The 72,089-nt window shown below is 38.3% G+C and overlaps 1 protein-coding gene across 1 annotated transcript; it reads left to right on the top strand.

Annotated features, from left to right (window-relative positions):
- Window positions 1–12,806: 12,806 nt before the first annotated feature.
- Window positions 12,807–70,663, top strand: LOC146002758 (uncharacterized). Its single transcript, XM_083140694.1, has 5 exons — window positions 12,807–12,983; window positions 27,622–27,771; window positions 46,538–46,698; window positions 69,008–69,118; window positions 70,579–70,663. The coding sequence occupies exons 1-5, from the start codon at window positions 12,858–12,860 to the stop codon at window positions 70,661–70,663; spliced, it is 633 nt and encodes a 210-aa protein (XP_082996820.1). The 5' UTR covers window positions 12,807–12,857.
- Window positions 70,664–72,089: the final 1,426 nt, after the last annotated feature.

Raw genomic sequence — 72,089 nt, 5'->3', positions numbered from 1 at the left:
TGAAGTTATTTTATGATCTCATTATTTAATTTTTGTACTTGGTAAGTCTTTCGGGGGGAGGTTGGGACTCCTGGACCCCTCTGAATACGTCCTTCGCGGTAGGGATCGAGATAAAGTTACTGTGTCACTGGTTCCAATTCACGGTAAATATGCTCTGCTTCTCTACACTCAAACATACACAAACTCATGGCCTTCCTGCTTTCTTGGTTTCTTGCCTGGGAAAGAGGCAATAAATCAAGCTGTGACAGCTACGGGACCTTCTGACGAGGGGACGGAACCCAGCTGTGCGGAGGATTCAAACACCCGCGCGAACTAGCCCTCCCCGTCTCCCTGGGGAAATTTTCGAACAGAGACATCTAGTGGCCAAGTGGCGAACTATGATGAATGAAATTCGGCTGAAGCGGCCGTATCTTTCGCCGTCGATAATACATGACATTTTTAAACAATCATTTTGGGCTGTGCAAGTGACTTTTGAAAGAAAAGCCATCCCTAGCTTAGTCATAAAAGGATTGAGCATTACGTTAGTATGCATCATAATGGCCATTTTCGTTGGTGCTACCCACAATTCCTATAACCATTCTGTGCTTATTTACGTATTTCCTTATGGGAAATTGAAAAAAATAATGGAATTTGTGCACATTTAACGAACTGAAATTGCATAAATGTGTCATGTACTCAAAGTTTCATAAACTAAGTTCACATCCACTGCGTCTTCTCCGGCAAATTTTTGTCCTAAAACGTTATATTCAACAAAATGCAAAAAAGCCCATGTTAAATTTAAGCGCTTTTCACGGCGACCTTCGCCAAACTCCACCTCCCTCTTAATGTCACTACGATGCACGAAAGCTGTTCCCTTGATGTCCGTCTACTACGTGAACCAAATATTTGCGAGCGTTTCATGGCGTAACAACCGGTCAGTGTTTCCAAATACGCGGATTTGTAACTGTGTAACAGTTCTAGAACGTAAATAAACGTGAGTTACTGTTCATCATTTCTGATTACGAACTTGCGACAACATGACGTGCACAGGATCAGTGGCGTGCTCAATGTGAGGTTGATGGGGTTATAACCCCCCCTTTCGCCCAGTATACCTAAGGCTATTTATGAATGGTTCGTGGAGCTATTTATGAATGGTTGGTAAGACTCTAGTTTACATCCTTTTCCTAAGGAATACGTGTCATATATCGTTGGAAAGGTTATTTTATAAGGAATTCAACAAAGTAAATCCCAAGGAGAGGAAAAATTTCCTGGAGGAGAAAATCGAGAAAAACCGATGTTGTCCGGATATGCGTGATTGAACTTACTGAGGACATTTTTTTTTCGATGATGAAGTACATATTTAGTTGTGAAATGAGTGCTAATGGAACCTAACCTAACAGGCCTAACCTAACCTCGTAGTCATACCTCGTTCCCGTGAATGGTTAGTGACGGAAAGTGTAAAAAGAAAAACTTATTTACCCTACGGATGCCGGAGCGCCGGCTGTCTGCTAGCACGGTTTTGTAAACGGGCAAGAAGGAATGCGCAAGAAAGACGTAAACGGGCAAGATGGAGTTGGCAAGAAGGACGTAAACTAGAGTATAGCCGAATGGTTCGTGGGGCTATCCGTAAATGGTTCGTGGGGCTATCCGTCAATGGTTCGTGGTAGGGATGGCCAAACGGATCCGGATTCGAAAAATCCGGATCCATTCAGATCCGGATCCGGATCCAAAAGTTACGGATCTGGATCCGGATCCGAAAATTCCGGATCCGGATCCGGGTCTGAAAGTTCCGGATCTGGATCCGGATCCGAGAGTTCTGGATCCGAAAATTTCGGATCCGGATCAGGGTCTGAAAGTTTCGGATCTGGATCCGGATCCGAGAGTTCCGGATTTGGATCCGGATCCGGGTCCGAAAATTTCGGATTTTTTGGATCCGGATCCGAGAGTTTCGTATCTCAATCCCATTATAATATTACCACACCTTAAAAGGTATTATGATCTTCGATTACAAAGAAATTTTTCATTAGTTAGTCCTACAAGAATTTTTTTCAAGTGTTGTTCCTAAAATACTTTGCTAGGCATCGGCTAACACACTCGTGCACAAAAATAATCTTACTTGTTTAACATAAAATGTCAGAGGTGATTTTGTAAATGCCATTGGAACGAATATGTATTCATTCGAATGTATTGGAAATGAAAACACACATAAATGTGAGACATTCCTTTCCAGGATGAAACCTTTAACACATATAACAAGATAGAAATGTTATACAAAAATTATACAATTGTTCTACAAAACATTACAATATATGCAGTGTTATATAATTACAAAGTGTAAGACTAACAAGGAAGGTTATCTAAGTATCCTCCTCCGATTTCCATGAAACTTGGCAGGCGTATAGTGGGGCCCAAAGGAAGAAATACGTGTTTTTTTTGTCTCGGCTAAAAAACTGTTTTAGGGGGCAACCCTCCCCCCCTCAAATGTCAATATGAGGACAAATTTAAGTGTGCATTTGACCTATGTGTCCCCATCCGATTTCCATTATACTTGGCAGGTGTGTGTATAAACGGGCCCAAATGAAGAAATACGTGTTTTTTTTTTGTTTCGGCTAAAAAACTTTTAGGGGGCAACCCCGCCTCAAATGTCAATATGAGGACAAATTTAAGTGTGCATTTGACCTATGTGTCCCCCTCCGATTTCCATGAAACTTGGCAGGTGTATAGTGGGGCCCAATGGAAGAAATACGTGTTTTTTGTTTCAGCTAAAAAACTGTTTTAGGGGCAAAACCCACTCAATTGTCAAGATGAGGACAAATTGAAGTGGGGATCTGACCCCTGTGTCCCCCTCCGATTTCCATGAAACTTGGCAGGTGTGTGTATAAACGGACCCAAATGAAGAAATACGTGTTTTTTTGTTTGGGCTAAAAATCTGTTCTAGGGGGTAACCTCCCCTCAAATGTCAAGATGAGGACAAATTGAAGTGGGGATCTGACCCCTGTGTTCCCTTCCGATTTCCATGAAACGTGGTAGGTGTATAGAGGGGCCCAAAGGAAGAAATACGTGTTTTTTTGTTTCAGCTAAAAACTGTTTTAGGGGGCAAGATCCCCTCAAATGAAAAGATGAGGACAAATTGAAGTAAGGATCTGACCCCTGTGTCCCCCTCCGATTTTCATGAAACTTTGCAGGTGTATAGAGGGACCCAAAGGAAGAAATACGTGTTTTTTTTGTTTCGGCTAAAAAACTGTTTTAGGGGGCAAAACCCGCCTCAAATATCAAGATGAGTACAAATTGACGTGGGGATCATCTTACCCCTGTGTCCCCCTCCGATTTCTATGGAATTTGACAGGTGTATAGAGAGGCCCTATGCCCCCTGTTTCTTTCTATGCCATATTTACGTGGTTTCGGGGTCAGATCCCCACTTCAATTTCTCCTCATCTTGACATTTGAAGGGGGGGAGGCCTCTATACACCTGCCAAGTTTCATGGAAATCAGAGGGGAAGACTTAGACCTCCCTTGTAAGTGTATTAATTAATTAATTACAAATCGCGCACGCGCGTACACACACTATATATATATGTGTATGTATGTAAATTATATATAGATATATGTATATTAGCAGGTAACAATATGTTATAAGCACATTATTACTTTCCAAAGAAGCGCATGTGGGATGGCAAAACGGATCCGGATCCGAAAATTCCGGATCCGGATCCGAAAGTACCGGATCCGGATCCGAAAAATTTTAGGATCCGGATCCGGATCCGGAACCAAACGGATCCGCCAGGATCCGGATCTGGCCATCCCTAGTTCGTGGGGCTATTTATGAATGGTTTTGTGGGGCTATCCGTCAATGGTTCGTGGGGCTATTTATGAATGGTTCTTGCGGCTATATATGAATGGTTCGTAGGGCTATCCGTGAATGGTTCATGGGGCTATTTATGAATGGTTCGTGGGGCTATCCGTAGATGGTTCGTGGGGCTATTTATGAATGGTTCGTGGGGCTATCCGTGAATGGTTCGTGGGGCTATTTATGAATGGTTCGTAGGGCTATCCGTGAATGGTTCATGGGGCTATTTATGAATGGTTCGTGGGGCTATCCGTAGATGGTTCGTGGGGCTATTTATGAATGGTTCGTGGGGCTTATTATGAATGGTTCGTGGATCCGTGAATGGTTCGTGGGGCTATTTATGAATGGTTCGTTGGTCTATCCGTGCATGGTTCGTGGGTCTATCCGTGCATGGTTCGTGGGGTTTTCGAACCTGGAAAAAATAGAAAATCAGTAACACGAAAGTAGGTATTTTTCTATGAAGAAGGTTGCAACACTGCATAACCACTGATCATGGACTACGCTAGTCAAGATTTCTCCGCCATATCGCGTGTAACGCAAGCGAAAGCGAACAAAATAAAAATACTCGATATTTCGAAAATTGAGATTATTTGCGTGCAAAAAACGAAACGCGAACTTGAAAAACCCATAGGAATGCAGAATACGTAAGTATCAATGTGAAAAATACGAAAATAAGGGAATTAGAGACGTTTGGTGGTTACTGAAATTTTAATCAAGTATTTATTTCAATATTTCAATTCCATTGCAAACACTGTAAAAAGGTAAAGTTTCCTGTGCAGTTAGAGGATGGTGGGGGGGGGGGGGTAAGTTCCCTAAACATTCTCGATCCCGGCCATTTTGAAGGTGATGTGATAAGTACCACGCCCCTGCCGCCTTTACCCCCAGGTGTACATTGATTTGCGGCTGGGTGAACCTCAGAGCCGCTTTATGCGGGGACAAGGATGGAAAAATTCCGATCTTAGATCACCCACCACGGGAATCGAACCTGGGTCGCCATACAGACTTTTTATTTATTTATTTAAAAAGGAAGGCCCCTTACCGGCAGCTTTCCTCAAATCTCTGCTTGTTCATTGAGGAATGAACAAAAACATTCATGTCCGAAACCGGGATCCCTGGTGTGAGATCACACTGCGCTCAGTACTTGTCACCGCCGCGGATCTTGCACACACTATAAAACAATAGAAATCCAGTATCAACGTCCATCTGTTTTCCACCGTTATTATTGTTTACTTCTGACATTTTCCCCTCATGCCACCAGATCGCTTCTCCTTCGCTTGATGCCGGATTTCCTCTCCAGAAGTTCGGGATCACAGAAATTCCATAACCCATCTCTCAGGGGGTGCTCGTTTGGCGGCGCAGATCGTATGAGCAGTTGTCCGTGGATGCATTACGTCATCGTCGAAACGCTCTGCACGGAAAAGGCTGGTTCCTTATGCAAATATTGAGATATTTGACAACGAATATCTTCTAAAATATAGTAGCAGGGGAAAAGTTACAACTTTTACTGTTAAGATTCATCCTTTCTAATCAATTTATCACAAAGTTGATTCAGATGTGTAAAATGGTTTTCAAAAAATCGTGTTACAAAGGAACCCCTATTTTGTTCTCTCAAGGCTTCCAATGTAAAGCCCGCATCACACGGAACTGGATTTCCAGTAGGTATGCCCTAGTTGGCGCTGGACTGGTTACCAATTTGCTAGTTTTCGCCTCACACGATACTTATCAACGTACTTGTTGATCGACTTTTTGTTCCCATACGAGGGAAGTTGTAATGGCGGCCGCATGAGATGTAAACAATGCATCACTTCACATTTTTAAAAGCCGATAACTATTCAACCGAGAGGAATAACGTTTCGTGCAAAACGTTATTAAGTACAAAACAATGGCGCTGCTTAAATACATACTTTACAACGTTTACTGTACACGTATTGAAGAATACATAAATTGTTTCAAATGTAAACACAGTACACTCAGCATAGATGGTGTAACTCAACGCGCCTTTCATGCTGTATACGTTATACATTGCTGGAGTAACACTCGTAAACCACAGACAAAAACGCTCCTTTGCACACTCACAGATTATCTTCACATGGCGAAACTTTGCTTTGATTGGCTGTTCCACAGAATCCAGTCGAGGAAAGCAAGTAGCAATAAAGCCCCTATCACACGGAACTGGATTTCTAGTTGGAATGCCCTAGTTGGCGATGAACTGACTTTCTGGGTAGTAATCATGCCCGCCTGGCTGACTGCTTGACTGGTTTTGAGGAATAGGACATGTTCTAATTGCTACTAACTTCTTCGACTAGATTCTGTGGAACAGCCAATCAGAGCAAAGTTTGCCCATGTGAAGATAATCTGTGAGTTCGCAATGTAGCATTTTTTGTCTGTGGTTTCCAAGTGCATACAGCACGAAAGGCATGTTTACAATTGAAAAAGCTAAAATATTCTTCCATACGTGTATAGTAAACGTTGTAAAGTATGTATTTCATCACCGCCGTTCTTCTCTACCTAAAACCATTTAATGCGATGCGATATTCCTCTCGGTTGGATAGTTATCGTATTTTAAAAGTGTGAAGTGATACGTTGTTTACATCTCGCGCGGCCGCCATTATGTGAACGAAAGACTATCGACAAGTACGGTATAACAAGTACCGTGTGAGGCGAAAACTAGCAAATGGGTAGCCAGTCCAGCGTCAACTAGAGCATTCCAACTAGAAATCTAGTTCCGTGTGATAGGGGCTTTAGAACATGTCCTATTCCTCCCAACTAGTCAAGCAGTCAGTCAGGCGGCCATGATTGCTACCTAGAAAGTTAGTTCAGCGCCAACTAGGGCATTCCTACTAGAAATCCAGTTTCGTGTGATAGGGGCTTAAGGGCATGCGATACAGTTTCCACGGGTCTACTCCCAAGCTCTTCCGTCCGTGGCAGTGTGCCAACTTAGCTCTCTTGGAGCCAGATCTGGCTCTTTCGTACACTCGTTCGGCTGTGAACTGGGACGCCCAATCCCGTGCACCACTATGATGCCATCACTGGTTTCGGCTTACATATAACAACTTTTGTTATAATTATACATTTTGCACGTGACGTGATATTGTTATATTGGCTGCGTCGCCCCACTCCCTCTTATCTCCCCAGCTACTTCTTTATAGCGCAATGTTTGACGTGAAATTGATATAATATTGATATGGGGGAATTCTTTATTTTCGATTTCATACGACCATCGGTGAATTATTGAGATGTGCGATGCTGCCGGATCTAGATGTTGAAAACAAAGAATAAATTGTAATCAATTTAGAATTATCGATAATAGCAGTGCCCCCACCCCTTTGACAACTAACATTACCCTAGGAGGCAATTTATCCAGTCTTCGTAAATCTAGCTCCTTGAAGTCAGTCATAACTCCATTTAAGGTGAAATTTAGTTCTTTTATGCGCAACAGGTTTGGCAACACTGAAAGGAGGCAAGGAGAAAAGCATTGAAATTATGGGAGCATCATTTGATTTGTTCTCCTGGGAATATGAAACTTCTGATGGAATAGAAAAATATATCAACGGGAAGAGGGAAGTTTGAAGATGGATTTCACCAGCGGAAAAGTCGAAACTTCCATTTGATTAGCCGTAACTTGATGTTGAAGTTGATTCCCCATAAGGAATACATGGGATTCCGAAAATTCTTATTGATCATATTTTTCAAACATCGTGTCTAGCGTAATATTAAACATAAAAAAAACCCTACACTTGCAACATGGAGAGAAATTCATACTCTTGGATACACCTGGTTCTTTTTTAGTAGCAGTGCCCATTCGGGCGATATTGAAATAAATGCACAATTGGTGCGTAAATGTATCTCCTCCCCTTAAGGGAGTTAAGCTTAAGCGCGTTGGATTTCTTTTTGCTCTGTTTTGAAATAAGATTATTTTGTTCTTGTCAACTGAAATAATGCCTAAATGCTATGGAAAGCTGTGAAAACTATTATCAGAAAACTAACGGAAGACATCTAAAATATCACAGCTTGATTGATATAAAAAATGCGGGATTGCCCATTTTTGTGAAAAAGGCATTGTGCGAGATCTAAAAGCAGAACTTTTTAATATTGTATGTAAATGTAAGGGTACAATAAACGTGACTGCTTCCCGTAAAATATCACTACGCTCTCCACGTTTCTCTATTGTATTTTCTTTGGCGCCGTCAATAGCTTCAACACGTTGTTTTTTTATATATATTTGTCACATATTTGTTTTAATTAGTATTCTGTTCGTTCCGCCACCTGAACGCAGCAGCTAGGGCTCAAAGGGCAGTGCAGTTACATCGGAAGAAGGCTCGGAAATGGCAGGCTTCAGAAGATAACTCAGACAAATTAAATTAAACAGGTCTGTGCTCTCTCTAAATTTAAATCATAGTTCACAAATAATTTGATTAAAAGTTTTAAAAGTATCTGTTTTATTTAATAGCGAATTAATTGGTGCATTCTTCTCCAGCATAGCTATAGGCAGTGAGCACACAAAGGGGGGGGGGGGGCTGGAACGCCCCCTATTCTCGTTCGACAATTTCTTTCTCTCTCTCTCTCTCTCTCTCTCTCGCTTATCTGCCCCCAATAAAACGACAAAAATAAAGAAATGAATTAATGCTCTTTTATCCAAAATATGCATTTTTGTGTCGTATGTAACGGAATAATAAACATGATTGCCCCGGAAAAATATGATTTACCCATCCATCTTTACTATTGCGCCGTCACTAGCTACAACATGTTTTGATTTCTATTGTTCCCACATATTTATTTTAATTTTAGTATTGGGAATCATATTCCACTGTGTTACCTCACGTAGCCACCCCCCCCCACACACACGTACGATTTCAGTTGTAAGTTTTAGACTAATGGCCGTGTGCACGACCGAAGATCAAATTTTAAACTCGGATCGGGAAAGGATCACTTGAAAAATCCATTGCAGGAAGACGGTTTAACACTTGAACATCAAAACGAGTTTATCTTCTGTAGGCTGGTTCACGATACTGACGTTTCGACTGCAGGCAGTTGTTTTTTAATATAAAAAGAGCGGAAAGTGATATCGAGGGCGATGTTGGATGTACAATGCTGATAATTCGAGAACTATGTAAACTGAAAACTGCCAAAATAATAATAATAATTTGTGGTTCTGTGTTGCAAAGTCGTAATGTTTCTAAATACTGTACTTTCTTTCCCAGAACACAAAACATATATAAACGGCATATATTACGTGCAAGGTAAATTAGAACACATCAAATTTACGATATTGCTACATGGTGTTGGAAATATAATTGTATAAATTTACGAAAATACATGTTACTGGCTATTTACACGACACGACAATATAAATATATAAGAATTAAGAAATGAAAAATTCAAATACCACAGTACAGTAATAATAGAAATAATAATAATCATTTCACCCCTTCTTCTGGACTATTTCATTGCAATGTTTTCCCACTGGGAGCCCCTTTGCAGATCGATATCCGGGGCTATAGCCATCCCAAGCCACTGTCCCCTCCAAATACTCTCTTGGCTTCATGAAAGAAAAATATATGTATTTCTACGAAATATTAATTTGACTTGGCAGTTTCTTTTTTGAACAGGAATAAGTTTTACATTTTAATAGCTTATAAATTTACACAAACAATTTTGAGTAAAGGTTTTGCTTAACCCTGAAAGTACATTTAGAGACTGCAAGGTAAACTCTCGATATTTCAGATATATTAATAATTTTCATCACAGCGTCTTGTAACAATTATTTGTTACTTCAATAACCTCCTCGCAAATGTTTCTCGCATATTAAAACATAGATGCCATTTTCTGTTTATTTCCTTGTAATGCTGACCTCCGTGGCGAAGTGGTTAGCACGACGCTTTACGATGCCAAGGGGCCCCAGGTTCGAATCCCCGCCCGGGCATGGGTCTACTTTCCTTTCTTCAATTTCATCATATCATCACGCATCCTCATCTTCGCGATTAGGCATATGTGACAGATAAGCGAAGTAAAATAAACTAAGTCTATTAATCAATTATTTTTTTAAACTCTTCAATTCTTCTTTAGCATGCCACGTTTTTGTTAAAATTATATTACGATTTGTAAAATGACGAAATTCTAAAGGAGAACGCGCAACTTTCTTTGTATCGCATCGGTCAGAAAGTTTCAGGAATATGGATTTTCAAAATATTTTTTCACATGTACTTTGCCCCCTTTCAAAAGTAGCGCGTTTTCAGTTATGTTACTAATCATTAAAAGGATGCCTCAATATCATCTTGGAGGATAACAATTATTATCCCCCCTCCTAAAAGTAATAATATACTTTCGCGCTCTCTGAATCTCCCATATAAATGCTATGGGCCGTCTGCTTCAGCCGAGCTCACTGCTTCTCCGGTGACGCCACGCGTTCGTGCAAGATCGGCAATCTTCGGATGGCTTAATCTCTATGTACAGTGGGATCCATGAGTATTACCGTGCAAATTGTCCATCAACATGTTCGTGCACTTTATTTGACCCCATAAGAGCTTCAAGAATTAAAATAAAACTCAAAACAAGCTGTTGACAACTTCTGCACCAGTATACATAAAAATTCATTGCTTTAAAGCACACAGGATGTAAGAGAAAAAGTAATGAAAATAGCCATGGACAATTTGCACGGTAATACTCATGGATCCTACTGTACTACAGCGCCTAGAATAACGTAGTGTGGAAAACGGCATGCTTCTGCGCTCTCTGGATGGTTCCACTCGAAAATGATCCGCTAGAGGCGCTGGTGTTGACCCCGGTGCTTGGTGTTCGACTGCTTATAATGGAAGTAAATGTAGTTTTCGCTGCAATGTCTGATTCTTTTACATGAAGCATTTCTATGAATGTGATAATTGCTATGATATTTGGTACAGTGGTCGCGAAGATATTAACGAACATTATAGACAGTCGACCACGTCCTGTTATCGTCATACTTCCGTTAATAATACGGGAGAAAAAATACGCCTGGAATGTTCTTGGCAACTACATTTTTGTAACACCATTAAGCCTTGTTTCCATTATTATGAAAAAATATAAATATGCTGACCATAAATAAATAAATAATAAAATAAATTACTGCCTTGGTCAGCATATTTATATTTTTTCATACATTTTTGTGTATGAATTAGGTTCATTATTATTATCATCATCATCATTTCTTTTGAAGATATACACACTGAAGCATTTGTATTTTTGATATTTACTGTATCTTTTCTTCCGCTTTAAACTAATCGCGGCGATGATGATAATGATGATTGCATGAAACGACAAGGGTAACCCCACAAACCTTTCTTAGTGCCATCGACATGAGTGTAAGGCAACTTTCAAACCAATGGGACAAGCGACACGGGATGTTCACACTGTCACACTAGTGACACACACTTCCAGACTGTAAAATAGCATTCATTGCACATGAGGGTCCAAACAGCAAACGACACGTTCATATGGCGTATTCGCGTGCTACTTGTTACTTTGGTCGGAAAGCTCCTCAAAGGAAGGGTGCTGAGACCGAAGCGACGCGCTACATGGGGATTTCCCAACTAAGTGACAAGCGACATGGTGCCTTCAGTCTATTAGCAAGCGTTGCTTGCGAACAACAGATAGGCGACACGATAAACCGCACATTACAACAACAGATCTAGGCGACACGATAAGCCGCTTCTGCGTCGCTCAAACTGGGCCATTTACTCAATAGCTTGCAACATGTTGCCGTGGTTTGTTGTTCGCGCATACGCGATGCAATGAGTGTCTTGCTTTAGTGAGATTGCGCACCAAAGCGACAAGCGGCACGCGACACTTATCGCTTGAGGATTTCACCAACCGAACGCTGGCCTGTGCTTCCCGTCATGCCGCTACGATGTGAAATGTTGCTCTTGATTGGCTCCTTTCAGAGCAACATGTGTCACTTCGGTGTGAAAGTTGCCTTGGACCGAATGACCCGTGTCGCTTTGGTGTGAAATCCTGGTATCGTTTGTCGCGTGTCGCTTTGGTGTAAAATCTCCTTGAGGAAACGGTGCAGTCAGAGCTTTTCTCCCTACGGTTCGAAAGGCTGCATTGATTTCCGACTGCTCGCTTTCAAGCGACATTTGTGGTTTGTCGCCTCAGTATGAAATATCTCTCAGGATACTATTTATATTCTAATAACATAGAAAAATAAACTCTCATACCCTCATACACAGTCCAACACCTGACGGCCGGAATCACATTGCGATGTTTCTTCTTGTGTTACGCATGCTATTTATTTATTAACTTTATTTTACTTTTCTTTCCAAATTAATGCCATTTCGTGACTGCAAATCACTCCACAAATATAACTGTTTCCATCAATTCACTTACCGCCTTTCTAGAGAAACAAATCTACACAATATATTCCAAAAACTAACTAAGCCGCATTACTTTCATAACAAAATTAGCACCTGGGTCGATCGCACTGCCATCTACTTGTTATCGTCTGGGGGAACCAGTTTCTTGGGTCGTTTTCCACACTACGTTATTCAAGGCGCTGTAACTGTACCTTGCCATAACCCGACAATAAAATATTTCAAGTTTTGCTCGGCAAATTGTCCACGACTATTTTTATTAATTTTACTCTTGCATCCTGCGTGATATAAGGATTCATTTTTACATATGCTGATGCAGAGGTGAAGCTTTCTCTAGGTAAACACTAAACATTAGCATTTTCAAGGTCGATTTGCGTTGTAGTACTTACACATCCCACACCAATGATGTACATCATTTTGTTCCAATCCCACAGTACACTATGGGAGAATATTAATTTCAAAATTAATATGTTTGTTTAGCAAGGATCTTGAATTGAGATTGTTGATATAAAAACATATGTTCTTTATGAAATAAATCTAGTTGAACTGGTGGAACATATATAGCCTCTAATATAGTTTTTTTTTTTTACTGTTGTTATTGTGGGGAAGGACAAATTGCAAGTTCTGCAGTTATATGGGATATCCAAGGGAACGAATTTTCCTTTGTTTTCTACATTTGAAAAATAATGGAAGTTTTAAAGTGCATATTTTGCTGTCAATCCGTCAATTCTACTTGCGGCGTGAATATTAAGAATCCTGATAGAAATGGAATATCAGTGCTTGACAAAGTTAAGTGTTGCCTTGGAACTACGGTAAGATATCATTATCCACGGCTGTTTGGTTATAATACATTGACTCGCATAAATATTCCAGCATATGTGAAGGGCAATATTTTTGTATTTTGGTACCAGTTAGATAAGCCGGAGACACATTTAACTCGTTTATTTTCGGAGCGATTTTACAATACAGGGAATTTCTCCATTTTGTTTGAAATTCGGCATACTCACTAATTTTGGCCCCCTAATCACGAATCTGCAGTCAAAATTTGGCGCTCACACGTGGAAATAGCAAAATAATCGAAATTAAGTTCTTATTTCCACACCCTCGATTTCCGAATTTCCCGCCGGTTCCGGGCTTCGCCCCTGGGGTAATCGACCTACCGCCCCCAACCGCTGTCGCGGCCCCGCCTATATCTATAGACTCCCTGTTAAGGGCATGTTAGAAAGTGGCCGGATTCACCTGCCCCCAAATAAGTGCCAAATTTTAAGTGCAGATTCGTGATTAGGAGACCCAAATTAGTAAGTAACCGAAAATTCAAACAAATTGGAGAAATTCCCTGTATTGTTAAATTATACCTTATTTTCAAATAAAATTCATTTCTACTTAACTCATATGCATAGCGGAACATTTTTCAACTTTGGATCACTTTTTTTTTCCATGAAAAAAGCGTTATTTTAAACACTATAATTATTTATTGGTCGTTGCTAATTCGGCGGGTAAATCTTGACTCACCTTGTCTATCGTCAGCTGTAGTGCAGTGTTTCCAAACTTATGAACCGATAAATGCCGCACAAACTATTCACAAAAGGTTTTTAAGCGAAAATTGATCCACAAACCATTCACGGAAGGTTAGGTTAGGCAAGCAGAAAATTGAATTGAAAAAAAAAAAAAACGCTCACACGTCATCTTGTAAAACTACCGCGTGGTTGTTACACTAACACTTATTAACCGAAAAATGATTATTAATCCACAAACAATTCACGGAAAGTTAGGTTAGGCAAACAGAAAATTAAATTGGAAAAAGGTTAGGTTAGGTTCTGTAAGGTTAGGCAAACATAGTTAAAATTGTTTTTTAAAATTAGAAAAATTGAAGATAATTTGTTTTTTGGGACATTCAAATTCTTTGACAATTCCATGGTGAATTACAAATTCTACTGGATCTTCAACGCCGTGCAATTTCACCACGCATCCTGTGCACGTCATGTCGCAAGTTCGTATTCAGAAATGATGAACAGTAACGCACGTTTATTTACGTTCTACAACTGTTACACAGTTCCAAAACACGTATTTTTAAACACTGACCGGTTGTTACGTCATTAACCGCACGCAAAAATTTGGTTCACGTAGTAGACAGACATCATGGGAACAGCTTTCGTGCATCGGATTGAAATTAATGTTGAAAATTACATGATTTACCAGCAAAAAATATAAGTGAGGGGAAAATACACTTCCAAGACCTTCCTAAAGTATAAATGAACTCATTTCGGTAAGTACTTTCTCCTGTAAAATTGAAGAAATACGTTTTGTGGAAACGAAAATTTTACCGCTACCCATGGATGGTTTTTGGGGCTAAAGTGAATGGTTTGTGGGACTAACGTCAATGGTTTTTGGGGCTAACGTCAATGATTTAATAATTACTCTTTATGTCAAAAATTGAACTTTTTTTTCGCGAACAAATCAAAATAGCACCTTGAAGAATCTTTCGCAATGCAGGATAGGTAAGTACAAATGTTAAAAATGACGAAATAAACGAGTGAGAGGTGTTGGGATGCTATCGAAGTTTTACCCTTCGTGCAGATATTTTCTGTCATCGTAGAATCTTCTGCAGTGGTAAATCATGTGTTTTTCACGATATTACTACGACCACTATGTTTGCCTAACCTTGCCGTGAATGGTTTGTGGGGCTGTTTATGAATGGTTCGTGGGGCTATCTGTGAATGGTTCGTGGGGCTATCTGTGTATGGTTCGTGGGGCTATTTATAAATATTTTTGGGGGCTATCGTGAATGGTTGTTGGGGCTATTATTGACATTATTTACGTCAAAAGACGTGAGAAAAGCAATATTTCACCTTAAAGAATGTTTCGGAATGCACAATAGGTAAGTACGAATGTAAAAAGAGACGAAATAAGCGAGTGAGAGGTGTTCGGGCGAATGACACTTAATGAATAACCTTTAAATACTACGATGATTCTCCATAAAAAGCAATTGAGAACCATGTTTCTTTCGCAATTCACTACGAGCTTTCTTGTCGTGCAACAGTTTTCCTACTTTGTGTTCTGACGTTAGACGAGGAATGCCTACGAGGTTAGGTTAGGTACCATTAGCATAAGTACAACGAAGCATTATTATTTACGCTAAGAGAACTAAACACACCAAAATTGAAAAGCTTTCTGTCTTGACGTCGGAACACAAGGTTGGTCAAGTATTGTGAGATAAGTGAGACACAATACCAGCGTTGCCACACTGTTGCGTTCTCAGTTACATTTTCTTCAGCATGGAGGAATGGCGGGATACACACGTCAGACGAGGAATGCCTACGAGGTTAGGTTAGGCCTGTTAGATTAGGTTCCATGATCAAAAATGCAATGAAATATTATTATTTCGTTTGATTAGGTAAGTTTGGCAATGGTGCATTGCACGCTGATTTCTTCATGTTGGGAAAATGGCGTCTTCCGTAGAGCTGCTGCTGTTGATAGGGTTACGTTACGTTAGGAAAACATAGTTTATTTCATTTTTCTCTACTTTTCCATACTTGACCACCAATTATTACATGCAGATTCGTGATTAGGAGGTCTCAAATACTGAGTAGGCAAAATTTCATAGAAATTGGAGAGTGGTCCGGTATTGCGAACTCCTTCCTTTTTTTTTTTTTTTCCAAAATCTTCTAGGATAAAGAATTGTGGCAATCATTGTCACACTACATCTGAATCTTCGTGAAACTAATGAACCCTGTATGGATTTCTGGAAAGAGTTATATATGGTGGAATATGATTTCATCATGACGTATGCAATTTTTACATGGTTCGATTTCGATTTACGTCTGTTAAAACAACTGCGGAGTTTTAGAGATTACTTACTGCATGTTTCCTTCATGTTCACTGGTTTTTCACTTCCATATACTTCTGTATAATTCTGTACTTTCCAGCAGCCATTCATTTACTATCGTCTTGGTTACAAACAAATTGGTTAGATTAGTTGCGCCAGGTTTAGTTCTCTTAGCATTCCCCATTCATAGAAGGAAGAGGAAGTATAGTATAGTAGTAGGAATGATTGTGGAAGTTTCCTGAAAGTAATTACCGCGGTTTGCTGTTTCAAAAAGTCCAATTTATATGCAAAGAGGATATGAAAGTGTTACCTTGCTCCAAAGTTCTAGTTTTGTACTAATGAGGCATTCCACAGACTACCACCATTATTCACTTGTCGTCACACAAAATTTTAATTAATTTAAATGCTTCCTTGTTACGCTAAATGTAGTGCATTTATTACCTGTTCGATCTCGGGACAACACCTCTCACTTGTTTATTTAGTCATTTTTAACATACGTACTTACGTATTGTTCATTGCGAAACATTCTTTAAGGTGGGATTTTGCTTTTGTCACGAAAATAATTTCAATTTTTGAAATTAACAGTAATTATTGTTCTTCCTTTTTTCGCTTCCGTAACACACAACATGGCGGGAACAGCTTGAGTAGCATTGTGGAATACAGTGTTTCCAACCTTCTTAACCAGAAAATACCTACTTTAATGTTGCTGACTACATTACGTTAACATAGTTAGGTTAGGTAAACATAGTTATAAGAAAAGAGTTCATAGTGGAATTCAACATAAGAAATTCACGGCGTGGTTGGAAATACTGACAGGAGGTTACGTCATGAAACGTACGCAACATCCGGTTCACATAGATGAAGCAACGGCAATTGTATGTCGGAGATATATTTCTCTTCAAAAAGACATGAATTCCCAGTCCAATAGATTCAACGGTGAAAGGAAATACCTTCACGAATTTTGAAAATTTGAACTCATTTCCGTAAGTAGTTTCTTCTGTAAAATTGAAGAAATATGTTGGTCCAAGATCGAACAGTTACCAATGAAATATGGTGCTTGAGAGAGAAGGTGTTTGACTTAACGTTCGATGAGTCCCACCAATAACTAAGATGACTGTAAACAAATAGTTCATGACAAGTAAAGTATTATATTGAAATGAAAACATTCTCAAGGAAACACACAGTAAGTAATCACTAAAACTCCTCAGTATGTGTTAACAGATAAAATCGAAATTGATCCATGTCAAAAATGTGTCCACAGCATGTAGAAATCACCATTAAACAAAAGGAACTTGAGCAGGCACTTTCCAGAGGCTGCGATAGAGCGTCAACGAGTTTTCCCCATGTATGCATTTTCTAGGCTACATTTAAGGGTATATTAAACGTATGTTTACCCTCCTCCAAAACTTTTCTTCTCCCTTGCTTTCCCAGTCACTTTTTTCTGGTGCTGTTACTTCTTCTTGAAGTCTGAACTATTTAAAGCTAGAAGAACATTACATCTTTATCGAGTTTATATGACAAAGATGTGCTGTAATAAAAGTATTGTACTAAGACATCCGTAAAATATTTGTTCCATAACACACCACCCTTACCAGGACACTTCTTGTAGGAAAACCCAAAGTCAACTATTCAGCTCGTTAGTCATGGGTTCCCATCCTTTTAATAACCACAACAAACAGATTAAAAATATATGATGAAAGGCAAGAACTTTCACAGGGTGGCTACTCACCGGGAATTCCTTGAATTCCGGGAATTATTCTTGAATTATTGGTTCCGGGAATTATGCATGAATTGTACGTGAATTTTTCTCCGTAGACGTGAAAAATTGCAACTATCGTTAATGTAAATTCTATTGACTTTATACATATTTATAAATGCCATAAGGCAATTTTTTCACAGTTTAGCATTTATTTTTATGAAGTAAGGAAAAGTAAAGAAAGCTGCGAATCATTTACTTTGTTAGTGCACTTTGCAGAACAATCTATCTGACAGACGTAAAATTATTTCAAGATGATATATCTCGAAGTTGATTGGGTGAATTTGAGTTTGAAATTCTGATACAAGTAACAATTTTTCGTAGATTAATATCCCATATCATGTGTGATTTGTGTTTGTAGTTGTATTTCGAGTCTGAGAATGTGAAATGTTATAAATAACATATGTGTATGTATGTATATGTGTGTGTGTGTGTGTGTGTGTGTAGTATATACGTATAACGCATATGTGTATACATACACACACACACACTGTTTAATTGAATTAAAATAAACATTTTGATAAATTGGAATCACACAGACCCTTTATATTGTTAATATATTTTTGTGGGTAATACATAAGGCTGAGAGGGGGTAATACATAAGGCTGAGACAGAGAAAGCATCTGCTTGTACCCTTGAATTTTTGGAAAGTTTGCCTTGAAAACCGAAAATTATACTTGAATTTTATCAAGGTGTTTGAATGGCCACCCTGTTTCAGAATTAACTTCACAGGGTTTTTGCTGAAAGTCAAGTAATGAGCTTTTTACATTTATTTATACCATACACAGGTCTCGGATTCTTCCCTTTACAGGGTCCGTTCTGAAAGTATCCGAACTTATTTATTTGCAAACAATTTATTGATGACAATTACAACTGCTGTCAATATTCTTCAATGTAGGCACCTTCAGCCTCAATACAGCGAGTATAGCGACTTTTCCACTGTTCACAGCAGTCGTGGAAGTCCTTGACTGACACCCTCTTTAATGCTGCGGTCATGGCAGCTTGAACCTCTTCAATTGAGGCAGTACGCTTCCCCTTGAGCACCCTTTTGACCTTGGGAAACAAAAAGAAGTCAGCCGGTGCCAAGTCCGGGCTGAAAGGAGGATGAGGCAGCATTGCCATCCGTATGTTGGCCAAAAACTCACCTACTAACAGCATTGTGTGAGCCGGCACGTTGTCGTGGTGAAGCACCTACCTGTCGGCAATGTCAGACCGGACAGGCTGGACCCTCTGTCGGAGACGCTGAAGCACTGTTTTGTAGTAAGTTGCATTCACGGTGGTCCCAGCAGGTACAAACTCTTTGTGCACGACCCCCTTCGCATTGAAAAAGACAAGGAGCATCGTCTTCACCTTTGATTTTGACATCCAGGGCTTCTTTTGATGAGGGGATGTGTGGGTGTGCCATTCTGAACTTTGTCTCTTGCTTTCGGGGTCATACTCGAATAGTCAGGTTTCATCCCCGGTTATCACTTGGTCGAGAAACGTTTCGTCACCGTCCACACGTTCCACAATTTCGTGGGCAATTCGCACACGACACAGCATTTGATCGTCCGTCAAAATCTTTGGAACCATTTTTGCACAGATTTTGCGCATGTTCAAGTTTTGGGTAACAATTTCAAAAACTTGCGTTTTCGCCAGTCCTACCTCCTCGACAATCATCTGGAGATTTAAACGCCTGTCTTTGTCTAACAGAGCTTTCACACGGGCCACATTTTTCTCCTTTCTTGACGTGGACAGGCTCCCTGAGCGTTGTTCGTCCTCGACCACCTCCCGTCCTTTCTTGAACGCCGTGTGCCATGTGTAAACTTGCGTGCAGGACACCACTTCCTCGCCGTAAGCCTTCCGTAGCATGGTTAAAGTCTCCGTAAAGTTTTTTTTTTCAATTTAACACAAAGTTTCACAGCATAGCGCTTTTCCAAAGTGTGCTCCATTTTCACCAAATCCACCAACTGCAAATTCTCGACTTGACGTTTTTTCCGTGTACACAACACGAGCGATTGCACCTCAACCACTGCTCGCAGGCAACTGAGCGAGGCCTTGTTTTGAAGGTTAAGGTCCCCACTGCCACCTGCCACAGCTTACCTGAACCCTCGACCCATTCTCACGTCATGCTGCGAACAGTTCAGATACTTTCAGAACGGACCCTGTATGTTCTCTAATTTTACCTTGTACACATAGTTTCTCTAATGTGAACAACATGGGGAACTGCAGCATGGAAGGCAGCATCGGTGGAACCACAGTGATGCTTTGTCAACTGATAGGACACTGCTGAAGTCTGTAAGATCACTCTCCACGCAATCTCTCTCTCCGAATCACACACACTGTCCCTGCCAAAGGGGCCACATTTATACTCACTCCCTCATCAAGTGGGGAAGATCGAAAGTTCTAATTCTATTGGCTTCTTTGAACTACAATCTTGAGAACATGTAGAAGAACCAAGAATACAGAATACTTTAAAATTGAAAATATCTGACTCTAGTTGATGATCTGGCCAGGTCACACACACACACACACTCATTCACACACAAATATGAAATAATAATACAATCACTTTTTACATTGAAATACAAAGTCAAATGCTGTTTGCAACATGTTGTATGCAAGAAAATCACCAAGAATACATATTTTGTGCATGAAAATTCGGTGTATTTTAATATAAAACTAACCATTTTAAGTGCTTTTTTGTGGCTGCTGTTACAATTCAAGCACCCATAAATTTCGTCTACTTACGTGAGTGAGTATGTATTCGTTGTAAACGACGTTTCGGAAGCTTTACTGCTTCCTTCTTCAGGTGGTCGTATTTTAGGCTCGGAACATCAAGCCACGTCGGAGAAGTGTCATGCGAGGATACTAGGTGAAAGGTTTGAGTTAAAAACACTTCATAGTGCTCGACATATACAGAATTAAAACTACCTTTGTTAAAAACCCTTAAAACTCTCGAAAAAACATGTTAAACCACCACCACAGTGTACTTGAGTGGCCGTTGAAAGCCCTAGTTCCCTGCCACGAACCCTTTTTGTTCATCGGGGTTACTTCGGATTTTTACCCCCCCCCCCCCCCCTTATAATCTGTGAAATGCTTTTCAATATTTCTAGGGGCTTTCGTCCCGCATTTCACACCATACTTTTTCACTGTCTTTTCAATTTTCTTCGTGAGTCCTTTACAGTATGAAAAAGTATGGTGTGAAATGCGGGACGAAAGCCCCTAGAATTATTGAAAAGCATTTCACAGATTATAAGAGGATGGGGGGGGGGGGTAAAAATCCGAAGTAACCCCGATGAACAAAAAGGGGTCTATAGGATTGAGTGCGACTGCGGTATGGAATATATTGGACAAACCGGCAGGAACATGCGTATTAGATGGGGGCATGGTGGAATGACAAACAGGTGGATGCACGTGCATGGCTCTCAGCCATATGTCAGAGCTCTGACGTGAACATAGTGGCCACAGCCAGGAGAGGAGGAGCTTTTCAGAGGGTAACAAGTGGAGTTTCCGGGTTTGTTCTTTTCTGTAGACCATTGAACTGAGTGTTTATTTTTTTGTTGTCTTCGTTTCACTTCTAGTGAGAACAATCTAAGTGCATTGCGAAAGAAAATATGCCTAACTGTGCTATTTACGGCTGTAGCAATCATTACAAAAAGACGAAAGGAACGAATATCAAGTATTTTGGGTTTCCTGTTAAAGAAGAAGAATTTTCTTACGAATGGGTATTGGCTTGCAGGCGAAAGGACAAAATACACAATTTTATCTCTCTCTCTCTCTTTATATATATATACAGGGTGTCATTTTAATGGCGCCCACGGACCACGGAAACGTATAGAGGACATCAAAACAAACAACTTTTCTCAGTAACATTTTTCTCGTTGGTGCGTATTTTCGGCACTACAGTCGTTCAAAAAAGCCCGTTTTGCCGCCTGAATGCTGGCAACCACACACAACATTTGATTGCATTTGTGACGTCATATCCCGTCGTGAAGCGATGCGTTCCAGGGTTGCCAGGAACACACATACTCTGTGAAAAATGACATAGCTACAATCAGCCACATTATGTACAGTAACACAAAACGAGAAAACACGTTTTGCAACCTAACAGGAAGTAAACAAACGATACGAAAAATGGTAGAAAGAAAATAAAATTCAAGTGGAAGTGGTCATATCGAATTTTGTCTCAGCTTACATGTCAAATATTTGCAAATCTAGTTACCAAGTTGGCATCTACAATTTAGTCTATCCACTTCGTCCTTGTGATACTAGTTGTCTGTGACACACTGAACAGATAAAATAGAAATGAAAGAACTCAAAATTCCAAACGTAAGTAACAGATAATATAATGTATATTCAGAGCATTATGAGCCAAGTGGCAAAAATGATTGAAAATACAGGGATGTAAGTAGTAGTAATACTACAAGCTTTAAGACGACTATGTGTTTATCTATGCACCGGATACACATGTAATAGTTTGCATCTGTGAACAGGGCAGTATATTCGGTACTGATTCATCATTAGATTGTTACTGTGGTTGTACGTGTTTCAGTCGTAATGTAACAACGTGAACCTCGGATACTTCCGTTATCAGCACAAAAGTACCGCATGGCATCTGGACACAAACCTGTAGATATCAACCTTGCAACGAGATTTGCAAATATTTGACATGTAGTTGGGCGTAAACAGCCACGTGTAAGCTGTAAGTCCAATAAAATTTATTGTTGTTGATATTTTAGATGTAGGCTGAGACAAAATCCGTCATTGACATTTCATTTTGAATAAGTTTTTTACCATTTCTCGTATCGTTGGTTTACTTCCCTCTTCCCCTGAGATGATTGCTGATCTTCTGGCTGGTAGGCTATGATGTTCGGTCTGCTGGACGCGTTTCTCGCTTCGTTTTACAGCTAATAATGTGGTTGGTAGTTTGTCATTTTTCACAACATTTGTGTGTTCCTTGCAACCCTGCCGTGCGCTGTTTCGCCGGAGGATATGACGTCACAGGTACGATCAAATGTTGTGTTGGGTTGCCAGCATCCAGGCGGCAAAACGGTCTTTTTTGAAAGGCTGTAGTGTCGAATCGACGCACCAACGAGAAAAATGTTACTGGGAAAAGTTGTTTGTTTTGATGTCCTCTATACGAATCTGTGGTCCGTGGGCGCCATTAAAATGACACCCTGTATACACACACACACACACACACACACACACACATATGTATAATATATATGTGCATGTATTATGTTCTTTCACATATCACATTTTACGTTGCTTTTCTGCCTACTTGGGCTGATTGCGGCATAAGTCATATGAAATTTGATCAAGGGACAAACACACATACTCTTACCCAGTTCAGGATTCGAACCCGATAACTTCCGTGGCATTATCGCGAGTCAAGAACCCGGCACCCTCAGTCACCGAAGCGACTCACGTATATGTATATATGCAGTCTTAGGTGTGTGTATATTTACATATATGTATGTATACGTACTATACATATGTGTATATATATAGGGTTATTAATGCAGTCTGTGTTATATGCTCTTTCGTGCCTCAAATTTATTTCTAAGTTCCCCGTGCATATAGTACCGTACCATGAAGGCACATTTTAGAGGTTTTAGGTGTAGGGACCCACACATTCTAGATCTCGGCCATTTAGGAGGTGATGTGATCCTTACCATGCTCCAGCCACCTCCCCCCCCCCCCCCCCCCCGTGGAAGGAAGTCTTCTACAGAATACAGCTGGATCGCGAAACAATTATTGCACAGTGAAAACCCTTCCGTTCCCAACACATCTAATGTTTCTTCTCCCAATATGATCAAATGCTTACTCATTTAGGTATCTCCAGTGACATGCCAAAGGGAGGGTTGTTGGGGTCATTACCCCATTTGACACAGTCCTTAAAAAAAAGAACGTCAAAAACAGGTAAATATGGCAAAATGAGGACTGACCACCAAAAATAGTATGCGTAACCCCTCTCCCTGCCGAAAATCGTTGGCACGCCACTCTTTATCTCGGACACATTTTTAAAAACAACTCACCAGAAGTTTTTATAATTTTGTATTACAAACTGAAGTAAAGCACCTTTAACACGATCAAATGAATCATGAACAAGTCCTTGAATTGAACGCTTAAAAGGAAATGATGTCAGAGACAATGCCATTTTTCTCTTGGATCCAAGGTTCGGTCAAAGAATTTCTATTTAAGAATGGTTCTAATTAATGTGTATTTATGTATATCCTCAGTATATTCTAGAACGTTCCGCAGATAAATGATTTATAAATATTGCTAGTAGTTCGACTCCACTTATTGAAGAACATTTCCCTCTCGCGCCTTCCAGAGATTAAAAATTACAACGAATCGCTCTACGTGTGCCGATACCTTTGCTGTGCAGCTTCCAAATGCTGACAAACGTAGTGTTCAAGTTTGCTGCGACAATACTGAAAGCTCAAGAAAAGTTTACGTGCAATATTATCAACAACAGGGTTATAGAACATTCTCCGTCTTGCCTTGATAAGTATTTCTCCCCTTAAATTATCGTCACATTATTCAAAAATCAAAAATCCTAGTTTTATCTAATGTAAACAGAAATATTTTCTGAAGGTGTGTGGGAGGGGGGCTCGAGCCCCCTGATTCCCACCTTGGATACGCGCTATTAACAATAACAGGGTTATAGAACATTCTTCGTCTTGCCTCGATAATTGTATCTCTTTAAATTATCATCACATTATTCAAGATGACAAGAACCTAATTTTATCTAGTGTAAACTGAAAAATTTCCTTTCCTGGGGAGGGGGGCTCGAGCCACCTGATTCCCACCTTGGAGACGTGCTAGTAACAATAACAGGGTTATAGAACATTCTCCGTCTTTTCTTGATAATTATTTCTCTCAAATTATCATCACAAAATCCTACTTTTATTTAATGTAAACAGAAAAAAATCCTGAAGGTGGGGGGGGGGGGGGGCTCGAACACCCTGATTCCCACCTTAGATACGCGCTATTAATAATAAGAGGGTTATAGAACATTCTTCGTCTTGCCTCAACAGTACTTTCTCCTTAAATTATCATTATATTATTCAAGAAGACAAATACCTAATTTTATCTAGTGTAAACTGAAACATTTCCTGGGGGGGAGGGGGCCTCGAGCACCCTGATTCCCACCTTGGATACGCGCTATTAACAATAACAGGGTTATAGAACATTCTTCGTCTTGCCTCAATAATTGTATCTCTTTAAATTATCATCACATTATTCAAGAAGACAAGAACCTAATTTTATCTAGTGTAAACTGAAAAATTTCCTTTCCTGGGGAGGGGGCTCGAGCCACCTGATTCCCACCTTGGATACGCGCTAGTAACAAAAACAGGGTTATAGAACATTCTCCGTCTTTTCTCCATAATTATTTCTCTCAAATTATCATCACATTATTCAAGAAGCCTAAATCCTAATTTTATGTAGTATAAACAGAAAAAAAACTAAAGGGGGGGCTTGAGCCCCCTGATTTCCTCCTTGGATACGCAATATTAACAATAACAAGGATACAGAACATTCTCCGTATTGCCTCGATAATTATTTCTCTCCTTAAATTATCGTCACATTATCTTATTTCACACCACAAGAAACCAACAACCTCATTTTATCTAGTGTAAACCGTAAACTGTTGGGGGGGCCTCGAGCCCACTAAGCCCCCTCCTTGGATACGTGCCTGGCTCAGTACACCATGTATGGTTATTCCGCGTATTTTGAAGTTATATTGAGTCTGTAGTTGAAATTTGTTTCAAGAAGAACGCTTCACTGTAAAGCGAACGGACTCCCTGTAGTCCTCTCCTGCAACGATGATGACGTCATGCGCTGGAAGGGAGAGTTTTCAGGATCGGCTTGCATCCACCTCTTTAGTCTTTACACCATGGATAGGGGGAACACGATAAGAATATCAAAGAAAGGGATCCGAAAACGGGGCTTGTGGAGCATGTAATAAACAGTGGGCCTAGAATAATAAAAAGAGATGTTATTAAAAAAAGTAACAGTAAATTGGATAGGGACGTATACGAAACTGCACTTATTTGTGCGGGAAACAGAAATAAACTGAACCGGGACGGCGGTAATTTGGATGATGTATGGATTAGCGTTTTTAAAAAGTGGGACAATATGAATGACAAAAGTGCCCCAATAGGCTTCCATGTCACCTCGGAGGTAAAGAAAGCAGCCGAAGTGGAACGCGAATTCTCCTTGGATTGGTGACAAAAAAAAGGAGGGGAGGGATCTCTCGTGGGAGGGGAAGTACCCACCACTCCGTAGCATGGCGCCAGCTGCTCGCACGCTTCACCTTGGCAGGGAACTAGGGCTTTCAATGGCCACTCAAGTACACCGTGGTGATGGTTTAACATGTTTTTTCGAGAGTTTTAAGGATTTTTAACAAAGGTAGTTTTAATTCTGTATATGTCGAGCACTATGAAGTGTTTTTAACCCAAACCTTTCACCTAGTATCCTCGCATGACACTTCTCCGACGTGGCTTGATTTTCTGAGCCTAAAATACGACCACCTGAAGACGGAAGCAGTAAAGCTTCCGAAACGTCGTTTACAACGAATACATACTCGCTCACATAAGTAGACGAAATTCAATACTCTAACGTGTAAAAAAAAAAAAGGGCTCCCCTGTGCTTAGCAACATGCCATGAAGGCTTATAGAGGGTGTAGGGGTAACGCCCCACACTTTCTTGATCCGGTCATGAGTGGAGGTGATGTGATCAGCATTATGCCCCTGACCGCCTTTACCCCCCAGGGTTTCCCCCAGGTACCCATGTTATTTGATGCTGGGTGGGCACCGGGGCCGCTTCCAACGTTAGAAAAGTTCCCGGATTTGAACCGGCCGGGGATCGAACCCGGGACCTTGAGCATGGTAGTCAGACGCGTTACCGACTGAGCCACCGCGGCCACGTATATTTGTTTATAGATAGTGAGTAACACGCATGTAACCAATATGCTATTCATGAATTTGCCAAACAATGGTTGCTACTACTGTTGCTTTTACTTCTTCATTGAAGTACTCCAATAGTGTCTCAGGAAATAAATTTTACAATCAATTTATATTACTCAAACTTTTACAGAACCTTGTGACCATTGTTGCAGAAAATAATTTAGTGTGTTTGATTACACACACATTTCCCTCTGCTTCCAATTGTGGTGAATTTTTACCTCTACTTATGGTAGAGTTGGCTACGTCATTGCCTTGTAATCAAGGATACCGGGTTCATTACCTGGTGGAGGCATGTAGTGGTTTGGAACCCACTTTAATCTGTAGGTCCAGTCCTGATCAGTCTAACTGTGCATATGGTGGACTTAAAATGATTCAAATTCAAAGTTTTTAGATATTTTGAGTTTTTTTGGGGAAAAACATTACCATTTTATTAAGAATAAGAAGTATAGTATGTGTTTTTTTAATGTTTGTGTGTTTTCGGTATTATGTCTATCATTAAATTAGAATTTAAAAAAATGCCAATTTAAATGTTTGCAGAGTTGCTAGCTGAATTTTAAAATCTGAACTGATATGGTAGAGTCGGTTACATATTAGATTTTAATCCTATCTTGTATTAATGATTATATTCACTGCCTAAAAATAATATTTTAATATGTGTAGCTTTGTGTACGTAGAATTCATGGCATTCTTAGACTATCTTATATTTGTATATATATAATACTAGCTCCTGAGAAAAAGGGGCTGAAATATTTTAATTTTTTTACCCCTGTACATACATATTCAGTTTATATTGAATTTGAAAATTGAAATAAGATATTCATTCTAAACAGTTAGCACTACTTCAATGTTAATTTGCTTGCTTGAATAATAATTACTTAATATAATTTTCCTTCCTTCCATCCTTCCAGGCATCAAGTGCTATAAGTTCATCAGATTTGATGTGTACCATGTGCCTAAACAATTTTGAAACATTCGATAGTTTCATTCAAACTTGTGTCAAGTCAGAGGCAAATCTGAAAGCAGATTGGCAGAAGAGGGATTCAGCCACAACCAAACAGGTAAGGAACCATGGAATGAATTAGAAGAAGCTTAGTGTATGTGTTCTTTTTTGTGTCTTTCCTGTAATAATCCTCGTGTAACTTTTGAAGTCAAACTCTGCTTCTTAGGTAGTGTCATAAAGGCATGACCTGCTGGCAAGGCACCCAACAGTCAGCCTTACTTCCATGTATAACGTCCCAGTAATTTCTTCTTGCAGACCAAGTAGGCTTTGGTCCCTGGACCCACGGCCTGGATAATCTTTTGGGAGGTTCTGTTGTCCTGTGTTCATTCTTGTGTGTGCCCCTTTAATTTTTAGCCTAGGTAGGCCGATTATAGTATAGTTTTAGTTCTTGTTAAGTAATGAATTAATTAGGTTTGAAAATTGAGCAACGAAATGTTTAACACCATTTTTTTTTCTTTTAGGGGCTTACCTCCATAATGCGTGATGGGGAAAAATAGCTCATGTGCTAACATACCCATACACTAAATCAATCGTTAGTCTTCTTTAGGCATTGAATGTAGAGCTTCTACATAGCTGAATAGATAGTCCTATTGTCTTTGAGGTTAAGAAATGCACAGGTACATGTTCAAGCTGGTGCAGGGAAATGAGAAATTTTGAATCTAGGATTAGCAACACTGTAGCACCAGTTATAACACCATTAAGCCTTGTTTCCATGATTATGAAAAAATAAATATGCTGACCAAGGCAGTAATTTATTTTATTAAAAAACATAAACTAAACGTAACGTTTCAACCTTCTAGCAATGTCTTCTTTACACTCTGTATCAAGTACAAAAGTAACAAGATACAAAAACAGGGCATTATATATACACAAACATTACTCCCTCCAGACTATTAGAAAGTTGTTATGGAACTTTCTAGCAGGTGGCTTCCCTTGTCAACTGTACTTTCACTTAAAAGGCTAAACATATTTACATCCATATAGAATGTGGTTGGCCTTTATATCTCACGCTCTTTTTCCTTCATTTTTCTTCCTTCTCCTCTCCCCTTTCTCTCTTGTCCTTTCCACTCTTTCTAACACCTTCTTCCATTCTTTGTTTAACTTCAATCCCCCATTCCAGTTCATTGTGTCTTCTTCACCTTTCTTCTCTATTTCCTTCCATTTTCTCACTAGCATTCTCTTCTCCCTTCCTATCTGCTTAGCCTCATCCCACTCTATGTCATGTCCTGTTTCTCTCCTGTGATTAAATATATCATTTCTCTCTCTCTCTTAAGTTGTACATCATCCCTATGCTGTTTCAACCTGTCTTTCAGTCTCTTTTTCGTTTCTCCTATGTACACACTCTGACATTCTTTACATGGGAAAATAAAGTGGTAGAAAAAGGAGGTGACAAAATAATTCTGTTTTGCAGATATGTGGACGATTGTTTTGGCACATGGAAGGGAACGAAGAGGCAGCTTGACATTTTTGCCAAAGAAATACAAGATGAAGAAAGAGGAATATTATTGGAACTGGAAATAGAAGAAGAAGACAAGTTAAGCTACCTTGATATATTGATGAAAAGGAAGAGAGGAGAAGAAATTGAAACCACTTGGCATCAGAAGAAGTGTGCAGCATGGGTATTCTGCCACAAAAGAAGTGATGTAAGTGAGGTGACAAAAATAAATTTTATAAACAATATGGAGGACAGAATCAAGAAAATATGCACGAAGGAATGTGAAAAAGAAGGCAAAATAAATAGCCTATGGAAACAGCTGGAAAAGAATGGCTATGAGAAGCAGGATAGATTGGACATAAACAGAAGAAGGTAGAAAAGAGGAAGGGGAGAATTGGAAGAGAGAGAAAAAGAAAGGAGGTTTGGAATAAGGAGTATAGGGAAGACCACAGAAAAGATATGCAAAGTGCTTAGGAAAGCGGGCATTAAAACTTACAGGAAGGGAGGGAGAAGCATCTTAGGGATAGCAAAGAGTGCAAGCAAGAAAAAGGAAAACGGAGAAGAGGAAGAGGAAGGGATAATCTATGAAGTAAAATGTAAAGAATGTCAGAGTGTGTACATAGGAGAAACGAAAAAGAGACTGAAAGACAGGTTGAAACAGCATAGGGATGATGTACAACTTAAGAGAGAGAGAAATGATATATTTAAACACAGGAGAGAAACAGGACATGACATAGAGTGGGATGAGGCTAAGCAGATAGGAAGGGAGAAGAGAATGCTAGTGAGAAAATGGAAGGAAATAGAGAAGAAAGGTGAAGAAGACACAATGAACTGGAATGGGGGATTGAAGTTAAACAAAGAATGGAAGAAGGTGTTAGAAAGAGTGGAAAGGACAAGAGAGAAAGGGGAGAGGAGAAGGAAGAAAAATGAAGGAAAAAGAGCGTGAGATATAAAGGCCAACCACATTCTATATGGATGTAAATATGTTTAGCCTTTTAAGTGAAAGTACAGTTGACAAGGGAAGCCACCTGCTAGAAAGTTCCATAACAACTTTCTAATAGTCTGGAGGGAGTAATGTTTGTGTATATATAATGCCCTGTTTTTGTATCTTGTTACTTTTGTACTTGATACAGAGTCTAAAGAAGACCTTGCTAGAAGTTTGAAACGTTACGTTTAGTTTATGTTTTTAATAAAATAAATTACTGCCTTGGTCAGCATATTTATTTTTTCATGTAGCAGCAGCATTTGTTTGGGACCGATGCGAGATCATTGAGAAGGCTTTGCATTTAGTAAGGATGGTGCATTGGAGTGGTGCGGACTGTGTGGTCGATGTGAAAGCATTTTACATGAATGGTGATAATGTGACTGCAATGCAGAGGGTATTTCGGCAGGATTACCATCTAGGACGTCACGGTCATGTCCCATCAGCTCACGCGATTACAACCTGAGTGCGCAATTTCAAAGAAACTGGTTCCGCCTTGATGAAGAAGCTCCCAGGTGGCGTTCGAATGGTATGTACCCCAGAGAATATGGAATCAGTTTTGAGTTGCCATTGAGAAGAGTCCTCGTTGCTCTGTTCGACAACATGCATCAGCAGTACAGTTGAGTCGAAGAAGCATACAAGGAATAACGCATGAATTACAGTTCCACCCTATAAGTTACAGATTGTGCAGCAACTACATCCTCACGACCCTGTGTTGCGTAAGGGTGATCACTAAAATTAACGAGGATGCCAATTTCCTTAATAATTTGTGGATGTCAGACAAAGCATATTTCCACCTTAGCGGCTACGTTAACAAGCAGAATTTCCGTTACTGGGCAAAGGAAAATCCTTGTCAGCTTCATGAGCATCCCTTACATAGAACACCAAGGTTACAGTATAATGTGCAGTGTCATATCATGGTGTCATCGGTCTCTATTGTTTTGAAAGTGAGGAGGGCATTGAAATGACGGTGTCATCGGCTCAGTATGTTGCTAAGCTTGAAATGTTCTTTGCACCAAAGTTGCATGATGCACATCTTGACTACGAAAACATGTGGTTTCAGAAGGACGGAGCCACGTCCAATGCTGCTTGTCAGTCGATGGAGTCGATTTGCAAATTGTTTGAAAGGCTGGTCATTTCACGTAACTGTGATATTCCATGGTCTCTGAGAACCCCTGATCTAAACGTGTATAATTTCTTTCTGTGGGGACATCTCAAAAGCAAAGTGTACAGCGCACATCCTGCAACCATCGCTGAACTGAAACAGAAGATTGAAGAAGAAATCACTGGAATTCTTCGAGACATGATACACCGAGCATTCCAGAGTTTCCACAGCAGACTACCAGAATGTGTACAATAAGATGGAACACATCTTTCCAATGTCATCTTCAAGAAGTAAAGTGACATTCATTATAACCGAACAAATTCTAACAATTATATATTTTATATACTTTATTATATCCCCAGGAACATTATTAATATGAGATAGATTAAATGCTTTCAATCATGCGTACTCTGTACATGCATTTCCATGGATTAAATGTATTTTTCCTGTGTTTATTCATGCATTTACGTCAATTGAAATTTTCCACTTTACACCCAAAGTGTAAATTTATAGAACTTCTTAATTATAACTGATTACAACTCTTTATTTACCTGACATTTCTACAGCCAACCTCCATGCAGTTACAGTACATGTTTGACATGTGCACAGTCTGCATGCTTTAATTTGACTCTGCCAACTGCATGGGCTGTCTGCTAGTGTGAGGGGGTGATTTGGGAGATTGGAACTTACTTAGATGTGTCCCAGGCACTTAATTTTCTTAGCGTACACAATGGCCTTTTTGTGTGTAAAAAAAAGAAGAAAGAAATCATGGATTTTAGGTCTGGTGACTGTGGTGGCCATAGGACAGAACCTTGAACAATATCCCTATGTAACCTGACTTTTGCCTCACCCACACTAGCACTGAGGAACAGATCATATGATGTGCCCTGAAAAACTGCAATTTTACACAATTTTTGTAAATTTCATTATGGGTAATCAACAGAAAAGCAGATCTAATCTGATCTGAAAGTATCTTCACTTTAGTCTACAATGAGCTCTAGTTGCCAATTCTTTCATGGCTCTTACCTACACCCACATTCATCATTCTTCACTACAGCAATCGGCAGCAAGATGCTTCATTGAAGATGACCCCACTACTAACACACATTAGATAGTGATTTGTTTGCCTCATCATCATAGTGAGCTAATTGTGCCACATGTGCAATGCTAAATAACAAAAATAAGAATGTATACATTACCAGGATCCACGGCAGAGTGATCAGCACAATACCATGCTAGGGGTCTCGGGTTCAAATCCCAGCCAGCCCATGGGTGTTGTTTGTGAGTGTTTCTTCATCAGTTTCATCATATCATCTCTCATTCTGATCTTTGTGATTAGCCAAAAGTGAAGTAAAATAAACCAAATTAATTAAACAATCCAAACTGTAAAACATTGTAACACACCAGTGCTATCCCATTTCTCTTTCGATTGGGGCTAGTCTTAATGAAGTTCTATCTACAGGAAGTGTGTTTTTTAAATATAATTATTTAATATAAAATGCTTCTGGCTACATTGACAGTGTGTAAATATTTATGTCTGGTAGTAGTTGTATTGATGATAATATTGGCGCACTTATAGCGTACAAATGAAGAGGTTATTTGATTGAACAGCCCGATTTGGCTACACTTAAAACTATGACAAGATGCCCATATGCCCCAATTCTTCAAGTGTGATATGCTCTTAATCCCAAGAACCCTGAATTCTAGTGTATAAATGAAGAACCCTCAATAGACAGATTTGCATACACTTAAAATTAAGCCAAGTACCCATATGATCTTATTGCTTACAGCGTGCTACTCCGTCAAAATCCCAAGAATCCTGAATTCTAGTGTGCAAATGATGAGCCCCCCCTCAGATTGATTCAGCCATGTGTACAAAGGCTGAATCTCTCAGTTTGTTGTCCATAAGCTTGTCAAAAATATGCCTCTTTTGATATTGTTTTGACTACACTTAAAACTAAACCAAAAATGCTCATATGAGTTTTTGCTTACACAATAATATAATGTAATATATGCTTAAATACTTGTTACCTGGAATGTGCTCAATATTTTAATTGGACACCAGCCTCAACTCATAAATCTAATACTAAGACAATGTAATGTGCAGAGGCCCTCTAGAATTGCTCTGTGACTCTCTCATTTCTTACATCATAAACATATGATTTTTCACCTATGAGAATAACACTACATATGGTGTCTGCAGGGAGTGTATCGTGGAATTCACAGATAATTTTAATGTTTGTCCTGTCATTAACCACAACTTGTTTCCTTTTTGAAGTGTTGATGACAAACATGGGTCTCTGTGCTTTGAATTCATCTGGTGTGTAATACATGTCAGTATTGCCAGTAGTGACCCTTTTGTATGCTGTAAATGCTTCATATAATTTGAGGAAATCATCCTTGGACATGTCTAAATTATAATTTTCTCTAGGGAACACCTCATTTCTGCCATTTTTAAGATATATGTTTTTGATGTTGCAGTTATCAAATTTACTTGAATTTTTTTCTTGATTATTGTGTCTTCCAGTCTGAAACAGTACCACCACAAAATCTGGCATATCATATTGTATACTGGAGAATGAATTTGTAGCATCAAACTCATAATAGGTACCAGTGGCAGGCTTTTGTACACATTGATATGTATAAAATTGTAAAGGTACCTGTAGATTTTTTAGGATATCAGCTTTGTATTTAAGAGCATAACTGGCTTCATATTCAACAACTGGCATTCTTAGCTCCATAGTCTGAATAATGCATTTGCCTTCATCAGGTAGGGTATTAGGCAGAGCTTCCCTGGTAGAGTTTAATGTACTGTACCTCATCAAAGCATTATTATCATTGGCAGCTCTTCTAAATGTGATTCTTAAACCACCCTTCCACATAATATCTTTGTAATCTGAGAAGAATCCTGGCAACAGGTGCATGGGGAACAGCACTGTGTGGCTTTTAGATATTATTTTATCACCAGCCTCAAATCCACCTATTTTGTAGTAAGAAGCCTCGGTTTTGGATAATTTTAGTGTGGCCAAAGCTGTAGAGGTAATGCCAGGGTAATCCACTCTGTTTATAACAACACCATGTTTTCTGATCTCAATTTCAGAGACCAGATGTGGCACAAAATTATCCACCAATCTTATGTTTGAATTTGCCGGATAATCTGTACCATCGAGCTTTACAACATCAAACTTGATGTATAGATCTGCTCTGTGAGGGTGTATAAATCCATCCCCTACATCAAGATCAACCTCAATCTCTGTGTTGGGTTGATTTAAATTTGCAAAGGTCCTCCGGTTTGGGGGGAATGATTGTAGCTCATAAATCTCAATATTTTCCATTTTTTTTTGTATGTATTTTTATTTAAATATTAATCTCTATGATAGCAGTTGTTGTGGCTCCAGCAAAATCAACTATTTCTTCTTTTTCATTAGTGACCATCAACTCAATATAATCTATTCTGTTATGGCATACAGGAAAATATAATGTTGGTGATGGAGTGTAGATGATGGGCTCCATAAATTCAGAGTTAGGTTTGAATGTTGCAATAATGCCAGTTTGTTTGTGAGTGCCTATGCCATTTGATTTGGTAATCATACCCTCGGCCACATTACAGTGAATATTCAGAGTCTCTATGGCTAAGAATTTAGGTATATTAATAGCAGTGTGTTTGATGGCTGGTTCAAGTTTTGTGTTGTTCTCAAAGCCTAACAGCTCTCCTATAGTACCCAGATCCACTGTCTCTGTAGCAGATGCAATCTCTACTCTGTGAGTGACAGAATTTTGAGTTAAAACTATACCTCTGGGTAACTGAGCATTTAAAGTGGACAGATTATACTGCCCTGGAGTGATGACAATTTTTTGATCACCAACTGCAATTGTGTTGTTGTGGTGTGTGATATTAGGGATCAAGTACATGCCATAAAATGCCTTGAGAGCTATTGTTTTGGGATACACTATATCATCATGTAATCTAAGTTTCAATATTGAATTTTGGCTGGTGAGATGGAATACCCCCATGATGTTTTAAATACCACAAGGCTTTTTGAAAATCTTCAATTGATGGTTTATTTATCTGAGACATATATCTAAGAACAGATAAACACAGATGTCCACAATTAACATCTTTGAAATTTTGAACACGGGCATTATTGTAATAAAGATTAGCTGATTTTAGATATTTTATTAAATTTTCAGGTGGAACACCTCCAAATGAATCAAACACAAATGCCTCATCTTTTAAATATTTAAGATAACAGATCCAGTGAGTGCCCTGATTTTTGTACTTATCCAAATTAACTATGCCACACTCTTTGTTGAGTGGTTGTTCTGGTAAAGAATCAGACATGTACACACCTCTAAAATGTTTGATGCCCAGTGGCTTGATTAAAGCTTCAATATCTTGGTTTGTAAGCGGCTCTTGTTTTTTTTAAACTTATTCATGGCTCTGTTAACACCTTTGCCTTGTTTCTCCATGGCCAGGTTATGGCGCTTTATTTCATCTAATTCTGCCTTATTTTTCTTGGCATCTATTACTGTTTTTGCTATGGCAGCTGATCCACCAGCCAAGCTCCCCACAGCTCCAAGTGCTGCTAAGATGGCCAGGATAGTAAATATAAATCCACCCACATGTGATTTTTTTCTAGATTGCTGTAATTTTTTTAATTGGGGGGTACTAAGTAACAATTTCATACCATGGCCCTTGGCAAGACAAGAATTTTTTTTCTTGCGCTGCTTTTTGGTTAAAAGGCTATCAATAGTTTTAAGAGATTTAAGACCTGCATAAGGTATCTGATACATAACACCCTTGGCCTTCATCCTAGGTTTATTATATACATATTCATAACCGCCACCCCAGTTTTTGTTTGGTGTTCATAGCTATGGTGGTCCCCAATGCTGCTATTCTTTCACTTAAAGAAGCATCTTTGCTTACAAATCTACCAAATGCAGCCTCTTCTAATTTCTTGTCTGCAACATGTCTCTTGTCAAGATCAGAATGTGTGTTGTATGCTATGTCATGGTCTCTACAAGCAGCATCTAGGGGATTAACACCAGGGTCCCCTCTGTTTAATCTATGATCTAGTTTTGTGCCTGGACCACAATACTGATAGCCTGGAATGTGTAGTTCAAATGGCAGCTTGTTTATGATGTCATTAACCAGCCCCCGGCCCTCAGAGATATTCCAAAATTTGGGGGGTAGAGTATTAATAATTTTTATAAGATATCCAATCCCCTTAGTGTCATTTACTATAAAATTAGACAATTTGGTGCTTATCATGTCCATAATTCCAACTTTTTCATTGTAAAAATTGTGGTTGCCAGCATTTTCCTCCCCAGCTATCACCAGCAACCTATCTACAAGTTTCCTGACATCATCAACCCACACAAATTCTTTAGGCAGGGTGTTGTATTGTTTGATTCCACCGCCAGTCTTGATCTGTGACCATATGGGCTTGATTTTGTTGTTGTATTTTGCTCCACTGCTAGACTTGATTCTTTTTTGTGTAGGATCATTGTTCTCGTATAGAGCATCTGATTTTATTAATATTTCTTTGTAATGCTCATAATCTTGATCTGTATAGCTGCCAGGTCTCTTCCTAGTCATCAGTTCCCACAATCCAGGTGTGCCAGGATATTTAACAAAACCACCTCTTTCTCCAAGATGAGATTCTGAATATACAATCAGATCATCTCCCATAAATGTTACTCTGAAATTGCCAATTCTATGTATGATGCTACCATCACGCTCTGTGTCAGCATATAAGCCAAAAACCTCATCTTTGTTGTCTTTAGGTGTGCTTAAATATTTTTGAGCAAGAAGACCCAATTCAATAGGATCCTGAGTAGCTTCAATTCTTCGAGGAGCAACAGGACTAGGTGTATGAATACTAGAAAGTGGGGTGAATGGATAATCTAATATGTTCCTTGCAGCTACAGGTACAAGCTCTGTGATCAAATTTTGATTTTGCTCTGTAACAGTTTTGATATTTTTACCTAATTCACTAATAGCATCAATAATAGGCTGTTCTGTTTGCTTGTGTTTTTCATAGATTCCTCGGTTCTCTGATTTCCATCCTTTAAATCTTTTTACAAGATAATCTCTTAATTTAAGATCATCAATTATTGGCCTTTTCATGTTTATTTATATATGTTTCAATGTCTAGAAAATTGTTAATTTTATTTCTGTATTTACCACTATTGGGTTTCCTTGTCATATCAATTGTGACAAACCCATAACTGTCTTGATTCCAGCACCTACTGCAAAACTTAGAAAAATCATTGTAGCTCAAGTCCCCACCTACATATTCATCATGTATGTGTTTGAGGTTGGTATGGTCTTGATGAAACACACATATAAAATTGCTGTTGTCTCGGATCAGCTGCTTCGGAATTTTAGAAAAAGTCTGTGCCAGGTAGAAGCAATCAATGTTTTTGTGTCGGCCCTGTGTAAAGAAATTTCTAACCTTGTTTTGATTATCCAGTATAATGTCATCAAACACAACAACAGAGTTATCAAGACAGTCATGGAGTGGCTTAACATCTGATTCAAAAGTGGCTATATCCAGTCCATCATATAGCTTCATCAGCTGCTGATATTTTAATTGTTCTAAGCTCTTAGAGAAGACATACAAGTGCCTGTTTTTCCAGTCTAACCAGTTGGGTGCCAATAAAAAAATATCAATCATTAGTGTAGTTTTACCACAAGCCGATGGCCCAACAATAAGACATCTAATATTATCAGGCAGCAACTTGCCATTTCTCTTAATCTGCTGTTCAGGTTCTGGCAGCCTCTTTATAACATCCCAGGTGTTCATAGTATCACTTTGTCTGCATCGATCCAGCTGTGTTCTGGGAGTCCTAGCCATTTGACAAGTAACTTGTTGCCTTTTCTGCGGATGATTTTTTCTATGAGATATGTGTCAGGCTGTTTAGTTTTGCTGAGTTCTTCTTCATAGAATCGGCCTTTGAGAATTTCTCCTCGGTGATCTTTTATTATATATGTGTATCTGGTCCCAGGTTTAACTTGAACCACTGTAAATAATTCAGTGCTCCAGTTTCTTGTAAAACCTCTTTTGAATAAGTGCTTATATTTGCTGATTCTTACTTGATCACCCACCTTGTATTTGGCTTTTCTTGTTGTTGGCTGGTATCTAGGATAATAAACAGTTCTGATCAATTTTTGCTCATCAGATGAAGTCACTTCAGAGGGTTTCATGTTGATTGTGGAATGGACCGAGTTGTTATATTTATGTAGAAGTTCTGGTAGAATTGTAAGCCATTTATAATTACCTTGGAGGGTAAATTGTTTATACATATGATTTTTTAGGGTTTTGTTGAATCTCTCTACAATTGAGGCCTTGAGATCACTGTAACTCGAGTAATGTTGTATTGACTGGCTTTTAATAAATTGTTGGAACACAGAATTATAGAATTCTTTGCCATTATGTGTTTGCAAATAGCGCGGTGATCTTCCACTCTGATTGATGATTGTCCTGAAGGCTTCTGTAACACATTTTCCAGTCTTGGATTTGAGTGGCACAGCCCAGGCAAATTTTGAAAATGTATCTATGACAGTAAGTAGATACTTGTAGCCCTTGTTAATTTTGTCTAAATTTTTCAGGTGTCCACTTGCTATTTCCACCAAGTCACCCTGCCATAAATCATCTATGCCCTTTGTGACCACTGGCAGTCTCTTATAATTATGTCTGGCTTGTCTGTGTAATTCATCAACAATAATTTGTCTAGACATAATATGTAAACAAGAATATTGCAACTATGGGGTGTTCAGCAGCTGATACTACAGGATTTTCTAAATACAGTTTGTCTCATATTTGTATATTAAATTCCAGAGAACCATCATCTTCAACATAACATGTTTCTAATGTATTGGGGTCTGTAAAATCCTCTAACTCTACACTGGTGATTTTTGCTTTGTTATCAGCATTTGTTATTGATAAGGTAGGGTAGTGGTGTGCCTGTGGTTGTAGCCAATATTTGATCTTGATTGGTCTAAGTGTGCCCCCAACAAAAAACTGGTAATAAAATTGTGCAGTGGACAGCATATATATTTTGCCACCTGGTGTAAATGGTGAATCATATTCTTTGTTGGGGATACTGTACAATTCAAGAATTACTGTATGCTTAGGATTCTCGATTAGGCCAGTTATTTCTTTTTCTGCTGTAAGCAATCTACTTGTTACAGATTCAAGGTGCTCATTGATAGTCCTAACAACATCATCATGGCCTGGCTTGATTTTTATGTCCACAACAAGTTTCTTGTATTGTTGCACAATCTCTTGTAGCTGGGTGGCAAAAACAGACAGAGCATTTGCTTGATTGGATTCCATGGTCCCTAGCTGTTGCTTGATATTAGCTACAATTTGCTGTAAATTTTCAACAACTGCCAATTTTGAATTTTGAGCAGTAAGATCATGGACTTGTCTTCTGATATCCTCAAACAGGGCATGCAGTTCATTAATATGTTGATTAGTTGGTAGAGTGGCCACTGTCTGAGTAAGTTGTTTGATCTCTGTCTGGATATTCTTGATATCTTCTGATTTCAATATGCGATTCACAGCTCTCTTAATATTTTTAAGTTCCTGTGATGTAGGCAGATTTGATACAGTATTCTGCAAAGATTCAAGTGCCAATTTCACATCATTTAATTCAGAAGCATCAACCACACCACACATAGCATCTTGGAGCAGGGCTATATCTGCCTGAGTAGGTGTTGATTGTTGTAAAATTTCAAGTTTTGTTTGGATATCATCGATCAAATGATGAAAATGAGATAGCTCAGATTCAGTGTTGAGGTTTTCAAGTTTTGTGATCTGTTGCTGGACACTGGCAAGGGTATCTACAATACCAGGCAAGCGGGATTCTAGAGATTCTTGTACATTTGTCAGATCACTTTGCACTGCTGCTATTGTACCCTCAAGATGGGTTATGGTACTTTGAATTTTTCCAAAATCTTCATATGTTTCAAGTTGCAGCTTAATGTTGGCAACACTCCGAGTTATTGCACTCAAAGCATCAGAAGATGGCAAGTTGTTCATAAAATTTTCAAGTGTCTCAATTTTTTCTTTAACCTCGGCTATGGCATTGTTCAGAGGATCCAGATTAGGTATCTGGAGTGACTGAATCTGTTCCTTTAGAGTGGAAATCACTAGATCAAAATCTTCTTGTGATTTTATGCTTTTGACAATTGTTTGGAGCTGTGTCTGGACATTATTAATCTGCTCTTCCAATTGTTGTTTCAATTGCTCAGAGTTGGTGGCCTGGGTCTTAAATTTGGCTTGAAGAGCTGCTACAGCTTCTTCTAAACTTTGAAAATTATCCAATGTGGCCAAATCAGTATATTTCTGAAGCAATAATTTAAGTTCTGAGTCAATTTTAAGAAGAGGGTCCATGCATTGTGATTGTAAATTTGTAATTTCTAATTGAAGACTGGCATTGAGTGTGGTTTGTAAAGCTTGTAAATCACTTCTTAATTTTTTTACTCTGACATCAAGCATCAAAATCTCATCACTGTGATCTTCATGCCTTGTATGGCCAAATATATCATTAGGCATTTTGATTTAGTGGTTATTTATTATAGAGTATCTAATTCTTAATTCTATAAAAAAAGGTATAAGCTTGTCATAGGATCCTGAGACCTCAATATATAAGCAGTCACCAGCAGAAACAGTATATACAGTGCCAGAAATCATGTTTGAGTGCTTAATTCTGTAAATATTTCTCCCTACTGAAACTTTGACATCACCCTCAGGGGTTGTAATAAATTGTAATTGACCACCTACAGGTAATTGGTAATGATTTAAATTATTGTTAAATATGTACAATGTTTACCTGTTTCATCATCAACATCTGTAAGTATGCTGTTCAGATGAATAATTAACAAAGCACTTAGTTTAGATATTATATCAGAAGAGGGTGCTGGTGTTGGCAGGTCCATAATAGCCTGTTTTTTGAACCCAAATAAGTTCATAGGCATGTTTATTTATTTCAAATCATGCTCTGTAATTGGGCATTGATTGCCATTTTTCAAATCACAATGACCCCATGGTAGAGTATGTATGCCACATGACAAAATGCATCTCTTATCATCATGTGGGTCCAGAGCCACTTTTCTTACAACATTTGTAGTCAACAAGTGATCCACACTTTGAATTCTATTTTCTGATGTTCTGATTAAACTCTGTGATTTGAGACAATTTTGTAATCTTTAAATTCAAGCTCTTTGTCCACAGTTACTCTGCCAATGCCCTTGGCCTTTTTGGCAACACCACCACTACATGTTTCAAAGCTGTACATCTTGGACCTTAACCCAGCAAATGCCACAATAACATCACCAAGTGTCTCATCTTTTAACTTGCCAGGCACCTTTTTGTTGTGGGGTGGAATATTTCTATGTTCATGGTATCAAAATATTCAAGCAATGCAGGCTGTGACATATCTTGATAAACATCTTCTGTTTGAATATCAAGAATAAAACTATCTGTGTCCATGTACATCAGTTTTACACAATCACCATAAAAGGGCTTCAGCACATTATAATAGAGCTTTAACATGTGTAATTTGGCCAATTCCAATATCACAGCCCCTACATAAATAGGCTTATCAAACTTAATTTTTGTTTTTTTCATGTTGAAAAGTGCCATATCCTCATCATAAATTCTTCTATAATTGAAATTAGGCTTTGCAATCAATTTTTTGCTCAGGCTGGGGTCAGTAATTATTTTAACATCACTATGTTTTCTGACATTTTCTATGGTTTTGCCATACACAGAATTGACCATCAATTTAAACAAAGATTTATCAAATTGGCTCATTGCAGATGTTCGAAGCTCTGTGTTTGTATCAATATATTGTTTCAACCATCTTGAGTGCCTGAACCTCAAAACTTTTCCAACTTTGGTTACTTGAACACCATGATTCATTAGGAACTGGAGGTTTTTGTAATATATAACATAATCCTGTTTTGGCTCTAGAGTCATCATCAATTTCCTTTGTTTAGAGCCAGGTGAGCACTCAACCTCAGGAATTGGGGGCAGATCAGAAAATGTGTTGTGTAAATTATCTGGAATTGTCAGATCAACCTCTAAGAATAGGCCATAATTACTGTCATCAAAATCCTGAAGATCTTTAATATTGAAATCTTCAACCCACTCAAGCCCTGCATATGGCAGTTTATCCATCATAGCATAACCATACAGGCTGTTGGCATCTACATACAGTATATAATTTGATGGCAGTGCTGGATCATAATCAGGAATATATTTGTTATTTGCTCTGGCATATCTCTGAGAGCATTGCACCATGCCCCCTCTTATACATTGTTCCATAAACAGATACATATCTTTATCTTGGATCAGATCCAATTGCATTTTAGTGTTTAAAAACATTGCAGACCATGCTAGGCTTGGTGCACTGTAAAAATACATTGGATCCAGCTTATAATTTTTCATGGAAGATTTTCTAAATGCCTGAAGTATATCAGCTAAGAGAGTGACATCAAGTTTTAAATATGCCTTGTGATAATCACCAAATGTCTGGCATTTTAAATTGTTCCACATCAACTGGGCATGGTGATAATCTTCATCAGTGATTCCAGATCCTCTGAGTTTGCTGTAGAACTGTTGTTGTGGTGGCAGAGAACACTCATTAAATTTAGAAAAACCTGTAACATAATCATATGGATATACACCCTTCCGCCTAATTAATTTCAGGTCCTGATTTGGAAACATAGCACATGTGATTTTGAATTGATCATCAGATAATTGAGTGGCCAGTGTAGCCAGGCTAGCAGACAGAATTCTGTAGGAATCAAGAAATCTTAAGTGAATAGGAACACCATTAACTTTAATTATCTTGCTAATAGCAATATATTTCTCATCATTTTCTGCTAAAATATTTAAATTATTCTTGTCAAACCCCTCGTACCTGATCAAATTATGAAAATCATAATTGGATGCACCATGGCAAAATATAGGGACAAATTTTGGTCTCTGGATCTTAATATTACAGCTATTACACAGGGCCATTAAGAATTTACCATCTGTATGAGAATTGTGTTTCACCTTGATATTTGTATCTGAAAATTCAGAATCACATACCGGGCATTTTTCTGCATTGTTGAAATCTTCAATCTGTTTCTCTGTTAAAGGCATCATAGGTTTTGATTTTAATAAGATATTAGATGCTATGTCATGGCACTCATTTTCTATTCTATGTGCAAATTTTTTGATGGCATCTGGTCCCATGTATATATATTCTTTACTAACAACCCCATCCTGTACAACCTCATAATAAAAACTAGAAGGTTCATGAAATTGATATGATGTAATTGAAGATTCCTCAGGATCTGGGCTACAGAATGCAAGAGGTTTGAGGTTTGATTCAAAATCACAGACTATATATGCTGGGTGTTCCAACAAGGCTTCAAACTTTTTGAATTTGGCATTTTCACTTGGCATTGGCATCACCATATGAACAGGTTTATGATTGCCACAGTATTTCAGATGCTCAATTAACTTGTTTTTAGCAATTTCTGCATTTTTTTCACGAACCCCATTTACCATTTTTTGACCATCAAATACAGTTAAACATCTTCGGCACAACTTGAATATTCTATTAAATTTGTCTATTTGTTTTCTGACTAAAGCTTCAAGATTATGTATCAGAGTGTAATGGTGTGTGCCATCCCCTTCAATTAAGAGCAGATCAATCAGAACAGCAGAATCATCATCAAGTGTACTGATTCTGAGAGGTGCTATCAAGCAATTGCCACGACCAGTGGAACAAATAAATACATTAATAGATAATTGTTTACCATTGATATCCCTGGCCTTTTTTTCAAATTTATCAATATTCTGAACAGACATTGGATATTCTAAGCCCTCCATTGCATCATTAAAATTGTGTTCATATTGTTTATAATAAGTTATTCTTTGTGGATCCCTTAAAACTGGATACAAAGCAGCTAAAATACACCACGGAAAACATTTCTCATCATTATTTTTTATGTTAACCACGGCTCTTTTGTTTTTAATATTAGCAGGTAATGGCAGATATGTAGAACCTTGTAATGGGCTGAATTCAGAAATATTAACATATAACTTGTGTGGAGATCCGCATAGGCTCCATCCTGACTCTTTTCCAGCAAATTCAGTGTGTTTAATATTCAATTGATCTATCAAACTGCTTATTATTTTGTCTGAATTTGCATTTGAATATACAGGTACAGTTTCTGTTATGTGGGGCTGTGTAAATTTTGTGCCATTTGCTTTCTTATATTGTGTAAACAATTTGAGGGACAGCTTATAAGAGCCATTTTGTGCATTTAGAATTGCCTGCACATCAGGATTTATACTGTTCAAAAAATTCTTAATGTCACATCTTGGCTCTGATACAAAACTGTAATCCCTAAGTTGGCCAGCAAAACTGCTATGGATGGGTTCATAGCGTGGCTGCTTTGCCGCTCTAGCATTAACAGGTGTTTCATGCTTCCTTTTCAGACCAGATGTAGATGGTTGTGGGGGCAATGTTGATGACTACATAACAAGTACACTTATGCCTTTTGTAATATGCCTTGCTTAATATTTTATGGCATCTTGGACAAATTTTTGTGGCCTTTCTGCATTTCTTAGGGTCACAAATATGCCGGTGCCTAGACCAATTAGAACTAGATATATTTTTATTGCATTGATTGCAATATTTTTGATTTGGCATTTTTATTGTTTATTTATATAAAATTTCTTGGTCCAAAAAAACAGAACTATGGATAATATGCCAAAACAATTATAACAGCAGTTAGTGGCTGAGCTGGTGCTTTTATACCCAAACAACAGCAATAACTAGGCTCTGGTGATCCCCAATATAAAATAATTTTGCTCTATTATGCTGTTGTACAACACACTTTACCAGGTTTCAGATCCGGGAGCTATCAGTTGTATATCAACTAGCAGTGAATATTCTCAAAATCTCACGTGTGGAGATATTATTTTGCCACATGTATTTCAATCTTACACATTTTATCAGGACTCAAACCCAGAGCTCTTGTTTACAAGGCAACTATATTAACACTTTGCCATCAGGGGAGGCCTCACATTTTATCAGGACTCAAACCCAGAGCTCTTGTTTACAAGGCAGCAATATTAACACTTTGCCATCAGGGGAGGCCTCACATTTTATCAGGACTCAAACCCAGAGCTCTTGTTTACAAGGCAACAATATTAACACTTTGCCATCAGGGGAGGCCTCACATTTTATCAGGACTCAAACCCAGAAGCCTCTTGTTTACAAGGCAATAAAAGCCATGGGGCTATGCACCACACTCTACTGGGTCTCAGAACCCAGGAGCTATGAGCTCTATATCAACTAAATACAGTCAAAATTGGATTTTGAACTGTGCAATGAATATTCTGTAAGTCCCACTTGTGTTTATATTAACAGAACAAGGCAAAACCAGAATTGGATTCAGGCTTGCATGACAGCATACAAGAGGGCAATGTTCTTTTACTAAGAATTTTCCCCCTATTACACAGAAATATTAATAGAAGTTTTATGCCCTTTCAGTGAATTACACAGAAATATCATTAATGCCCCCTTTTAGCTGTGTAGATTATATCTCATGCGTGCCAGCATATAAAGCCCCCAGGCATGCAAGCAAAACATTAGTCTTCCCGATCAAAACTTTTTGATAGATTAATATATTGATGAGCTAAATAATTGCTTACCCCGGGCAATGAAACTGATCAAAAGATTAGAAAAAACATGAAACAGCCTGCCCTTGTCCAAGTAATCCTCTATTGTATTGATCTGTAAGTTGTAGAGCATGAGAATATGAGCATTTTTGGTTTAGTTTTAAGTGTAGTCAAAACAATATCAAAAGAGGCATATTTTTGACAAGCTTATGGACAACAAACTGAGAGATTCAGCCTTTGTACACATGGCTGAATCAATCTGAGGGGGGGCTCATCATTTGCACACTAGAATTCAGGATTCTTGGGATTTTGACGGAGTAGCACGCTGTAAGCAATAAGATCATATGGGTACTTGGCTTAATTTTAAGTGTATGCAAATCTGTCTATTGAGGGTTCTTCATGTATACACTAGAATTCAGGGTTCTTGGGATTAAGAGCATATCACACTTGAAGAATTGGGGCATATGGGCATCTTGTCATAGTTTTAAGTGTAGCCAAATCGGGCTGTTCAATCAAATAACCTCTTCATTTGTACGCTATAAGTGCGCCAATATTATCATCAATACAACTACTTCTGGTGTTGATGTCTATTTTTATTCACAGGTTAAAAAGAAATGCCAAAGTAAATTGGATGACCAAGTCTCTAATCATTGTGCAGACAATGATATTGCTGGTGAAGATTCTTCTACTGGTGAGGTTTCTTCTGCTGGTGAAGTTTCGTCTCGCAGATCTGATGGCAAGAAACAAAAGACCACAGCAGCAAGGTAGGTGTATTGATTACTGGCATAGCCAGATTTGTATGTAAATATGTATATTTTAAATTGTGTTTTTTAAGTTCACTATGCACAGAGATTCTAATCAGGACTGGACCTACAGTTTAAAGTGGGATTCATGATTGTGATAAATACCAAACACTTTCCGTTCATCTCAATTTTGCTCATATTGTACTCTGGTTATTTTAAATCTTGACAGTAGACCATGCATCTGGTTTTCTAGAATTCCTCTCAAAACAGTCGTCTGTGACAGAAGTTTGAGGAACTAAGATTACATTCGACATACTTTTTTGTGGATTACGAAGCAGTCAAAAATCTTCATAATAAACATATTTTTTTGCTGAAAGTTTTTAAATAAGATGGTTGAAGAATTATTTAATGGTGAGGGGCAAGTTGAAGATATGGTCAAAATGAAGTTGGAGTCTGTTTTCTAACAAGAAATTCAGAAGGTTATTGCAGTTTTATTTGGTAATTCAAATGTGCAAACAAACTTGGACTTAACCCCAAAAGGGTAAAGCATATTTTAAATATGCTTTCATTACTTCCTGCGATATTAAATGTAGTTCCAGTCCATATAAATCCATATTTAGGGGCAACAGGAAATTTGCAAGTCAACACTTAAAAAAGAAAGTTTAGGAATCCATTGTTTCTGTAACGGAAAGTAAAGCACATTTTGTATTGCATTATGATTGCTGAATGTCACATATGCATTTTATTTAGCTCAGCAAATGGCTTGCTTAACCCTAGAAGAACAGGACCTATCATTTTCACGGGTGACCTTATTTTTATTGTAATTTTAACAATGTTAATTTTACTCAACAGCTTCCATGTCTGTAACTTTTAACAAATATTAACGGTCTACACTTGTGTAAAAAGTTAAACTTTTATCTCGTGTGTGAACACTAATACACTGGATTAGTACTATAAGTACAATCACCTGACATTTTGATGGGTACAGTTTTTAGGTAGATACATCTGTTAGCAATAGCATATTTTAAGCATGAGTGTGAGTTTATCTTTGGTCACAGTTGTTCATCTGACGGATGTATTTTCAAGGTGAATGTTAGTTCAGATCGGTGAACGAATTATCTAGAGTAAAATATTGGCAACCTTTATATGTCCCCCGAACATGGCTTACTGGATCGTGATGTAGCTACCTTATTATCTCTGTGATTTTGTAAGATGTCGAATCTGAAGGAGAGGACAATATTTATGAATATGATGAGTAGAACAGAGAAGATATTGATAATGTCAGAATAGATGTTCATTACATACAACTTATGAACTTTTCTACAATTATTCTTCGAATGAAGATGTGTAAGATGGTGACAGTACATGTGAGTGTCAGCAGATTGATGTTTCTTGATTTATTGATTTTTATTGATTCATTTTGTTTCTTTTACTTTGCTTTTGTGCCACTTTTGGCTAATTGCGAAGATGGGGATGAAATTGATGAATGGACACTCACAAACATCCATGCCCAGGCGATGTGGTAACCACTACAGCATGGGGTCCAGCATATTCTCCTTTCCAAGGGAGTTTTCGTATATTTCTAATTTTTGTGATAGAATAACATATTTATTTTTTCAAAAGTTCCCACTAAAGAAAAAAAGTATACATAATCTAAATGGTAAAGAAAAATGTTTCTAGAAACAATAGACTCAAAAATATACCATAAGTAAATAAATAAAATACTCTCATAAATAATATATGAATAAATGAAATACACATACACACCATGATGTTGAAAGATGATATATTTATGTATATATTTAATTATAGTTTTGACCATGTTCAGTTAACTCCACGTCATCCATAATTTAATTGAGTATGCATAACTCCATCCTGACCAGACAATTTGTTCCTTTTGTGCCCCTCTATTAGCCACTGTAGGGGACAGAATTTGTAACAAATGGTTAAGATGATGTGACAATAAGAGCAATAAAAGAAACAAGATTTGATTCAAGCTCAGAATAAAAGAAGTGAAAAATATTACATGGAAAATCTATATCTGCAAAATGAAGGTTCGTCCTAGTAGGTAGCTAATTCCCATTTTTCATGGTTGTAAGTCCATATTTAATTTCATATTTTGGTTAAAATAACTAAATATACATATATTTACAAATCTAAATCTGTTCCCTGGATGTAACTTTCTAAGATAATCCTGTTAGACATTTTCAAATACAGTGGAACCTCAATGTTGTTTAAAGAATATACAGTGCAAAAAAAGTCTGAATTTTAGGAAATTTTAAGATGTTGCTTTATTAGCACCAAGAGGTAAGATCTATGAAGCAGGAAAATGCAAAATCCAAGAATGTCCATCAGGGTTTTGCTGTATTTGCAAAGTGTGTGCGTGTTCAGTCAAGTTATGCTTTTTCACAAATGCTTAATGATATATCCACTGGCAGCTTTAGTGCAGTTCTCTTCCTCTTCTTCAGCAGACAGAAATACTTCAATGAAACCACATGCTATAAAAATTATAAAAGTTGGGATCCTGTAGCTTCATGGTGATTGGCAGTTGCCATTTCGTCTAAGTAGTCTCCAATTTGTTTATCCTAGAAGATTCAAATTATGCATGTTGAACTAAGATTGTGAACATAACTCATTTTCTGCTTTAAGGTTGGATTTGATTGAATTTTTGTATTAAGTTCACCATGGGTCACACTAGTTCCACACCCCCTATATTCCTTCATGGTGTGATGCAAGGCACAGGGGAGCACTTTACTTTTTTTTTACGGGTCACACTAGTTTGTGTTTGTGTATAATTTGATTCTGTGATGCACAAAAAGTGCTGCTGGACATCATGTGATGTTGATGATGTCGAAGTTTTACAAATATTTATTACAAACATTCTTATCTTTGTACATAAGAGTTGTTGCATTGGCAATCATTTTACCTGTTGTCGTTTCTTTATTATAAGGCATAGAACTTCTGCTGGAAAAATAAGCTGCACTTTGGTCAGTTTGGCAAGTTACATATCCTCTTGCATTGAGGTTACTTGGGGTTGATTATTCTGCCTGAAACAGGAATTTGTATGAAAGTGATCTGGAATCGGTGTGTTGTCACATAATGCTTTAAGGATTATTATTGGCCAATTGAGTACAAGGAATATGTGACAGACATTTTACGCAGGACAGTGTTGGATTCTTAAGTATGATTTTCTCATTCTCTTAATGTTGGCTGTAGTGGCACATAAATTCCAAAGTATATAGAGTATAGACACATCATTATATTTCATCAGAAGAAAAACATGTCTGCACAAAGTTCTACTTTTTTTAAGACTGGCTAAGAAAGCCATGAATCTAAGATAAAGGTACACATTTTGAAATGTGACCTTAAAACATCTACCGTATTTACGCATGTATAGCGCGCGTGCATGTATAATGCGCACTCTGGTTTTGGATGGGTAAAAGTGACAAAAAATTATATCTCGTATATAATGCACAGTACAATCCAGTTTCAAGAAATGGCTTTCTTAGTTGTAGGTTGTAAATCTGTTGATATGCTGATCAAGAGTGAATGAGGTCATACCCATTCAATTGCTCATTCCTTCCTTTTCAAAATATATACTTTTTCTTTCCGTGACGAATGTAACATTTATACGAGGGACATTCAGGACCTTCCAAATAGCAGTTAGCAGCACAAGATTTCTTCCATTAAGGAATTTACACACTCCATGTATGTCATATTATTTGGCCAGTAATACATTTTAATTTGTATTATCTTTTGCCGTATGTTTTCTTTCATACAAAGTACAATAAAAATCAGAACGTTTCTTCATTTTTTGATGAACTTATTTTAACTGCATTTCATATTAGTGTCGTTATCTTGTATGGAATACTGTTTCCATATTCAGAAACTGCAGGATTCAAGCTTTACAATGATATATAACATGATAGGGTTAAGTAAACATGAAAAATCAATGCAAGTGTCCCAAAATCATGAATCACCCTGAATTATTCCGTGCATAATACACACCACAGTTTTTGGGGGCAAAAATTTTGGAAAAATGTGTGCATTATACATGAGTAAATACGGTAATTTATGAATTAATACAAAGTAATTAATTCTTGCGCTGGAGTAGGCATCTTAAACAAAGCTCCATGTAATGCATTTTAATACATGGCTGAATCTGCCATATTTGCAGATTTTAATATTTGGCTTCCAACAGTCTTAAATTTTTAATTAACCACTTGCCTGATTAACCCGAGTTAACTCGGAATTTGTTTTTGCTTTACATATTATTTACCCGAGTTATCTCGTTAAAATCGTACAACTACAGGGCACTTTTCTGCTTACCCGGACAGTCTCGTTTGAGCTTTAACAGGTGTTAATTCCCACTTTGGCCACTAGGTGGAAGGTGTAGATAGCTTGTCGAGGTACTGCTGCCATCTACCAGATTCCCGTGACACTACATAGTTGTCGCCTTTCCAGTGATGTGAGAGGAAAGAAGATTCTTCGCGAGTCAAGATACTATTGCCCCCATTGCGATGTTGCACTCTGTGTTAGCCCATGCTTTTGGGTTTATCACACTGTGGGTAGCATTTGATGTGAGCCAGTATGTGTGATAGTCTGTAAACTTGGACAGCATTAAAATGTGAAGACATTTTAGTTTCAACAGTTTATATGCCATTTTCAAACATTTGTAGTACTTTCCTTATATGTACGAGTTAACTCGGGTTAATAATTATGGAGGATTTTTGAATAGTTTTGTGACCTTATTTGACCCCAAAAATAGAATTTTGTTACTGTTCCTTAATTGCTGATATTGGTACATTAGAAACACACAATAAAAATATTGTGTAAAATATGGACCATTTTTGGGGAAATAATGTGCCAGGCAAGTGGTTAAAGAAAACACATATATAATAAACACTTACGTGAGTGAGTATCGTTGTTAAAACAATCTTGTAAACGACGTTTCGCAGAGCTATGCTCTGCTTCTTCAGGTTGTTTTTTGATCAGCGCATAAAATAGTTCGTCAAGTAGACAAATCCAGGATAGGGTAAAAAAGGTTTTGGATTAAAAGACGTAAAATTACATAACTGTTAAAAAATGCCATAAAAACTTGACATATACTTCTAAAGGAGCTGTGTTCCCATCCTACCTACATGGCTGACTAAGTGCTGTTACGTACGTGTGTTACATTCCTTCGAATGTGAACTCTATCGTTTCTGATGTGGCGTGAGTCACTTACAGCGTGACATGGAATTTCACAGGCTCCCCATCGTTTAAACATTTTGATCCATTTTTCGTCCAAGTTGCCATCGTCCCTATTTAATTTCTTCCCCCTATCTATACAAATACATGCTGCCTCATGAACGTTTCTATCGCGTTGTTTAAAAACTCTCTTCACCACTTCTCTTTTTCTAATATTATGTTTCTTTTCTATAACATGCTCGGATAGCCCCGTTTTCGGTACCAGTTCGTTTTATGTCCCTGTCATGCTCATCCCAGCTATTCCCATGCTCCTTCCAGTTTGTCCTATCTATTCTTTATTGCATGAACAAATTATCCTACATACGCCCTTCTCATCCCTGTCCTCGTTACATCCCTTTCCGTCCTTTTTGTATTCTGTAAAATACTTCTCGATATTTCGGGGTGCTCTCATTTCTCCTTTTAATCTAAAGTTTCTCGATATTTCAGGGTGCTCTCATTCCTCCTTTTAATCTGAAGTCTTTTAGGATTCTATCAAACTTTTCCAGCATCCCTTTTACATACGGAATCCCCACATATTTGTATTCTTCATCCCCTTTTTTCTTTGATTTCGCCAACGTCATTTCTATCTCCGTCTTTTTCAAAACTTTGTGGGCCCCTTCTTTATTCTCCTCATTTCCTTGGTTTTATAACCATTTTTCAAACCCACCTTCATTATCCAATTTTCTTATTTCTCCCTTTCTTCCCTACAAAGTCTACCAGCCCGTATGTAAAAATTCATAAAAACATTATTGTTAATTTTGTTTGCATGTTCAGAATCTTTATGTATATATCTATCCCCTGCCAATACTTTGTGATAAATGCCTGTCAAGACTCCTTCCTTTACTCGTTCGATCCTTAAATCCAAAAAATTAATGACGCCATCTTTCTCCTTCTCACTTGGGAATTTTATTCTACTATCCTGTTCCCCCAGAATTTCAAAAATACAATCTAAAATTTATTTTTTTCTCGATTATCGAAATGTCATCAACATACCTACAAAAGTATTTAATATCATTATTAACTTCAACCAATGCTTCCCTCTTAATGAAAGGTAAGAATATGCTGGAAACGATTCCTGACACAGGGTTACCCATAGCTAATCCTTCTTTCTGTCTGTATATTTTCCCGTTAAAACTAAAACTATTGTATCCCGAAACAAGTTGGAACCATCTTACAAACTGCCAAGTCATAACAACATCAATCCCCTTATCCATAACCCAACGTTGAAGAGAGTCTGCAGCTTTATCTCTGGGAACACTGGGATATAAGTTAATGACATCAATCATCCACTTCATTTATATTTATTTCATCTAATCCTATCCTCATTTCCCAAGAGTTCTCCACACTGTATTCAGTCTTCCCCCCAATCTCCCTTAATCTCGATACTAAAGTTTTTGCCAATCTATACCCCAGGTGTGTGTACATGGGTATAATTGGCCTCATCAGGGTCCCTTCCTTATGTGTTTTTGGGATGTCAAAAGTGATAGGAATTTCACTTTTTTTACATTATTCGATAAGTTTCTTCTTATCGGATCTTGAGAGAGTCAGACTTGTTTCAATCCCTTTCCTAACTTTATTTCTTATTTTACTAATGGGATTTTGTTCAATTACTCCAAAGTCACTATTGGTAAAACATTCTTCCAACTTCTCCCTGTATGTTCTTTTCTCCATTAATACCAATTTATTTTTCTTATCAGATCTTATAAGGAATAAATTGTTTTTGTCAACCCACTCTCTCACCCTTTTAAGTTTTTCTCCTAATTTTCAGTGTTGAATTTCCCTACTACTTTCCCTCTCCCCCTACCTTTTTCTTTCTAAACTCTTTCCTCAATAAGATCGTGTATTTTATGCCTCAATTCATTTTTCTCGTCCCTATCTGATAAAGTACATATTGCATGTTCAGTAGCTATAAGAAATTATTCTCTCTCAATTGAAGCGAGAGCGAGTGACCTACTGCTGGTTCACCTGCGCTGCTGTTATGTCATCGCCACTACTGGTGTGATACAAGGAATGACCGAGAATAGCTGTACAGGTGCTGCCACCTATAGCGAATTTTTAGAACTATGCAAGTTTTAATGTATTACGTAAGTATTTTATGCCAAGAACACAGAGAGATGTGAGTTGTAGGATTTTCGGTAAATAAACACAGTTATTTACAGGAAATCGCTACACCTTGTACAGCTCACCGCTCAGGAGAAGATCCCTGCCGGAAGTCAAGTGACTTAGGGGCAGGTGACTCCACTATTAACGTTGGGGGAGTGCACCCTGGGTCAGATACAAGTGCTTTGGTCTCGCTGTAAGGTTTGATTCACATCTACGCTCAAACCACTGTCCACGCACGGTCAGGGGGTATCCACATTAGCCGTCAAGGTATGATCATCATCAATCTGGTGTTAATTTCTTGACAGAGTACACCGATTTTTTCTTTTGATTTTTTTAAATAAAGAACCTGACAATTGTACTAACTACAATGTTTTAGATATTTTTAACGATGGAATTGGCTGTTACAGCACTGGCGTTCGAAGAAAATGGCAAACATTAGTTTGTCGATCTAGGTTTAGCATGAAAATTTTTGGGCTGATTGATTCATATCGACATTGTTGATAATTTCTTTTATTCGAACGTTTCCGACACAACACAGCTAAATAATGTACAGGATAAGCAATACAAAAATATTCTGTACACTGAAAATAACAGCAACCAATGAGAAATAAAGAAATTCATAATTCAAAACGAATTGAATTCATGATGACATGTCAAAATCATTGAGTAACATTACGGTGAAGTGGTGTTTTCCTAATCTTTCTGGGGGAAACAAGTTTTCTCATCGGTGGCCGATCGTTCCGTTCAAGCGATTCTTTCCGAATCCTCTTGATTGTTGGCTCCGGCAAACCTGTTGCTGCAGATGCACGCTTGGTGCTCTGCGTAATTGACAGATTTCTTTTCTTCAGATTCACAGTCTCGGAATTCAATAACTTTGCTGATAATCTCACGTGCTTCACTATGCACAGTAGCACCTTTCCTCCTTACACCTGTCATAACTCTTAAAACACCACGAAAACCAATCAAAATCCCCCAAAAAATCACAATTAAACACCCACGCACAAGCACTTCCACAACGACAATGACCGCATCAGAAGACTTCCTGCTACCCCTGAAATCTGCAAATAGACCGGTTTTCCCCTGTCCCTCCGCACGTCCTCACCCCTCATTTGGGGATCTTCTCGTGAGCGGTGAGCTGTAGTTCAGAAAGTATTGGATAATGCTCACTTGTGGGCCATCCTTAATTACCCCTGCTGAGAAGAGATCTTAAGATACACTGATTGGTCCACAAACACTTCCCTAATCTCCTGGATTAAAGATAAAATGATGAATGCTAAAGTAGGTAAGGCTGGGGACTGACTACTTGTGCAGAAATTAGCACATGGAGAAATGCAGCCCTGTGCGTGTGACAACCTTTTCATGCCATTTCTCTACTAGCAAGTATATGAAGCTCTATTTCCTTTTAAAGGTTAAGAAATAGTGTACAACTTCCATCTGGATGATTCTTATGAATCTTGTCGATCAAAATTTCTATTGAGCCTAGACTTCAAAACTCATTACCAAAATTTACCTTTTTAAAAGACAAGGCACATATAAAAATTAAGGGTCAATTAATTATATGAAACTCAAAAAGAATTGTAACAATATTGTATTAATGGCTACAAACACATACGTGGGTGTATCCAAAAAAAACCGAACTAATTTTTGTGTGAACTTATTTATTAACAATTTAAGTACAAACCTTCAATTCCCTTCAAAGTACTCTCACTTGTCCAGTCTTTGATTCCATTTTTCAAAACATTTTTTAACGTCATCTTTTGTGATGCGTGACAGCGCCTCCCTCGCTTTTTTCTTCACCTCAGCAACATCAGCAAAACACTTTCCTTTCATGTCTCCTTTCATTCTAGGAAACAAAAAAAAGTCGCACGGGGCAAGGTCGGGTGAGTATGGGGGTGAGGAACAGGGGTCATACCATTTTTGGTCAAGAATTGTCGTACAGACAGGGCTGTGTGAGCTGGGACATTGTCATGATGGAAAAACCAGTCACCCGACTGCTACAAATCGGGCCGCTTCCGCCGCACACTCTTGTTTCTACTTCCAAGTAGAAAGCCTGGTTAACTGTCTGACCTTGTGGAACAAACTCTGAATGGTCCATCGTCGATCTTCGTTGTTGATTTCATGAATTTTTACAACATTGTCATGTGTTCGGGCCATGGAAGGATGACCAGAACGAGGTTTGTCATCAATTGACATTTCACCATTTTTGAAACGGGAAAAGCACTCACACTTGAGTTTTCCCCATAGCATCGCCCTTGTACACCGTTTTTAACATTTGAAGAGTTTCTGTTCCACTCTTTCCAAGCAAAAAGCAGAATTTCACCACTGCACGATGTTCCCGAAAATCAGCCATTGCAAAAACGACGATCACACAAAACAGCTGTCACTTTAAACTCCACCGAAACGTGTCCTGACCTGCCTCAGCGATGGCACTCGGCTTACGGACTCAGGAAGGTTCGCTCTATGCGCTCCTAGCAGCAAAACGTGGTACTACAAAAGCTCTGCCCACCACAAAATATGTTCGGTTTCTTTTGGGTACTCCCACGTACATATCCACTTCATTTTTCAACATAGTTACCATTATTTTCCAAGCACTTCCGTAACCCCCTGAGATATCTGCCAATCCAACAAAGTCTTTGCAACACCTTGTTGTTGTTTTTTCCTTTTTTCAAAACGTTGAGATGCAAAGGCACCTTTTTTTAGGTGTAGGAAGACGTGACAAGTACTAGGTGGAAGATCCAGACTATACACAGGGTGATCAAAATGTTCTCATCCAAACCACTGAATCGTCTGCAGCCTGAGGGCAACAAATTGTGGTCTAGCATTATCATAGATAAGAACAGTTCTCAAGTGACACATTTCACATTGTAAGTTTTGTATGGTATGTCTTAGTTTTGATATTGTTTCACAATATGCTTATGATGAGATTGTTTTTCCAAGTTCCGTGAAATCCTCCGAAAGTGCATCTTGTTGGTCCCAGAAAATAGTTCCCATGTTTTTTTGTGTAGATAGATTTTGATTGTACTTTCTCATGTTACAATGCACTACACTATTGCTGTACTTTTCCTTCAGTTCTTACACCCTGACCATACACTTCACACAATTCTCGGAGAATTTTGATAGCATTAAGAAATCGAATCACAGCCCGCACTTCTCAACTGGTGGGAGTGTGCAATCAGTAGGGAATGGATTTCTAGGTCCATACCTACTTTTTTTTGCTGTCATAGACATATGGTACTTAGAGATTTTTGCGTTTCATGAACGCAGCACCCCTCTACTGTAGGACCTAAAAATGCCTAAATTAACCATAAATTTAGTGTAAATGCCTAAAAGCCCTTTTTAACTTGAAAAATTCATTTTAAACTATTCGCTTAACTTTAAAAATAACTTTTGTTGAGAACGACTCTTAATTTCTACCACAAAGGTTTGAGACCCTTAAACTTTGAGACCTTGAACGAATCCAAGTGGCAAAAGCAGCAATGCAACATGAAGGTGTGTCAACGTTTGTGCAAATTTCCACCAGCCTGTATCACGAAATTGGGAAAATGTGGAGCAAACTGACTGGATAAGGCGTTAAATCCTGTACTTTCCAGGCAATTAAAGGGACTATAGATAGATTATTCCAAACAAGATGCAGGCTGTTTTTACGCACTGAATCCTAGCTAAAAAATCATTCGGTTATTAAAACAGGGCCAACATATTCCTGGCCTCCAACAGTGTAAGAGTGCGTGAAGATTCCAAGAATACCTCTGCCTGATTGGCTGTTTCGAGTGCCTGCTGTGACTAGTAGGAAAAGCAACCCTGCAAGTGATCAGTCATGTCTTCTTTTTCCCCGTTGGCACAACAGTTAGGTGAAAGATACGAGTTTGCATCGGAAAGTACAACTGCCCTACTGTAGAGGATGTTCATCAAGGAGAGATCACCAGTACAAACCTGCCTGGAGTTTGAGGGTTTTTTTTTATCACACTTTATGCACAGATAGATTAATCGGGACTTGAACTAAAGTTTAAAGTGGGATCTGGGAACCACTATGTGCCTCCCACGGATATCGAACCTAAGACCTCTTTTTCGTTACAAGGTGGCGACATTAGCACTTGCCTCGGAGAGAACCAAACCTGCTTTGAGAATCAGGCACAGTTGCATTTATGAAGATTGCATCAATAACTTCCTGAAGCGTAGAGAGAAGGTTCTCCATGGATGCTTCTGGGTTGTTACTATCACATTGAAAGTTAATGGGATTGTTACAACCCAGAAGTGTCCATGACTGTACAATCAACAGCAAATTAATTAGGAGAAAAAAGATTTTCTTGACGAAAAATGAGTTGGCAATGCTGTGAACACCGAGGCATTTGTGATAAGACGCTTGAGGAGTCTCAAGCAAAGTTTTCTCAACGCACAACTTCAGTACTGAAGGTCATGTCGGTTGGCAACTTCCGGGAGCATGTTGTCTGTCTACCTCTACACAGTTCTCCCCAAATGCCTGTTTGAAAATGATCTGGTGTTCACTTTTTTTTGCCAACGTAGTTCTCACATTGCAGTAATGTTGCAATATTTTTTTCTTATTATTTTGCTTTGTTTTTACCATGACACATTTATAATTTTTCGCAACTATTACTATGGATGATAATTACATTAAATTGATAAGGAAACTTCAGAGATAGAACTCCATGCTGAGACCTGGCCTCGAACTCGGAAGCAAGAGCGGGGAAGTTTAGTCACATCGTTCTAACTCTGGGCCATGAGTTAGCTTATAATTATTTGTAATTGCTAAGGAGTATTTTATCGTATATTCATACCTAATATCTGTTCCTGGACACTTAATTTATGAGTGGTATTAGATCCAAAATGTGTTCGTCGGGGAGAATCCGCTTTTTGTTTGACGGGGCGTTTGGGGAGGCACATCTCATTCATATCCGAGAAACAATTAGAGTAAAAAATGACATGTGTGAAAGTTTAAGAAACGTGTGAATGACGGGGGATACTACCGAATAGGTGTATTCCTTTTTTTAAAAAAAATACCAGCCCGGGCATTGTTTTTTGTGTGCTTATATCATGTCATGACTCATCCTCATCGTCATGATTCTTTAACCAGATGTGTTCACCCTCGTGAGGGCAGACCTCACCCTCACTCTCCAGAAGACTTGTGAGGGTGAGGGCGGTGGAGGGTGAGGGCTACTGCAATCATGGAGGGTGAGGGAGTTTGATTCCAAATGAACACCTATGCTTTCAACATGTGTAGTATCCGCATATTCTGCAACAATGCAACTTGCGTTCAGTAACTAACTGTCACAAATTTTGACTAAGTAATAAAGAAGGAAGTAAATAAAAAACGTGGCTATACAGCCCTGGAAGAGCCTTGGCCTATCTCCAGACTGACAGTTTCCTTCCCACAATGAAAGAAGTAAATTTATGAATGAATAGTTCAAAATTGAAATTATATACACAAGTATTGTTTTCAGTTATCTTCACATGCTCTAGAGCAAATTATGGATCTGCATTACAGGGAAGATTCACGAAGACCCACACTCATTTGATATGCAATGATCGAGATGGAAATTTCTGTGAGGTGGATGCTGGATCGATCCTTGAAAACAGGTCGGGGGGAGGGGATGTAGGTTTGTAGGTATAATTTGTAGGTAATTACAGGAGATCTGAGATACAAAAGTAAGAGATCTCCATAGGTATAAAATACAAATGTTTCGTATTCAAATTTTACGATATCACGTGTATCATCTGAAAACCAAACATACCAAATTTTGGAAAGTAGGAGCTAGTTAGTGAAATATATTTAAAGTTGATGATTTATATTTGATAGAAATTCTATTAGGATGTCAAACCTAAAGCCCATAGTCAAGTTGTATGATGAAAGGATAGAGGATAAGCTTCAATCAAACTTAGTATATGCTCACAAACAAAAATGGCGACTGAGTGACCTAGAGCAACACAAAGCAAAGAAATCACTCGATAATTGGTTGGAAGAAACCATGAGTTACAAGGGCGAAAAAAATGTATTTGCTTTTGCAAACTTGCCTTTAGTTTGCCTGTTCCAAACTGAAATGCCATATTTTGAGACCATTGTGTCACATGCTAAATTAATGGAGCCTTGTAAAAATCAGAGTTCAAAATGTTTCAAAGAAAATAAATATATTGTCTCTAGGGAAAACAGAAACAAAGAAAGGACACACTCATTCAAACAAACAAAAATAAACTTGATTTTTAATGTTTCAAATAATGTTGACGTGTGTTCAGTAATGAGTCCACCAGCCATTGTTGTCCATTACCTCACGTAATCTTCTGGGCATAGATTCAACAAGTCTATGACAAATACGTGGCCTGTTCTGTATAGTTCTCCATACGTCATACATATGGCCACGTAATTGTTCTCTTGTTCTTTCATAGCCAGGTTCCCATTCTCTCACCATAATGGACCATACGTTTTCAATTGGATTGAGGTCTGGTGATTTTGCTGGCCATTCGAATGGCTGAATGTCAGGGTGATGTGCAAGCCATTGCTTCGTTCTTTTGGACGTATGGATACTGCAATTATCATGAACGAAGTTGATGATGGACATTTTTTCCCGAGGATAAATAACGCAAACTGTCGGTAGCATATGTGCTTCAAGCACTTTAATATATTCTTCGGAATCCATCCTCGAGGATATTTCTACGATATCTCCTGCACCAGCTGCACTGATCCATGCCCAAAATGCCACTGAAATTCTTCCACTTCTTCAATTGCTTCGAACATATCTTGGATCATAACGAACTCTGTCCGGTCGCCACAAATTAATTTGGCCATCTTCATCCGAACAAAACACTTTCTCGTCAGTCCAAATTACTGTTTGCCAAAAGTCATTTGTCATGGGTAGATATTGTAAAGCGAACCCAAGATGAGCATTTACGTGTTGCGCTGTGAGTTGCACTTTCTTCGCTGGTGTTCTGTGCCGTATCCCCGCAGCTTGTAGACACCTTCGTATTGTATCACTTGAACACTGCAGTTGTAAATGTCTGGCAACAATACTGGCTGGAGAAAATGGATCATTTGCAATGTGTTCCACAATAGCAGCATCTTGCTCTCCCGATGTCACTCTGCGGTGCCCTGTTTTCCTTCTTGTTTTCAGGCCTCTTCTCCTTCATGTTGAAAACGCTCTATCCAATGACGAACAACATTTTCATGCTTTCCAATGGCTATTGCGATATTGGAAATTGTGCGGCCACATTGGAACATGAAAATTATACGGCCAGAGTAGCTTCAGACGTGTATGGCATCTTGACTCCGTAGCTCCGATGAACGATTGCTCGTCCTGGCCAGGTTTCAGACTACCACATCGCAAGTCATTCACTTGGTCTTCAATTAAGGGTTGCTAACCCTATTTTTTTTAAAAAAAATATCGTTGATATGCAAGGAAAATATCAGGGATGGTCACGACATTACGATCCAAAATTTCAAAAATGGAATTTTTCATATCTTGCGAAAGTTAAGGTAAACAAATGCTACTGAATTTCTACTTATGAAATTTCATCGCCGATTCTTGTCATACGAAGTGAAATGTGTATTTGTTTCAGAAAACTTACAGGTGTAAATTATCTTCCCAGTAAAGTAATCAGAGTGCTAGGCACGATAATGGTCATTATTATTGTTTATACTGTATAACCAATAGCATAGTTACGTAAGTTTCAATGAATGATGTAACCCCTTATCACCTTACCAATAATCATAACCAATATTAACACTCGAATCTAAATCAATCGAATATACAGCTTGGCGAGGGGGCGGAAATGACAATTTTTCCATCCCATGAATAAGCTATAGCGTCCCTGGGCTAGTGTGCTGCATAATTTCTACATTTAATTTGAGAAATCATTTTAAAAGATCTATATTTTTGTTCCTCAGGTCCCAGGAGCTTAACAAAAATATCCTTAACTAGTAAATGTTAACAAACCTGAAACTTTTGGGGCCAAGTGTCCCTCTTTCAGATGCCAGAATTTGAACCCTAAAATAATAATTCTGAATTTGCGAATAGTAGCGTGTTGAATGGCAGTGGGTAATTAGAGGTGCTGTGCGTATCATTTTCGTTCTGAAGAAAGTTGCCATTTCGATACAGACAGAATATTTCGAAAAGTCCTTAATCATTCTGAGTCTAAGTTTTATGCACAAATAGGCAAACCGGGACGAGATCTACAGTTTAAACTAGAATCCGAATCACTATGTGCCTCCACCGGGCATCGAACCGAGAACTCCTTGATTACAATGCGGCGACGATTTATGCATATGCATAAATTAGTATAAATTAATTTAAAGTATATTTCTCATACTACATAGAATTCATTATCACCACAGTCGGGGAAAATAGTTTTAGAGAAAATTGAAAATAGAGGAATATCTATCGCTCTTCTCGTTTTACTATTTCTTATAAAATCAGAAGCATTTCACATCACTGTCACAATCTAGAGCCGCTATTGAATGCAGAAACAGCAATACTTCAAACTTTGAAATCGACACCGAGGGTGATATTTTTGTTATTTCACGTCACTGTTCTACCACTCTCGGATAATCGCAATGATGAAGGTTGTAGATGTGATAGATGGAAGTGGGATGCAGACAATGACACATCCTCACCTTACTTTGAAGCACGTGCGCTAACAAATTAGCCATGGGGTTGGCTTTTTTGTGTTTATCAGTTCACCCAATTAATTTATTCGTCATTCAAGATCCATAGGTAGAAAAGCAACGTAAAATAACAAAAACAGAAAAAATACCATTGACTTATCATCACCGAACAATTTCATGCTGACCAAATCCACACACGAACCTCTTTTGGCATTCGTTTTGCAGAATTGCCTTGTGGATTAAACATCACCCATTTACTGGTTCAGCTCGAGACAATCCAGGTGACCATGTTATCGAAGCTTATCTTCAATCCTTCACACAACTTTGCTATTTGCTTCTTACAGGTTTGACATCTTAACAGAACTTCTATCAAACATCGCTCATAGAGTATATTTTACCTATCAGCTCTTAATTAACCTTCTAATTTTCACATATATTTTTTTATTTTTATTTAGCGTCACTTTCCTTCCACTTTTGGGCAATCGCGACGACGAAGATGAGTGAAGATAAAATAAATAGAACATTCAGAAACAACACCAATGCCCAGACCGGTATTCAAACCTAGGATCCCTGATGTAAAATCGTCTAGTGCTACCACTCAGTCAATTTTCACATAGAAACTTACACTTATACACCTCTTCCTTACATATGTGTTTTGTTTTACCTGCTGCACTCCTCTTATTGTGAATTCTAACCCCTCATTTCAGGTTTATCTCATGTTTATAGCTATTGCTTTGTATTGAATGATAATCCTATTACGCCATGTGAATCTTACTCCAACGAAAACCCTGCTAGAGGATGGAAACGTTACATGGGTAGTGTTGTTAAAAGTCTGCTTTGGTTAGCTTTTTTAGTGTATTGAATGAATATTGCATTTTCATTTCGTGTTGAAGCATATTTTCATCACCTAGATTTTGCATTTAAAATATGTAGGTCCAGTATATATTAGTCATTGTGAATTCGAGTCAATTGCATTGTTGCGAGATTATCTATGAGGCATAATGAATAAGTAGAGAAAATGGAACTTGTATATCAAAATTGCTATGTCAAACTGATCTCCGAAAGTATTGTTTAGCACGTCACATTTCAAGTATAGTCCAGGATTGTATCTAGTATATGAACGAGATGTGTCCGTCCTCTCAAACAATACGTGGTTTGTCCCCACCGAACGAAGTGTGTCACTTATAAATTAAGTGTCCTAAAGCAGGTATTAGTCATGAACAGAACAAAAAATACTCCTGAGAAATTACAAATTTTATACTCCAGTTCATGGCCGGGAGTTATTGACGGTCTCCCCACCTTATCCGCTTTAGGTTCCGGGTTCGAGTCCTGGTCTGGCAATCTCTTTTTTAATATCTTCATCAATTTAATCTCATTATCATCCATCTTGATAGTTTCGATTAATTGTAAAGGTGACATAAAAGCAAAGCAAAATAAGAACAAATACAAATAATTGTAAAATGACTACAACGTCAGAACTACATTTGAAAAATAAAATGCGAGCCGAAGGTTCATCTTCAAAAGGCATTTGGAGAGAATTATGTAGACAGACAGCATGCTCCCGAAAGTTGCCAATCCACGTGTAGCATGACCTTCGATACTGGAGTTAAGTTGTGCTTTTCAGGAAAGTTTGCTCGACGCTCCTCAAGCGTCTTATTAAGATTGCCTCGGTGTTCGCAGCATTACCAACTCATTTTTCGTCGAGAAAATCTTTTTCTCCTAATTCATTTGCTGTTGATTGTACAAGTGCCCATTCATGGACAACCGGAAGAACTTCACCACGGAGAACATTCAAAAGCATATGGTGATGCAGTGCTTCAAAATATGATGAAGTTTTTCTTTGGATAAATTCAAAGAATAATATTGCACTAAAAATAGTAACTTTTGTGTACAAATGCATCTAAAGCTAGTTATTCCATAAAATTATTATTAATTAATAATTATACCTATTAATTTATTATAAGCACCTAAAAATCCATTCCCTAGTAATCACACAGCCATTTTAACACACTTTAAGTCACAGAATAACCAACAGCTAACTAGTGAAAATATTATTTCTGGGTTGCCAATAGACCAACTGATGATGCTGCAGTGGCGTGATCCGATCACTCTTGGCAGTCAACTTGTATAAATACATTTGAGACTGCTTTATATGCAACTCAGTTCTGCAAAATTCTGTTTTATAAATAAATTGCTGAAGGTTCCGGCAAAATATAATTTAAAAACATGTTAGCTAAACCTTATTTGTACATAATGTGTTTAAACGTAATTCTGGGTTATACATATTAATTTTCATAAAATACAGTTGATTGGTACATATGTAACTAAGCTACAAAAGTATATGTTTTTTGTGTGGACAAAAATACAAGGCGATTTTGAAATAGGAAACAAGATAGGAGGGCATGGCAGTGATTGGTCTCAAGTTGCCAGAGATAGAATAACAGCGAGGCGGTGTCACAGTGTCTAACTTTTAGATTCTGTAATTTACCACTTGACAGAAATTGTGTGTATTACGTATATTGTTCCTCAAAATAGATACAATTACAGTATGTTAGTAATAATATCGCATGGTATCTAAATCTGATTTGTAATTAATTCTTAGTTACAAATATTATTTTCTCTTCACCTTGACACACGTATAATTCAGGTTCAACTGTAATCTGCCCTTTTTTTAATGCACCTCACATATTGAGTACTATGTAATTTACAAAGTGTACCTATGTTTTGTTGTGTATTCTGAATTTGTTCTGAAGCATGATTTGTTCAGATGTTGTGGTTAATATCTGTGCATGTGCAATCTCTATCTAGGGGGAAGAGGGGGAAGCAAGAAGGGAGTTGGGGACTCTTATGAAAATGCTCTTGCTGATAGACTGTAAACACAAGTTGAAATTTTGCTTTTCCCTAATTTGTTATGTGTCGTGCCCAATGTTGTACTTCTATGATTGTGATATTATACCAATGAGGCAGAAAAGCAATGTGTTTTACTTTTTTGAAATAAGTGAAATACTCCAAAGTGCATTTGGACAATGCTTATAACAATTGCATGGTTCATGGAAATAAAATATGAGGCGTTGAGGATACAAAAGCCGAACTCAACATTGGCCGAAAAAGTTTTCCATAACTTGGTTTGTCAGGCATTAGTGAATATGGTAGATAAGCTTTTTTTTCCCTTCTAAACTAGAACTGACAGAAGCTATCCTATCTTCTAAGAGCAGTAGAGCTCCGGATATGAAGGGTGTACTTAACACCCTAGCTCCCTGCTACTTGGACCCCCCCCCCCCCCTCCACTCCACCGCTTGCAATGTGGCTTGGATTCAATCCGTTTATTTTAGTTTAGTTTAGTTTGCCCGTCACTTCTATTGTGTACATTGGTGGAATGTTATCACTGTCTCATTACGTGAATTATGGATAATCAAGTTGCGGGATACTCCAGAAAGCGAGGGAAAAACGAGATGACGTGGAAGGATATTAGTGATCTACTGCCGTACGTTCCATTGCCATGATCAACATACTTCACAACCATTCTGGAAAATCAACCTGGAAAAAGCTCCACAAACAAGGGTGACGCTGAGGAAATAGAAGACGACCAAGTGGATTACGATAACTAAATTACATATTGTTCAGTTTAAAATAAAGTTATAATAATGTTTTAAATTCAATGAGAAAAAAAAGTTGTGAGTTCTGATTTTGTTATTAGTATATTGTGCAATACAGTTCCTTTCATTAGGATTTTTGTGCAATATAGTTCTTTTCATTACAAGTCTGGTTTTCCCTAATTTTTTCCTTGACATTTATTTTCTTTGCTCACTTTCGAATGTTTGTTATAGATAATATTTCTTAACACAATTTAGACATCCAAGAGCAAAAATAGCTAAAATGTTTTTTTTGTTGAGTTCGCCTGAGTGCAAAATTACTTCAATGCGTTTTTCTCGAAACCAGCATTTGTTGCGTTGACCCTTTGTATCCGCAACGCCTCATATGTACTCGAGAAAATTCTCATCCATGTTTGATTTGCATTGGATGTATTTGGTCATTTTTGTGTTCTTTTCAAATTTTAGCAACTTCAAGAATCAAAATGAAGATTTGAGATATGGAAGTGGCGTCAGTGACAGAGAAGCTTTGAAAAGTCTTGTGTCAAGTTACATATCTTGTTCAAACGAAGATGAGAAGTTGAAAGCAGAATCCTACTCACTCTATCGTGCAGCAACCAAAGATAGAAGTGGCCCATTCAGATGCAGGATATGTGATAAAACTTTCACCTCAAAAGTTTCATGCAGAACTCACATGATGATTCACACAGATGAGAAACCGTTCTTGTGTACCATATGCAACAATAAATTCAGATACAGACTTCCTCTGGAATCTCATGTGTTAACTCATTTGAATATCAAACCATATTTGTGCTCTGTGTGTGGAAGGTCATTCAGGACAAAGAGTTATTGTGATAGTCACCAATGGAGGCACACTGGCGTGAAGAAATACAGTTGCAAAGTGTGCCTGAAATCATTTGTAAATCTGGGGACTTTGAAATCTCATACATGCCCATTTACATGTAGCATTTGTGAAAAAATGTGTATAGAGAAATGTACGTTAAAGCGTCATATTGAAACACAATCAAGTGACAAGTCATTTCACTGTGGTGTGTGCCAAAAGGTATTCGGAACAAAACCACATCTGAAGATACACATGCGATACCACACAGAAGAAAGGCCTTATTCCTGTTCACTTTGTGATAAATCGTTCATCCAATCTCGTGACAGAAATCTACACATGATTAAAGTTCATTTGAAAAAGGAAGGATCATATAAATGCATCGAGTGTAACAAAACATTCTTAGAAAGGTATAGGCTCAACAACCATAAAAAAGATGTGCATTCTCGTACAAGAAATTACGCTTGTGATATATGTACCGCTGCTTTCAAGACTTCCAGAAACTTAGAGAAACACCGTAAAATGGTGCACAGAAAAAATTCTGTTTCTTGTAATGTTTGTGGGAAATGTTTTTGCCATAAGAGATTGCTTTCTTCCCATTTGGAAATACATTCTGATTCATGGGAAAAATATTTCTGTGATATTTGTGGAGCAAGCTTTTTAAAGAAAGATTATTTGCGTACTCATATGAACATACACACATGCAATTGCAATTTTTGTGGAAGAACATTTTCAAGCAAGAATGTGTTGGAACAGCATATGAAAATACACCTTGAAAAACTGATTTGTACAAATGAATGTGTGGAAAGTCATTTAATAAAAAGCGAACACTAGAAATTCACATCAAAAGTCACACAGGTGAGAAATGTTGTCTGTAAAGAATGCGGAAAGATATTTCGTAATAAATGTTATCTTAAGACACATGAAAGGATTCACACTAAAGAAAGACCATTTACATGTGACTCATGTAATAGAACATACAATCATAAAAATTATCTTCAAGAACACTTAATGATATGCAAGTATGTGGCCCCGGTGGCTCAGTCTGTAACGTGTCTGACTACCATGCTCAAGGTCCTGGGTTCGATCCCCGGCCGGTTCAAATCCGGGAACTCTTCTAACGTTTGAAGTGGCCCCGGCGCCCACCCAGCATCGAATAACATGGGTACCTGGGGGAAACCCTGGGGGGTAAACGCGGTCAGGGGCATGGTGCTGATCACATCACCCCTACTCACGACCGGATCAAGAAAGTGTGGGGCGTTACTCCCACACCCCCAATACGCCTTCATGGCGTGGTGCAAAGCACAGGGGAACACTTTACCTTTTTTATGCAAGCATGCATACAACATTATTGAAAAGCCTTTTGAATGTGATGCATGTGGTAAGAAGTTTCCAACTAAACGTTATCTAACAATCATACACAAACTTTTCGTGTTGATGTTATCCCTGAAGGAGAAAAACCTTTCCACTGTGCTACATGTAATAAAGGATTTCTAAGTAGGTGTAGACTGATTCCACATCAAATCTCCCAGAAAAATTTCAAAATGCATCCCACCTTTTCAGATTTTCACGAAACTTGGTGTATTTGTTAATACTAACAAGGTATGAATACATGCAATTTTTTTCTTCTCTAGACCTCATAGTTACTGAGAAACAGGAGGCTAAAGTTTCTGAATTTTGCAATCATCGTTTATTGCTGAGGCCATGGTGATGGCCCACAGTGCTTAAGGCGATCTCCTACTCCGGCGAAAAGTTTGAGCATTTTCCATGTAAGCTTATGGGGGTAACTTTGGTCACGAACCAGTCGAGAACCAGTCGACAGAAAATTTTCCAATTTTAACTGAACATTCAGAAAGGATGTTTCTAGAGAACCACTGATCAATATTTTGATTTTCTGCATCAACATCCCAAAAATTAATTAATTCATTTTTATTCGCATTTTTTCACTTTTCTTGACAGGACAACACTGCTGCCGGCTGGCAAGCTCACTGGAGGTGCTCACGGTCCCTTAACGACGATGTTGAAAAAGGGTTGGAACTTGACAGGTAGTTTAGACCCAACACACATCAGGTTTAGAATATGAAGAGAAAGCAACATGTCTTTTGAACTTCTAACTGGGTAGCTTTTAAATTGTAGACTGGAAATGGTGGAATGAAATTGTTGAAATGTGTTCCGAACCCACGAAAACATGGTTGGGATGTGGTGCGGGAATATGCGTCAACTTACTGCGAGGGTGAATTATGTTTCTAAAGCAGTGGTGTTCCCGTAAAGGGGCTGGTTGTGGCATTTTTATTGTTAATATAAAATACACTATTGTATATTCTTCCATTATTAATGTAGATACGGATTATTCTTTATACCTATAAATAACACATTTTTTTTGTTTTTTTTAAATCGTTTTATGCACAGAAAGGGTAGCCAGCCTACAGTTTAAAGTGTGGTCCAAACCACAATGTACCTCCGCCGGGTATCGACCTCGGGACTCCTTGATTACAAGGCGATGACTTTATACCACTATGCCAATGGGAAGGTCTCCATATAAATACATATATACTATGGATGGTCAACAATATAAAGTTCATGGAAACCAGAAAAGGGTACCTGGATCTGGATCCTAGAACCGAGTGTCCGTTGATTGACTGATCAATTTGGTTATTATTCTTCACTTTCTGCTATGTTTAGATAATTGCGACAGTGATGAAGAATGGGGATTAGATGAAATTGTTGAACGGCACTCACAAAGAACGCTGTGCTAACCACATCGCATGCAGTTCGGCCCAAGTGTCCAGATTTTGGTTTGTGGATGTATGATTTTACATAATGGGTACATTAAGACCAATTAACTATTAAATCAATCATTTCGAAAGCTCTTACATCACTAACGCAATGACGCATTTCAGGCACAAAATACAAGTATTTATGCCAAGATATATTTCAATTTCATTGTAAACACTATAAAAAGGTAAAGTTCTCCGTGCATGTAGCACCGTGCCATGAAGACACAGTTAGAGATTTGAAGCTAGGGTCCCACACATTCTCGATCTCGACCCTTTTGGAGGTGACGTGACCGTACCATGCTCCAGCCACCTTTACCCTCCCCCCCCCCCCAGGTGCCAATTGATTTTAGGCTGGGTGAGCCGCAGATCCGTATTATGCGGAGACAAGATCAGGAAAATTCCGACCTTAGATCACTCACCATGGGAATCGAACCTGGGTCTCTCGTGTGCCAGTCACATGCAATACCGAGTTCTTTTTTTCAAAGGAAACTCCTAAGCGGCAGCTTTCCAACACAAACCTCATCCCAATTAATCTGAACTTGTTCATTGAGGACAGACAATCGCAAACATCCATGTCCGAACTGGGATTCCTGGCATCATAGCACCACGTTGCACTCACCACTTACCACGGGGGTGGATAAATTAGACCACCGCGGCTCTTACACTATAAAACATTAGAAATCCAGTATCAACGTCCACCTGTTTTCCGCAGCTCTTATTGTTAATTTATGACATTTTCCCTCCTGCCAACAGATCGCTAGCCCGGTTTTCAGCCGTGGAGGAAGAAACTGGAAGTGGGTTGGGTCAGCTGTTGTCGAATTCCAAGGAGCACTCCTGAATATCATGTTTCACTAAGTGCTGTCCAAACGTTTGGAAGTCTCAGAGGTTGGTATGGCATCCGTAACCATTCATGAACCTCGACGGGTGACTTCAGCTATGGGACATCTCGAGAATCAACACACACAGAAAATAAAACTTTTAAAAATAGCGTGAATGTTCTGGTATTTAATATACCATAATTTCTAGTGTACTGTGTTACTGACGAGTGTTATTGCCAGGTAAAACCATCTATCGAATAAACAGGGAAAGTGTAAACGAGAGAAAATATGCTACCAGGCAGTGTTTGAATTGAAGAAAATTTAGAACGGGGTGGGGATGTCACAGCTTCCTATCTTCACATTTGGATATTTTTACCTTTGGAAGGCAAGACAGTAGACAACATTTTGTCCGAAGGGTGTGCCAAGAATCCCTTATCTTGAACATACGTACCGATCTTTTCCACTTATCAGGTCTCAAAGCTAGAATTTATCTCCGGGGGGAAGGGTGGCTTTGTAAACCAAGTCCATTTTCAGAAGTTTAACAATAACAAAGGTAAATTATGTGTGGGGGATGTAATTAAATTATTATAAAACATAACATTTAGAAATATACTACAGTTATTTTTATATCTTCTTGAAGTGTTACTTGATTGCTAATGACTTCGTCCCTTGCTACACATTCCATACTGCTTTTGATGATATACAGGGTGGATCAATAAGTCACTTAACACCCCCAGTACAACGCCACTGCGGCATGGAACATGAAAATGGCGATGACCAATCGTTGACTGGTCAAGGGGGAACCACATTAACGTCACCCGCATGGTCGGCAGCCATCTTGATGTCCGCCAACTTCAAAATTTTAATGGGAATGGGGTCGTGCGACATATCAAAATGGGCTAGAATTTCACCAGGAAAACAACTGTGACATTTGTTTTCACTGCAGAGTTAACAATACCACAAAGTTATGGCTCAATAAGTCTCTTAACACCCCTAGTACAAGGCCACTGCGGCATGGAACGTGAAAATGGAAATGACCAATCGTTGCCTGGTCAAGGGGGAACCACATTGACGTCACCCGCATGGTCGGCAGCCATCTTGATGTCCGCCATCTTGAATTCAACTTCAGAAATTTAAATGGAAGGGGAAAATTCTTTCCCTGGTTTGGAATTAAATAAGATGTAGAGGTGGGGGAAGAAAATGTAGAGAGGGGGAGATTACCTAGTTCCCCCTTCAAATCTCTCACTGCTACCAGCCACAATATGAAATGAAAGTAAAAAATATTACTTGACATGCCTAGCAGAAGAGTAGGGAACAAGACTCCATGATATACCGAGTGATCAAAAAGTCATGCAACCCATGTAACATTTGTTTGAATCTGTGTTACCTGGGCACATCATTATGAAGCAACTATGGCTGCCCAGGTCTCCCGATTTTTTTTTTAAT

This window comes from Lepisma saccharinum, chromosome 19 (genome assembly GCF_977018435.1).
Source record: "Lepisma saccharinum chromosome 19, izLepSacc3.1, whole genome shotgun sequence".
NCBI classification, from domain to species: Eukaryota; Metazoa; Arthropoda; class Insecta; order Zygentoma; family Lepismatidae; genus Lepisma; species Lepisma saccharinum.
Note: the sequence above shows the minus strand (reverse complement) of the source record. Positions and strands in the feature narration are given on the sequence as shown.

What these genes read in the sequence shown, in the direction of transcription:
- LOC146002758 (XM_083140694.1), top strand. Translation starts at nt 12,858, where the DNA reads ATGGAAGTTTTAAAGTGCATATTTTGCTGTCAATCCGTCAATTCTACT. An exon ending in AGTGTTGCCTTGGAACTACG is followed by an intron (nt 12,984 to 27,621) that starts GTAAGATATCAT and finishes CCATCCTTCCAG; the next exon opens with GCATCAAGTGCTATAAGTTC. An exon ending in CAAAAGACCACAGCAGCAAG is followed by an intron (nt 46,699 to 69,007) that starts GTAGGTGTATTG and finishes TTTTCTTGACAG; the next exon opens with GACAACACTGCTGCCGGCTG.